Source organism: Solanum dulcamara, chromosome 1 (genome assembly GCF_947179165.1).
Source record: "Solanum dulcamara chromosome 1, daSolDulc1.2, whole genome shotgun sequence".
NCBI classification, from domain to species: Eukaryota; Viridiplantae; Streptophyta; class Magnoliopsida; order Solanales; family Solanaceae; genus Solanum; species Solanum dulcamara.
In genome coordinates, this window is record NC_077237.1 from 72,531,302 (window position 1) to 72,603,390 (window position 72,089).

Sequence of the window (72,089 nt, forward strand, 5' to 3'; positions counted from 1 at the left end):
CGACATATATTAACTATGAAAATTCAAAGGGAAACCTACTTATTCAGATGCAATTAGTCCTTACTTCTAAAGTAAACACTTGTCCCTTTTTTTTGTCTTAGAGTCATTTTCCCATTCATGCGGAGGATTATAGGGTTTTGAAAGGTGTGATTTTTATAAAAAGTTGTGACTTCTCTGAAGGATTGTGATATTTAGGAAAGGTTGTGACTTTTTTAAAGGGTTGTGACCTTTTCAATAAGGCACAATAAGCGCATGTTCACAACCCTTTGTTATCTATAAATAGAGGGAGTGTCTCTTATTTTTCAACAACAAATTTTCTAAATAATTCTTCATATTCGGCACAAACAAATTTTAGTGTACTTTACTGCTTTTGAGTAGTTCGTTGACACCGTGATTTTAGGTACCAATACACCAATGAGTAAGATTACTCTATCTCAAGATTTTATATTCCATTAACCTCGGATATTTGAGGGAATAATTTCTTAAGGACACACTGTGCATTCAGTGGACTCGATTTTCTTCTTTTCAATATTATTTTTATTTTGTTGCAGACTGTGTTTTCTTTACTGGTTTTAACTTTCTAATTTTGAAACTATACTTGAAACTTTGTTGCTTCTTATGAAGTTCTGCTATTGTTCTAAATATTTTACTAATACAAATTGGACAATATGAGATGGTTCGTATATGTGAAGATGGGTGCGAGGATGTGTTAGTCAGGTGTGAGAGATTGGTTATAAAGAAGTTAGGAGAGACAGAGATAGGTTGAAGATCAAAAATTAGGGGATATGATTAGATAAAATATGATACATCTTCAGCTGACTGAGGACATGACCCTAGATAGGAAGTCATGTAGGTCGAGGACATGACCAACCAACTATTTTAATGTTATCTTGTAACCAGGTCAATCAAATAATAATTGTCGAGAAAAAAGGGGAACTCATGGCCTGAAGTCAGAAAAGAAGAAGAGAAGGACTTGTGACCCAAAGACAGAATAAAAGGACAAAATGATGAATACTCCAGAGATACATGTACGAGATCTTGCAAATGACAAGGGGATACTAATTTGCACACGTAACATTATTTCCAAGTGCAACAATTCCATTAGTCACAAGACTTTAGGGCTCGAATGGTGCCTTTCTATTGGCAGATGTATTACCTTTGTTGCTTATAAATAATATTTTTTTATTTACTTGTAGGGGATGAGATTTTTTAGAATACAAAGTAATATTAAAATTGATATTCTTGTACTCCATGTTTTCTATTATTTTACGTTCTTTACTGATCTCAACTCTCAAGAAATTTAAACTAAAACATCTCTGAACCCATATTCGACCACTTTATACTATCTTCAGGCTAAAATATCAAGCATCTAAGCTCTCGTTTTATTTCATTACTCTTCATTTTAAGCTCATTTATGCTCACTTATCAACGTATTTATCTGTTAAATAACTAATCAATGAGTTAAATAAATTTGTATGTCTTTGACCTTATAATAAACTCAATTATATTTTTTTGATAAATATCGATGTTATTGCATCTGAAATTTCAAAATCTGCAGAAGAGGAGTAAAGTCTAGGCTATGTGAACGTGTTCAATTGCAATTTATGTGACTACTAGTAAGTAATCATTGAAAAACATATGCACAACAGAAGCATATTCGAAATATACTGCTTACATGAATAATAGATAACGCAATATGTTTATGCTAGAACACATAAATTTTCTAAAATTTAATTCGATAAATAATTCTTGAAGCGTGAGTGGATACCTTCAAGAAAATTCCTAAGTTAGACTTCAAACTCTCTCAATACTTGAGTGGACAAGTATCGTATAGAAAACTTATTCTTTTTCTATGTTAGAGCAACCTCTACTTATAGAAATTTCTTCCCGGTCCAAAAAGGAGAAGAAAACACACGCCCCTTTTCTTGAACAAGAAAACCAACGTTATTTTCCTCCCTTTCCCTTTTAGAAATAGAATTCTGAGTTCCAGTTAAATATGGACACTGTAGGGACAACACAATTAATTACTGAGACTTCCTGTTATGGAAATAATTTCAAAAAATTATTTGAAATTATTCTTAGCATGATAAATTACAAATCATTCCACCAAAATTCGTAATTTCATTCCTCTATTTATATTTCAAAACTCTCCATTAAACACTTTTATAATTTCTCATGTTAAGATTATTGCGGAACCCCATATTTTTTTCTTGCAAAATACACGTAGCGTGGCGTGCTTATATAAGGTATATATGACTTGGTATAGTACATCGGGGGAATGATACAACAAATGTGGGGTAATATCAAGAAATTAAACTAAAGCTTTAGGCCAAAGAAATCCCTTAAATAATGGTTGGGGGTTAAAGAAATTATTCGGGTAGGACTCCGTCTGCCCGGAAGGGATAAATTAACTTGAATCTTTGGGATAAGACTAAGAGTCTCTATTGTGAAAAGAATAATGATCTATGAGGTATTATAAATCACAATGGTTGTATGTTAAGTTTGGAAGTCAAGCAAGTTGCAAAATAAAGGTCGGCAAAAGTTATTGTAAGTTTCTCTAATAATTTTTCTAAACTTTGGGTCATATGTCTCACATCATTTCTCTAAATATAAAAAGATTTATGGGGCCCACAACCTAGCAAATCAACGGTCTAGATTTATTTTGCAACCAAAAAAACTGCATATCAAACCGACATTGGAGTAAAATGTTATGACTATTTTACGGTGGACTATCTAGGCTGAAACCGGGTTGCAAATCGGGTAGGGTCAAAAAAATAGTATAAGCCGACAATTCGACTTTTAAGACCCCAAAACAGTGAGAAAACTTAAGAGAGGGTTCCAATGGAGTTCTTGAGTGATTAAGGTGTATTTTTAAAGCAATTTTGACCATTAAAATTCTCCCCGTACCTAGAAACGCGATTTCTATGCTTTCGCAATGTTTTCCCCTTTTATTAGCTGCATTAAGAGCTATTTTTAGAAGATGACACTTTATTGCTCTTGCTGGTTCTTCAAGCTTTACACTGCTTTGCCAAGGTAATCATTTTGGGACTCTTTTATGATCGTTTTTATGAAGTTCTACGGACGTTTCGTCAAGTTAGGATCATATGTCAAATCTACTAATTTAAGCTCAATTATGAACTATTTATAGGTGCATATATGCTGCATATATATAGTGTTTGCAAATCTTAGGACGTAAGTAACAACTTTTGTGGGGGACTATGGGCATTCGGACGTTCGTTGGAGAGGTATGTTAAAGCTAAGTTTCGTCCTTCCTTTTAGCACGAATTTTGGAAAATTCCTAAAACGCCAAATATGATATTTTAATATTCTATCGCTAAAAGGTATTGAGATTCAGTGAAAGGTATTGAGATCGCAACTGAAGTATTTTCATGATGTTATTATGTTGATATTCCACTCGTTCGATTAAATAGGATATATGACATCTATATGTCACGACGCAATTCCTTAGGTCATGATGACACCTACTATAACCCATCAGTAGGTAAGCCAACTCGTTAACCTGGAACTTCAAGTAATGGGTTTGAGGGCAGAAACTAAACAAGAGTGGCGAATTATAAAGATAGGCAGAAAGAATAAGCAGAAGTAAACCAAAATATGATATAAACAACTAAAGATCCCTCCCAAAACCTAGAAGTCACAAGTACAGATCTACTACAAAATAAAATATGAGTACAAGTCTTGAAAGTGGACCGAAAATATACATAACAACTGGCTATTCTCAAAATACAAAAGATGGGTCATCCATACTAAAGAAGACAGGAATGATCCAAAAACGCCAAGAGCTTACCCTAGCCTCCGAAGCTGACTGCAACAGGCTCGATCTATTCACAGCAGTAGCTGGTGCTCGGTCGTGCATCACGAAAGTAGATGCAGAGTGTAGTATGAGTACTAAGACAACAGGTACCCAGTAGGCATCACAGGTTGAATGAGAAAAAATGGTAAAAACAATATGATAAAGAGGAATAGCTTAAATATGAGTCAACATAAGCATCAGAAGGGAAAAGAGTATTATCTATGAAAACTACAGCTAGCTATATCCAACTGGGCCCCCACAAGCCCAGCCGGAACACTCGTGCGCAAGTTAAATAAAAACCCAGATGAACTCCCATAAGCCCACCGAGTACACAGAATAGCTACAACTACCAAGGCTAGGAACCAAAAATCTGCAATATCAAGAGCCGAAGTACTGTATCATTTCCAAATCCAGAATCTCCAAGAGTCAATCGATCTAGGGGTGACTTAGGAGTCGAGGCCGAAACTGGGATCCAGATGTTCGTTGAATGTTTAAAGTGGCCAAGGCCGAGACTGGGTACCCGGATGCTTGCCATAATACATAAGTGTGGTCGAGGCCAGGACTGGATACCCAGATTCTCGCCGTAATACATCGGTATAATCGAGGCAGAGATAGGGTATCCGAATGCTCATTATATTAGCAAGTCGGTAGAGGCCAGGGCTCAGTACTCGAATGCTCCCCGTAATTCAGAACTAAGGCCGGGACTTGGTACCCAGATGCTCACAGATAATTTATGCCATGATGCCAAATATTCTACTTCCCAACTAGAATACAACAGTACCAAAAATCTTTTCCCAAATGAGTCAATCAATATGCCGCCAAAACTGGAACCGGAGCAAAAGTCAACGATCACAAAATCTAGTGTTGCTGACGCATCACGAAAGTCACGATTATACCGATTTATGGATGAGGATATTTTTAATAGCAAGGATAACGCCTAACTAAGGCCAAACTACCAGGCACTAGCCCGCTACACCATTCTACAAGGATCTAAGTCCAACGGAGCGACGCCAGGGCATCTAAAGAAAGTTTACATCCTATACTAAGGCCGACTTACTCCACAGTATCAATAACATGCTCATTCAACTCTCTTTATAATACTAACAAATAATGACAAGATACACATGTTTCTAAATATTCGAAAAACCTGATAACAAGCCTAAAACATGATTTCTAACACCTAAAATATACAATCAAACTATCCAACCTAAATTCCAACTATTTCAACATGCTTTCACACATTCCATCTCAATCTAAAGAAAGCAAAAACAGTAGCCTACCTGTAGGCTAAACTCGCGAGCTTCAAATCACTGTGCTGAAGTTTTTCCCTTTCGATCAGCCTCGGAACGCTGCCACACTATCAAAAATAGAACCACAATGTTGATACGGTCATTTAGATACTAATTTTATAATTTTTGGAGATAGACCAATTTTGGGGTCTAAAATGAGAATTATGGGACCCGCATATGGAATTTTGGATTTGACCCCCAAACCAGGTTCCAAACATCACCCCGAGCTCACAAATCAGATTTATAACATAATTAAGGGAGGAAAACTACACGGGACGAGCATACAACCAAAACTCATAAATTTTGACTAAAGGACCAAAAATAGAAGCATCAAAATTAGCTAATTCTGAAGAAATGAGACTCTTCCAACCAAAATAAATTACACTATGACGATCCTTGCGAAAACCTCAACAATCTAGCCTCAAAAATCACTCAAAACAGAGTTATATTGAGCAAGATACACTCTTCCAAAATTCAATAAAATTTTACTCCAAAAAAGACTAAATCAGTAACTAAAAATGCATTTTTACCTCAAACGAAGCTTCCCCTCGCGTTTCTGAGATCACCACGAGATTCCTCACAAAATTCTCTTAAATTTAGACCCTTGAATCACTGAAATCGCATTTATATAGATCAAGAAATAACTTCTCAAAGTTCTAAAAAAAATCATTCCGAAAATGGACACTGCTGCAAATAGGATCACAATTTTTATCTGAATCGATGCTCCAAATCAGTTTTAGAGCTCCCCAATGCGTTCTCCACAAAAAATCTCACAAGCTTTCTTTTTGAATCACCCAATTTATAACTCAAGATAAAGGGTTTTAAAGTTGAAGAAAATATCTCAAAAACTTGCACCAGCTACTGCAAAATTCTGATTTTTAGAAAATTCAAAATCTCCGATGGGTGTTCGAAATTCGTTCGGAATCTAATAAAAATAAACCAGATATGCTACCCCACTAAATTCAACGTTTCGGACTCAATGGCGAATTCAGAATTCCCATACGAGATCATTTTAATAGAAAGTGGGTCTCACACCCAAGAGCCATTTTAAGTCACATTCCACAACGGGCCTCGATATTAGTTCGGAAGCCTCGGAAAGTGAACGAAGGGTCGTTTTAGACCGAAATCAACATTCCAGAACTAACCACACTATTAAAATTTTCATTCGAGCATGTTTTCCAAGAATGTTGACCAAAGTCAACCATAGGCTAACTTTCAAGGCCAAAAGCGTCAAATGGCTCCAAACTCGTATTAATTGCTTCGATAGTCATTTCAACAGTGCTACTAGCCTAATTTGGCCATTTCGGAGCTGATGAAACCATCAAAATTTAAATTCGAGATCTTGTTGACCCAAAACTCGAAAAGTCGCAACTAAACCAACTTAGACCTTCAAAATACCAAAATAGGCTCGGAACCTCTAAAAATTCAACCAACATTTATTCTAGCCCAAAAATCATCTCCCAAACCCAATGAAGTAGTGTAATTCCATTCCAAATATCAAAACTCCAAAAGTTGACCAAAGTCAAACCTTAGCTTAAAATTCCTCAATTTCTCAACTTGAGGCCTCAAAACTTCGTTACAACTCTAAAACTGATTCCGTAAAGTCTCCTAAGCCAATTTTGACATTTTGGAGCTGCTGAAATTGATGAAATTTCATTCCGAGACCTGTAGCTCCAATTGACCCCAAATATCACTTTTTAATACTTAAAACTTATGAAAACTCAAAATTTCCAAAGACTTAACTTTTCATAAGATTTTCTAAAAATCAACACCCGATACCAATCAGAAATGACTTGGGGCATCTAAAGGGAGGGGTAAAATAGTCATTTTACAAAAAATTTAAAAATGACCTTGAGGGTCATTACACTATATATGTCATTTTGTCGGCTTTCTTAATTATATATCTATATGTATGCATTCTTATTCGTCTTTGGGTGGTGTGACTTAAAAATATTATGAAAGGCATTTAGTAGATCAGTCCTTCTTCCTCGTTAAAGTATATTTTAAAAACTTTAAAGTAACACATCAATTTTCAAAAAATCTCAAATATAATTTTTATGTTTAAACTACTAAAACACTTGATTTTTGAAAATACTTTCTTTTACTAATTATCAAGGAATCAGATATAAGAACTAAGTGAAGCACCTTAATCTCATTATGAACATCTTCAGAGTTATCTTTAAAAAAGACGAGTAAAGTTTTTAAGCTTATTTGAAAAACATATGAGGTTCCACAAGACATTTGTATGTGATACCAAAGTGATCATGCGATTATGAGAATAAGAGTATCAACGAGTCAAGATTGGCTAGGTTCTTGTTAAGACCTACTATGTGCATTCAAAGTTCATATCATACATGGCATGTTATGCATGGACTCGGAGTAACAATCAAAGGGAAGGGGGCCTATTTTCCCAGAATACTATATATATTGTACAGATGGCCACGGGTTGGCAATATGATGCTAGTTAGCTATTGAAAAAGACCGTCATTGCTAGCATTTGGTTGAGTATGTCATGCATTTTTATTTAAATATATGTATTCATAACATACCACTACATGAGCATACCATGCATATCTGATTACTAAGATGTCAGGTGTCGTCCATGGAGGTTATTTGAGTTTCAATTTTTGGTGGTATCTATGTTACCCTTTTTACATCAGCTATTTATGATTCTACTTTATGCCTTATATATTGGTATATTTTTATTCGTACTAAGGTCCCGTTGCTTAGAAACGTTGTATTTGTTTCATGCGTGCATGTCCTGATAGTGATTCTGATCGACCCCTCCGCTAGGATTCGGGGTTCAGTTGTGAGTTGGTAAGCTCCACCTCTTCCTGGAGCTTTCATAAAATGTTTACTTTTGTTGTACAGTTTTGGTATAGTCGGGGCCTTGTCCTGACAGTGCTTATGACACTCTTAAAGGTTTGTGGACACAATATTTTGGGTTTCCTTTTTACAGTTTTCAGTCTCCAGTCCGTAGGCTTGACATATATATATGTGTGTATGCATGTATGTCTTCAGTTGCCGCCTCGTTGTCTAGTTAGTACTTTATCATTTTGGCTTATCTACTTTTATTTATATGACTTATTGTTATTTAGGGCATGACCTTAACTGTCCTGGCTTAATATTTCAGATGTTGTGCTACCCGATCTTTTGAGCCCCCAATTTAATTATCTAGTATGTTCATTGGCTAACTCGACCGAATACGATATCGAGTGTCAGTCGCACCTCCCCTATTTTGGGGTATGATAATTACAGATATTAATCAATAAATTAAATTATTGATGAATTTAATTTAAAGATTAATTTCTTTTAGATCATTGCTTAACTTCATTTGTCGGATTCATAAAATCCACTTGCAAGATTTGATACAATGAAAACTTATAAACTTATATCATCAATCTCTATATCGAAACATGGATTTCATCAACTAACTTATTATTTCACCAATATATATTATTATCATCCAATCTATCAGACATGTTGACCCATCTCAGAATCTCACCTTTTTATAAATTAAAACGATAGTTAATATATATAGCTCATAATAGTTATATCAAGATTGAGAATACAACTACATTTAACAGTTTAGAAAATATGTTTTTATTGGTTAGTCTAAAACATCTATCTCTACTCGATCTCGTTCAATACATACGAAATGCACTAGCATAAGAAATCAAAACTACACTGTTCCTATAATCAAGATAAATTATATTTAATCTTGTGCTACAATTACACCAATGATTTGTTCAATTTTCATTTTAGATTATGAACAAATAACATTAAACTTATAAAAATCGATGATTTAATCCTTTGTGTATAACCTAAAACTCTATATACTTAATTATCTAGTATATAAGTAAACACACACATAAATAAATATATAATCTATTAAATCTCTTATTAAACTTGAATAAGCAATTGTTCTATAATAAATATTATATCTAAATACATGATTAATAATATAATTTTATAATTAATAGTATATATCCCAACAGTAACTGCACGTCTACATTTGTATACAAAGGGACTTAAAGGGTATGGCAGAGTATTGATGAAGTAGGTAGAATCTATGGAAATTGGATGATCAGAATATAAATCTCAATAAATATAAAAATAATGGTATGGGATTTCTCCCTAATTTTTCAAGTTTTGGTTGGTAAAACTATCCCACGAGTAGATATGTTAGTGAAAAGTAGTAACTACTAACTACTAACTACTCAATGGAATAGTCTAACTTTCATGCTAAACCCGAAAACTATTGTTATTGAAAACGAAACAAGAAATAAAAAATATTTGAAGATAAAGAGCAAAAATAAGGAAAGACTTTCAGAAACTTTCTCCATCATCAATATAACCTGAGGCTTGTTTGAATTGTGAACAGATTATAGTCTTATACTAGTACAATTAGGATTGCGTATTTTAGTTCGATTTTGAAGTTTATTGGTTTAAGTTATCGAATATCGGTTTATAAACATGTCAAACCGTTATAGAACCATTAAGATATTGACTTATTGGTTATCGGTTATTGATATTATCGGTTTAACCATTAAAGATTTAATACAATAAAAAAAACATTAAAAATCACCTAAAAACAATGTGACAATTTAAATGAACTATGCACATGAGTTGATAAATTGTGTCTTGCTCAAAAGAAAATGTAAAACATTGTATAATAACCAAAAATTTGAAACAATAAGAAATAAAAGTACGAAAACTAAACCCTGAGTGAAGGACTTTATATACCGAACGGTAATAAATTAAATTATTAAGTTACTATTGGGTTATTGATTAACCCGTTAAGGAAAAACCTTAAACCGTTAAGAGTCGATAACCCAATAATAAAAAAAAATTAAAACCATTGCCGAAATCACTAAATCGATAACTCATTACCGATAAACCAATAATTGTTTTTCGATTTCGATTCAATTTTGAACAACCTAAGTACAATAGTGTGATTATTATGACAAAATTATTCTTTTAGTGAATATGGTATAAAAAAAATATTTTTCTGAAGTAGTAATAACATAATTACTATTCTGCACTGAATATGATATAAAAAAAATTAATACAATTATGATACAAATAATTCTGAATTACTTATATACAAAACAAAATTCAATTAAATATGAATAAAATAATTTTATATTTTACCACGTAACTACTATCTCTTATCCTTATAACCAAGTTGCCCCTTTGAGATTTACATGACCCTCTTAATCCAACTACACCTAGAAATCTCAATATATTTCTTCCTCTAATTGTATTAGTTCTCTATGTTTAAAAAACCAATTCAGTACTGTAGAAGTCATATTAATTTCTGAGGTTTAATTTATGCATGTCATGTCATTAAATTATGGTGTTTTTATGATGAATTAAATGCACGAAAGAAAAAATAACAAAAATCCAAAACGTTTGATTTGATTTTGATAAAGTGAAAGATTATGAGGTCCACTAAATAAAAACACCAAAGTGGGAACAGTTGATTTATTTTTCACTTTGCTCCAATCAACATTTTAATTTATGAGGTGGATATTTGATATAACCACTGAATTTCCTAAAAATTTAATTTTCACCTCTAATTATTGAGTCCATCAAAATAAATCAACATTCAATTCCCTCTTATCTCCAATTTGACTTCTAATTTAAGGATATATATGGTACTTTCTTCATTTCAAATTATTTATTATTTATTTTAATTTTTAAAAATAATTATCTCAAATTAATTATCATTTTAAAAATTAAAATAAAATTAATTATTTGTTTCCTCACTTTACCTTTAATAATAATTAATTTTTAAAAACTACAAACATTTTAACTCCCGAAAGAATAGGAGCAGGAGGAATTCTTAGAGATCATACAGGTGCTTTGATTTATGCATTTGCCACTCCTTTAGGCATTGGATCCAACAATCAAGCTGAGATTCAGGCAGCATCCTTTGGCATTACTTGGGTGTCTACAACATGGCTACAGCAGGGTGATCCTAGAAGTAGACTCAGAGTTGCTGGTCAAATAGCTCAAACAAGAGATACAACCTCCATGGAGCATTCAAAGCTCTATCACAGAGCTGCAGGGATTGGTCAAGCTGCTGGAGTTATTTCATTGTAGACACACCTTTAGGGAAGCTAACTCCCCTGCAGATACACTTTCAAAGCAAAGCCATATTGTTGATCATACACAACACTACTACAATTATCACCAACCAATAGAGACCAAGGGGTACTTCAAAATGGACAAAGCTGGAATGGCAAGCTTCAGGAGAAAGAAAATGAAAAGGATCAAACAACCCCCTTGAGGGACATGTGTAAGCTTAGATATAGATGGATCCTTTTTCCTTTTTGTTATTTGTTCCTATTCAATTTGGCTATTTCTTTATAGTTAGTCATAGCTTCTTTGAATATATATTACTTTAGAGATTTTCTTACTTGTAAGGGGAGAGTCTCCCTTGTTTATGTATTTCCTAGAATCTAAGTGAGGTAAGGATTAGTGTAGGTTCCTCTTCTTTGCCTTTGTTTATGCAGGTACACTGCAGAGCTGCAACTCTTGATCCAACTCCTGGAGAAGCTGCAACATGTATTGCAGGGAGCACTGCATGGTGCAGCCACCTAGGAGCAGCACTCAGCAAGCTAAGAAGACCACCATTTCTTTTGCATACACTCACTGATCCTGGAGCCAAATTGTCTAGTACACTGCAGAGTTGCAGTATCCAACAACTCCTTCAACTACATAACCAAGTGCAGAACTTTCAATACTCATACTTGGAATTATTCAGCATCTAACAACCTGCAAGAACTTGCACAGCTACAGCAGTTGAACTACTTTTGGAGTTCTTCCTCATAGAATCAACCCCATGCAGATAGTCTGATCATACACAAGTCTACCCCAAGTTGGACAAACTAAGGAAGGCAAGCTTAGAAGAACAAAATCTGAAATGGATCAAACAAGAGAGAGCAACAACAATACACTACAGACCTGCAACAGCTGATCCAAATCATGAAGTTATTCCACTGTAAACATTATCCAAAGGTTACTTCAAGTTGTCTAAGTACTACCATATACTTGAGCACACACAACCAAAGTTACTTCGAGTTGGACAAATAAGGAATGGCAAGCGTTAGAAGAACAAATATGAAAAAGACCAAACAAGACTCATTGTTCTTTGGACTTATCTCTTTAAAGTTACAATGGTCATCTTGTAGATGTTCCTTTTCTATATGTTATTTTAGCTTTCCTTTTCTATATTTGCATAGACTTTTTCCTTATATTTATGTAAAGGGAGAGTCTCCTTTAGTTACGCTTTCTTAGAATTATTGTATTGAGAGGAGTCCTCTCTTAGGTGCCTATTCTAAGTTCGCTTCATCTTGTAAATGGGGATAAGTCGAATGGCCTTAATAGGTTACTCGACTTATGAACCACCTTAATCTCAGAGGTATAATTTTATGCCCCCCTTCATGTATTTTTCTGTTTTTATTTATAATAAAGCTTGTGGGTGTGCGCTTCAACCCCTGACCGCCACGAGGGGTGAAATTCTTGGGTAAGTCTGTTCTCAAAAAAAAAAAAAGAAAAAAAAAACATTTTAACTATGAGGTGTTGTCACATAAATAAGGTAATATTCGATGAACAGTGATTGTGAATATGTTTGGATTGACTAGATTCTTACATGATGCAAATTTAGAATTAATTGGATAAAAAATCCTCGAAAACAGAATGATTTGTTTACTTAAAAAGAGAAGAAATGGAGGACGGCTTGTTAATTACTTACTTTAAAAATGTATAATTAATATACATATTTTTATTTTTACATTTTTATTTTATCTCATATAAAATAATATATATGTTTCAACATAATTAAATGCTCGTTTATGTAATACCGCCGACCAAAAGCTTACGCTAGCTTGTTATTTGCGAATAATTTTTGTTTAAATTATATATATGCATTAGAAAAATTATTAAATACGTACAAATATTTAATTATGAACCCAATTATTATTGTATACCAATTTGAAGAAATTCATAAAATTTAAATTTTAAATCCGACTACATTAATCCAATTATATTTTCTTTATACCCTCCAACTAAATAAATCCTGAAACTTTCTTTGATCATTGATTAGCAGTGGTATGATCATTGTTTGAAGAGATAAGTATCAAAAACGCATCTGAACTATTACTATGTTTTGAGTTTCATACATAAATTATTGGGATTATGAGTTTTATACCTAAACTATCACTTATTAATTTGAGAAACACATATCTCTCTTTTATTCCACTGTCATCATGATATAGACACTACACTCTTTCTTTCATTTAAAAAAGGGAAAAGGGTTAAAAATGCCCTTAAATTATTTGAAATGAACAAGAATATCCTTCGTTTATAATTTGGTCCAAAAATGTCCTTACCATCAATATTTTTGATCCAGAAATGTCCTTATTATTATTTAATGAGTCATATCGCACTCCACATGAAAAAAACATTTCACCTTAACAAAAATTAAATAAATTATTAGAATTAGTTTAAATTAAAATTAAAGTATTACTATCTCTCGCCCAAAACAATTAAAAAATAAAAGATAAAATATTTTTCGTACCTCACTCCATCACTTTCTCTCACCATATCTAGGGCTGGGTGTTCGGTATTCGGTTCGGTATTTTTAAAGTTCGGATTCGGTAATTCAAACTTCGATTCGGTACGGTATTCGGTAATACCATATTTTTTTAATAATTAATGTACAATAAAAATTTATCCAATTTAATATTTACATTAACCTAAAGAATACATATCTTAACTTACATTTTCATTATTACACCATAATTAAGTAATATATGCATTTTAACTTACCGAATATCGAAATCGAAATTGCTCTGAAGCCACATTCTACGGAGGAGAAATGATACATCATAAACAAAGAGAAAATAATTTATGAAAAGATACAGAATAAAAAAAATATTATCATGTAATAAAAATGATGAAAAAGAGTGAAAACAAAAATCTCTAATATATCACACATAATTTTTATACATATGTTTTTCTTTGAATTATCCAAAAACTCTACATCACTGCACTAATTATTAATTAGTTCCTGCAAAGATATGAAAGAATTGAAATCTTTCGTTTTCAATGTAACTACCAAATAATTTATGTAGATAACTGACGTGGTGAATCATGCAAAGTGAAATTAGAATTCTTAACCAATTGCATAAATTTGAAATTAGAATTTATAATTTTTACATGTACATGAATTTAAATTTTAGCAGTTATCCATAATGTACGTGTTTGAAAGTGTGCATATAGTATGCTATAAACGTGAGAAAGTTGAAATGAAAATGGTAAGGGAAATGAAAAAATGGAATAGTTTCCTCTTACTAAACTCTTCTCTTTTTGGTAATTTTTCTTCTTTTTTTTCCAGTTTTTTTGTATTAAAAAAATAAAAATAAAAATTGGTATTCGGTATTTCCCGAATATCGAAACCGAAATACCGAATTTTATATTTCAGTATCGAATATCGAACCGAATTATCGAATACCAAAATACCAAAATAGCCGGTTCGGTTCGATAATTCGATTTTCAGTATTTTATGCCCAACCCTAACCATATCCCACTCCCCCACCCCAATTTTTTAATTTTATTTTTGTTTGTTAAATTTATTTTTAAAAAATTCTTACTTCATTCCCCCCAAATAATAATTTAGATATTTTTATTTTTTAAAAGAAATCTACAGTGCCCCACCTAAACGTTTGCTTTCAATTTCTTTCTCTTTTTATGTTATATATAAATTTATATATATATATGATTTTAGGAAAGCATTTTTTACTTGCCGTAAGACTTTTCTTAAAATAAAATTTTTATTTATTTTATATTAGATACGCAAGTAGGAAAAAAATTCTAAAAATATGTGTACATATATAACACAAAACGAGAAAAAGGTATTATATATATATATATTAGAGTGGAAGGTTAGATAGATGGGGTGGGTATAATTTTATTTTTTTAAAAAATAATAATAACATTTTTTAGGAAGGAATGGGGGAGGGGGAGGGTCAATCATGAATTTTTTTAAAAAATATTTTATAAAAAAAAATTAAATTTTTTTAAAAATAAAAGGACGGGGATTGGTGGGGGGAGGTGGTGGAGTGCGTGAGCAAAATATTTTAAATTTTGTTTTTTTTTAAAAAATAATTTCTTTTTTTAAAAAAGTAATTTCTTTTATAAAAAAAATATTCTTTTTTTAGGTATAAAAATATTTTGATCTTTAACTTTTAATTAATACTAATAGTTAATTTAATTTTTGTCAAGGTAGAATATTTTATCCATGTGACAAGATTTTTTCAAAAAATAGAGAGAGTAGAGAAAGTGCATTACACACACTGAGGTGTGTTTCTCAAACTAATAAGTAATAAGTTATGTATAAAACTTACACTTCCAATAATTTAGATATAAAACAAAAAATATAGTTTAAATGTATTTTTGACACTTATCGCTTATTTGAATTGAAATTAAAGAAAGGGAGTGCTTTAAGTTAAAATTAAGCAGAGAACATTATCAAAGTGAAAAAAGATTTGAGAGTAAGACTCATAGTTCTACTTAGACTCATAGTTTTGCTTAAAATAATATTTCATTGTTTTAGCTAAAGCTCAAACTACTGAAGTTCATTTTCTAACTACTCATCATAGGCAATGTGAAATGAAATACTCCTCTCGTTTTAATTTATTTGATTGGACATAATATTTTTAAAAAATTAGGAATTTTTTTGATACACGTGGTGTTCAAATAAAGGTATGTGGAATATATTAAAAATGACTTTTAATATTATAATCTTAAATATATTATGTGAGAAATTAGAATTAAAATTTTTTTAAGAAAAAGAAAAAAAATATTTTTAAAAAATGAATTGAGAGGAAAAGTAAGACAAACGGAGTAAAGCAAAGAGAATAATATAATTTAGGTAGCATACTAGCATTTTTTTGGTTCATATTCGATCTTCGAAATCTGTATTGCGATTGTAGGTTCATTTAAATATGGTGCTCTTAATATAATTCTATATATATTCAAGATCCGAACTCAAAATTTCTAACTAAAAATAAAGTAATTTTATCTTGTGGTTGGATCCTTCCCCGGACCTTGCGCATAGCGGGAGCTTAATTGCATCCCTTTTTAACCCAATTTGATGCATACTAGCATTCCCACATGTATACTGAAATGAATAAAACAAGTTCACATTTTGTTGAAATGAATATGAAAGGAAAAAAGCCAGCAACCTACCGTAGATTTCGTATGTTGTCTATTCTTTATTTTATTTTTATCACGTTTGGCGCATTTCTTTTTGAAATAACTTTATATTTATTTTTCAGTTGATATTCAAAATCCTGATTAATTTAGATTGGCATGTATAACATTTTTGTGAGGAAAAATCATTTCTTAATAAGATTTTTATTGTTGTTGAGGATTCGAGTTTAATTTTTTTATGATTTAGATCTTTGTTGGACATGATTTAGAATTATGATTTGAAATTGATTTAAAACGAAGCTATATTTGAACATGCAATTTAGAATTTTTAAATTATATTTAAATCATAAATATAAAATCGTATAATTTTAAAAATTATAAAAATTCTATCAATTCTTATACAATCTTACCAAATGGGTAAATCACAATTTATAAACAAAATATCGAAATATTATGGTGTCGTATTAATAATCACATATCTTCACGTTCCTTTTATAAATAAATATTTGTTATTACAAGTTTTCAAATATATATAATTTTATAAAAATTCACTAGTCAACAATACTATTAATTAACTGTTATTTTAATATAATTCTTTCAAATAATATAAATAATCTCTTCACGTCAAATATCAATTTTGTTTTTTTTGTTAAATTTATAATGATGAATTTATTTTTATATATAAACTATAAAATTATGAATTAAATTTTAAATTTTTTTTAAAAAATTGGTAACCCGAATCCTTACTCTCTAATAAATTGATTTAATATTTAAAATCATGATTAAATATTCAAACGTTTGTTAAGTGTTGTTGTTGGTACTCTTAGGGATTGTTTTGAAGACAAGTTATTATGACATTAATTATGCTGAGATTATCTATCCAAATATTACTTATTAGTGAATTGATCGTATTAAAATAATAAGCATTGCATAATTTTTTAGAATAAATTATTTATTTACAAAATATCATTTATAAGTATAAAAGATGTGAAAATTGATACATAAAAAAGATTTGAAGGGGTTATTTTTGTTATTTTTATTAATTTATTTCGAAATAAGTTATTTCACGATTATTACTTCACCTAAAAACACAAATAACTTATTCCAATGCTCAATATTAATTTGAGATAAGTTATCTCAAACTTTATAATTAAAGAATCCTTCAAATAAATCCCAAAATTATCGACATTTATCCATCAAATCAAACTGTCCTTAAAATAACTTATGTTCACACAAATTAAGAAAAGGAAAAACTTCAAGATGTCACTGGTTGAACATTTAATTTAGCATTGATTAATTGTACCACTAAATAATTAAAACACCTACCACATATACTGCCGTACTTTCTATATAAATGTCAGAACCAAAAGGACGCCATTAAAGAGCACTAAACATATTTTAAATATTGCTGTAAAGTTGCTGCTACTTTTTCAAATATATCTAGTCTAAAAAGTTGTTGCCTTTACACATTTTACGTGGGGTAGGTGCAATAATCTTGATTTCTTGCTTCAAGTTTTAACTTGTTTTAGAGGTTTTTGACTTTTGTCAAATGGATTGTGTGAAAAAAATAATAATTGATTTTTCATAAGTTGCTTCTTCTAGTGTCCAATATATAGTCCAATCAGTTGTTGCCTAGCGATCTTGATTTCTTGCTTCAAGAGTGCAATTCTAGAAGTTCCTTACTTGGTCAATGTACTCTCTATCAGATTGTAGGGGTTGATGCTTATAATATATAGTTCAAAAAGATTGCTTCTTTAAAATAGTTAGTTGGGCAAGTGTAATGGTATATCATTTCTTGTTTTCAACTTGCTTTTCTGGTCAATGATGTTCTAATCTTGATTGCCTCAGCTGGTTATTTGGAGAAGTTGATGGCTGAAATTGGCAAGATTTTGACAGGTTATGTAGTTGGGGTTATTGTTGTAGCTTTTGCCCTTTTAGCTTCTGCTGAGCAAATTGCAAATAGAGGAACAAGTGATGACTTTGAATCAGCCTCCTTTTCTAAGTTATTCAATCTTCTGCATTACCAACATTTTTGGCCCGTAAGTACACTTCAACTTTGACATCAAAGTTCTAAGTTTTCTATATTCAGTGGCATAGCATATTAGTGCAATTAAAGAATAGTAAATTGAGGCTAACTTTTTGTAAGGATCATTCTGTTCTGTTTAATTGACGGCTTATTTCTTAGAGTGAAGGGTGGTCTTTGGGTTTTTTGGAAACATGTTTATGTCTTGAAGTAGATGTTATTACTTAAGTGTGCTATGTATTTCAGGAAATGGAATTTGGATGGAGAGTAATTGTTGGTTCTGTCATTGGGTTCTTTGCTGCTGCTTTTGGGAGTGTAGGAGGTGTTGGGGGAGGTGGTATCTTTGTTCCCATGCTTACTTTGATCATTGGTTTTGATCCAAAAACATCAACTGCAATATCAAAATGTAAGAATCTATTTGTAACATCAAATATTCATAATCATCATGCTTGTCTTGTTTGTAAGCTGATTTGTGATTCAAGTGTGATTTTTTAAAGTTGAGGGGTTTCTTGTAAGATATAACTCCCAAGTTTACGCTAGATGGTTTCTTGTGCTAATACTTCTTGTTTCAGTCAAGCTGGCACAAGGCTTAGTTGTGTCCCTGTAGAGAAGGGGTCTAAAATAGGACAAAAATGGGAAAAAACCCTTTGAATTATGGTTTAGCATCATCTTTTGGTCCATGCTCCACACTAACTTTGAGCATTCTGTTTTCTTTTCCAGGCATGATAACTGGTGCAGCAGGGGCAACTGTCTATTACAACCTCAAGCTAAGGCATCCAATACTTGACCTGCCCATCATTGATTATGATTTAGCGCTTCTTTTACAACCAATGCTGCTGCTTGGGATCAGTATTGGAGTTGTTCTTAATATTCTTTTTGCTGAGTGGATGGTTACAGTTTTGTTGATCATTCTTTTCATAGGTAATGATGACTCAGCTGTGATTCTACCCATATTGTAGATAGTAGTTTTTCTGATTGGTTAAGGGACTTGCAGTTACATCAACTAGGTCATTCTTCAAGGGTGTTGAGACATGGAAAAAAGAAACCATAATAAAAAAAGTTAGTCTCCTGGACCTTCTTCACGATTGTAATGTGCATTAGAAAATGTGTTTTTCTAATAAATCGTTCACTCATGCTTCTTTTATGTCCAGGAGGTCTCCAGACGCTTGACATCGAGCAGTGAGTTGCTTAATTTCTCTACTCTTATCATGTAAGTATCAACAGAGATATTTGACCAGTTAGTAATACTGTGGTATTGTGAAACTGCAACAGATGCTGGTGCTGAAGATGTTGCGTACAAACTTCTACCCGGAGGTCCAAGAGTTAGAAATGAAGGTTATAAGACACTAGAGGTGATTTATAACCCCCGTGGCCTTGGCCACTTTCATTTTTGTCGCTATCAATTTGCTCGACTACCTACATGGTCAATGTCCAATTTTTCATAAACGAGTATTACCTCATGTTATTTTGAACTTGGTGTTATTTTAATATAATGTTCTAATCATTATATTAAAATTTTCCTCTAGTTTTCTAAAATAACGTAATGATGCTTTTAATCTTCGTGATAGCCAAAATGGGAGACCTAAAGTGGGATAAGGGAGCATTGAAATACTTTTTGGTAAATGCTATACTCGAATGCTGACTTCTTGAGGTTCTTCAGGTATCAATTGTTGACAACGTGTATTGGAAGGATTTCACTGTACTTATCGCGGTGTGGGTCATTCTCCTCGTACTGCATATCTTCAAGGTTTGAAATTCCTTCACATTTTCAGGACCACCTTCTGCATTTTCCTGCACTATTAACTTTCTGACCAGAAGCTATTATTTTTTGGGTACAGACTTATACATCAACTTGTTCAACGACATATTGGATCTTAAATGTCTTACAGGTACTTATTGATTGACATGTAAAAGAAGCCGTCTGTGTGTTTTCTCCAATTTTCATTCACCCGCATTTTTATCTACCTTATGATCAGCAAGGTTCTTCTATCAAATAATTTGATCGCAAGCTTCCACTCTTATGATATTGATGTGTGTGGCTTAGCACTTTGTGTCTAGGTTTATCTGACATTAATTTATTTCTGTAGCTAAACATACTGAATGAGATTTTATAGATGCATATCTCTCTTCCTTTTTCCTAGTCAATAGATAGTCGACTGTGAAAGTCACGAGGAAAATTGGCTGAACAACATTTACTGCTTAGAGGTGCCAAATGTGTTATGGGGACAATATTTGGTGAGAAAATGATTCAATGAGAAGATCATTATTATGGCCTTCCTTTGTTATGGTTACTACACCAACTTGAGCTGCTGCTTTGGGTCAATGTAGGAGGTATTAACTTCTTCTTATTTAAGCATATTTCTTTTTCTAAATTTCAGGTCCCTGTTGCTGTAGGAGCTTCTGCATATGAAGCAGTTTGCTTGTATAAGGGAACAAGGGTGGTCATGTCAAGTGGTGAAGCAGTAATAACCTGGAAAGTGCATCAGTTGATTCTTTACTGTTGCTGTGGCATTTTGGCTGGTATAGTTGGTGGGCTGCTAGGTCTTGGTGGAGGATTCATTTTGGGTCCATTGTTTCTAGAACTAGGGATTCCTCCTCAGGTGCATCTTTCGTTTCTCCTGATAAGTATTGTTTTAGTCCATAACTTCCCGATTTAGCATTTGAGGTTTGCTTGAAAGATTAATATGTTAGAGAGAACAACTTTTGAGACTTGCAGCTATTGAGAACCTCATTAACTTAGTTGTACAATGTAGATGTGATCTAATCATGGAAGCTATTGACAGACTAAATCATATAGAAATTTGCAAATACAGGTTTCTAGTGCCACTGCTACCTTTGTGATGATATTCTCCTCCTCCATGTCCGTAATACAATATTATCTGATAGGACGCTTTCCAGTACTGTATGGTAAGGAAAACTTGAAAATCTTCATTGGTTTTTATTGTTGATATAGTTGAGCAATTATACATTGAGCTTCTCATTGGAAGAGGAAACTTAAAGTCTTGGTGCTTTTTTCTTTTCTTAACCACTCCATTTTATCTCTATCTTGCAGCCCTGCATTTTGTTGCTGTGGCCACTGTTGCTGCCTTGGTAGGACAGCATGTCGTACGAAAAATAATTAGCATAGTTGGTAGAGCATCTGTAATCATCTTTGTTTTGGCCTTCACAATCTTTGTCAGTGCACTCTCATTAGGCAAGTTCTCTTTTCATTTCACTTGCATATTTTGAGCTATTTGAAACTGTCACTATCAATTAGCTATGACTCATTCCTTCCTAGTTGTGTCACTGATTTTATCTTATTGTCTACACGTATTTGGTTACAGGTTGTGTAGGCATAGCAGACACGATTAGAAGGATCAAAGAAGGGCAGTATATGGGATTTGATAGCATCTGTGCATATAATCCTTAAGTTTTGTATAACTAGTGTCTTTCTGGACTTGTTGAAACAGATTTTGACTTTTGGTGATAAAATTCACATATGGTTAGTTGGATGATAAAAACTTTGGCAGTTTTAAGGGCTTCTAGTTAGGAGGGTTCTGTTTTCAAACATACACATAACAGAGCTTCATTCCTTCTACTTTTATCAATAAATCTAATTCATGTAATGTTGACTAAGCTGGATATATAGTTCATGAAAATGTTAAACTTTCCTCTATTCGTGTAAGTTTCTATACCGATGAAAGGATGTACATAGCTCCATTCCTTCAACTTTCACCAGTAATTCATGTTCAAGAACTCTTATCACCTCTGATTCTATATGCAGTATAAGTCTCTTATTTGAGTTTTTCAAAGCAACTTGCTTGCAGTACCGATCATAAGCTGTTTCTGGTAGATGTAGTTCATCTCTGATTTCATTATCTTGCGCTTTCTAATTCTTGTTAATGAGTACTGTAAATTCTTTCACACTTGTTTGGTGTGTGAAGGATTTGATCCCTGGCTCTCGAGGTCTTTTTCCGCCTTTACTAATCACTAGATCACACCCCTTTGACTAGTCATATGCTGAGTAGTAGTGTGTATGGATAATCATCGACCTGCACATTATTAAGAGCATGTCAGACAGCTTTATTGTGTGTTTTACTATCCGCTTATGTTGGCATGGATTTGCATCACCAGTTTATGAATTAATTGATTAAATAACGAATACTATTATAACAAATGTTGAGATGGCCGAGTTGGTCTAAGGCGCCAGATTAAGGTTCTGGTCCGAAAGGGCGTGGGTTCAAATCCCACTCTCAACATAAAATAGTTTTTTTTATGCTTCAATGGAAAAAAAAAATTAGGTTTTCGTTTTCCGTGTAATGAAATTAATCTCTTTCAAAAAGAAGATATATAATTCTCTACAACGTCTTTCATTTCTCTTGGGTATTTAATTTGTGTGCCGATAAATGTCTATTTTTGGCGTTCAATTTAGGAAATTTTAAATTAATTTATTTGTCAAATATTTTTTAATTTTTAATTTTTTTTAATTGTCATTTTTGACAAATCAAAAAAGAATAATTTTTTTTCTTCTTATTATACCATCAATTGATTAATAGTGAATTAATGTCTTCGAAAACTGTTGTGAGTTAATATCTTTTGAAAAGGGTGCTCTCCATCCTTGCAGAGAGGTCAAGTCCTAAAAGTGCAGGGTTTTGGATGAAGTACGAAATGGAAAAATTTGGAAATGTCTTATTGGTGGAAAGTGGAAACCTTGCAAATTTTTGAAGCAAAACTCCCATTCTTTATTTCTCCAAAACTTTTGGGGCGGAGGTTGCAATTATATTGCACGTAGATATATAACATATGTTGAAGAAAATTGATGTATTGTCTATTGGATTTCCCTCTGCTATTAAAACATTGATGGCTTCTAATCCATCCAAATAGAACATGAAGGAAAAAACTCTTATGCCTGCAACATGATATACAGATATATTAAATTCTAGCAATTTTCAAGTAGATTGGAATTGTGGATGGCTTAAATGTAACCGATGAATTTTTATGTATATTGAATTGAAAAGTGTTGTGACTAAATATATTTAAGATTTTATCAATTAATAGGAATAAAATGGTAAATTCAGTATATCAATCATTGTTTTCTTAATAAGAGCCCTTTTGGATGGGTTTTAAGTTGGTCAAAATCAACTTAAAACCCCTTTTTAGCTTTTGGACGTGTTTGTCTAATGCTAACTTTAAGTCGTCAAAAATGAAAAGTTAGTATTTCTAACTTTTTTTTCCAAGTGCTTAAAGTCATTTTGTTTGACTATGGAAATTACTTTTATATCCCTTATATTTTAACTAAATTCCCAAACTACCCTTTTTATTCTTTTAACCCTAAAATTCAAACACTTATTTTCAACTTAAACACTTTTATTCAAACACTCAACTGCTTATTTATAAAAATAATTTTCAGCACTTCAAAGTTCTAAAAACATTTCATACATAAAAGTTACTTTTTTTAAGCCCATCCAAATGGACTCTAAATGTGTCAAGTAAAAAAAAACGAAGAAAGTATATTCAAAAAATGATATAGTAAAATTATCATTTATTTATTTTTCCTTAAGTTATGCGTTAAGTCAAATGTATCTGATAGACGTAAAATAATACAAGCCTCTAGAAGAATTAATACTGTTTTTGGGACTGTTCAGGAACAAATATTTACCTACAAAGTGACAATTTACATGGTCAATATTTTGAATGCACGTCTAATTCACATACTCCTTCCATTTCATTTTATTTAATTTTTATGTCAAAAATAAAAATTTCATTTTAACAAATTAAGAGAGTGTTATTACTTTTTCTCTACACCCTCTATAATATTAAACAATTTCAGTTAAATTTAAAATTTTAAAACATCATTAATATAAAATACATATTGCATTAAAGTTTTCTCAAAAAGTATATTAAATCAATATTTCTTAAAAAAATGTATCAAATCAATAAAGTAATAAGTATGAAATGAAAGGAGTATGCAATATGAATATTAGTGTTTCATTAATGATGACATTAATAAATGTTTATTACGACAAATGTCGAAGAGGTGGGGTGAATGTTTATTCCGAGTTGGAATTGATAATGGAAAATCTCTCAACAAGAAGCTCTTTATTACTTCCTTTGTGTTAGATGTATATATACAAAGTCCCATGTTAAAAAGGGAGCTGACTGTTTTAATTCATAAGGTATTGAATTTTCTTAATGATATAAAGTTTTTGAGAAAAATTAATGGATTTGGTTCAAAACAGAAAATATCATATTATACAAAAGTTTTTTAAAGTTTGTTTTAGCCTAACGATTAATATCAAAGTCAATAATTGAGCGAAACAAAATTGGAGATAGCAAAGTAATGACATAAGACCCGACTTAACGCCTTCTCCCATCTGCGGATGTATGTGAATAAAATTCCACATTATTAAGTTTAACGAACTCTAATCTAGATTAATGAAATCATGGAATTCAATATTGAATGCTTATAGGAAAAGATAATAACATTTGGTGATAGTTTAGGTAAGAAATTTAAGAAGTGTTTTGATAAACAGTTGGTGACAATTCAGATAGAAAACTCAAAGTGTGTTTTGATAAACATTTGTGATACTTCAGATAGAAGACTTACGCACATGATAATTCAAATATAAAATTCATAAAGTGAAACTTAAAATGTATTTTTGACCTTTGACTCTAATATTTACTCATGCAATTTATTTAGCTTCAACATGTCGAGTTCATGGCCTTGTCATTATTCAATATTGCTTGAGCTCTCAAATCGACCCCATTCATGCCTCATTTCATTTTCTTTGCTTGCAAGTTCACGGAATTAATAAGAATATTAGGGTCTAGTGGACCACATGATCTCAAGTCAACATCCATCTTTCCCTTTTTGGTTTCAAATAAGTGATATTTATACTTTTCCTCCGTTTTGTTCAGTGGATCTTAAAATATGATCCATTTGATATACAAAAATATCAGTCAATAATTAACTATCATTTGAGATGAAGAGAGATAGAAAAAGAGGTATTTGAATTTAGTTACTAATAATGTACAAGAGGAGATTCTTAGATGCGTGTTACACTACGGAGAACACGTTTTTGATAATTATCTTCTATTAATATACAATTAGATAAATATCTTAACTTACTTTCGACTAGTAATTGAACATTTTAACTTTGAGAATATATATTTAGGCACTTCAATTATATTTGTCACCAATGTGTCGTGGACACCCGAGTTGGTGTGACACATAAATTTTGAAGGTATCCAGATGATCATTTGATAAAGTTAGAGTATTTAATTAACACAGTAGAGAAAAATTGAGATATTTAAAACGTGGATTCTCAAAATCGAAGTGTTTAGCTATCAATTAAGACTAAATTAAAATATTTATCTATATATTATACCAAATAAATTACTCATACAAATTAGTACAAGATATTGTTAAAATATCCTATGAAATATATTCTCCTATTTTAGTTCGTTGAATCTCGACATTATTATCTTCAGTGCTTTCATTTCCTTCTTTCGAGCTAAAAACAAGAATCTCGACATATTATGATTTATTTTATTGTATGACTGCAATAATTTCTACGGATCATTTCAACGGAGGTACTCCCTAGGTCTCATATTAATTATTCATATTATTATAAATAGTTATTTCAAATTACTTGTTAATTTATAAAATTAAGATAAAATTAATTAAATTTTTTCTATTTTATCCTCATAATAAGAACTATTTTTTTAGAAAATGTAAACAAGTTTGTAAAGTTTCAAGAAAGATTCTTAAGGGGTAAATTTATAAAACTACAATAATTTCTATTGATCACTTCAACTAAGGTACTCCCAATGTCTCATATTAGTTATTCATATTATTATAAATAGTTATCCCAAATTACTTGTTAATTTATAAAATTAAGATATAATTAATTGAATTTTTCCATTTTATCCTCAATTTTTTTTAAAAAATATAAACAAGTTTGTAAAGTTCCAAGAAAGTTTCTTAAGGAGTAAATTTATAAAACTGCAATAATTTCTATTGATCACTTCAACAGAGATACTTCCTATGTCTCATATTAGTTGTTCATACTATTATAAATAATTATCCCAAATTATTTGTTAATTTATAAAATTAAAATAAAGTTAATTAAATTTTCTCCATTTTATCCTCATAATTATTAATTTTTTTAGAAAATTTAAACAAGTCTGTAAAGTTCCAAGAAAGTTTCTTAAGGGGTAAATTTATAAAACTTTTCCTTTTATTTATGATTTTGTGTCGGGGAAAACTTGTTTATGCCACATGACCCAGTAAAACATGGACGCATGGAGACGTGGTCCGAAAGATACGCAAAGTCTCAAGGAATTGACTCCTGGGAAGACACCCTCGAAAAAGGTATAGTGAAAAGCATTCGTGCCCTTGATGGCATGGAGGAAAATACAAAGGACACAAAGATGACAAGAGGTACAAGTGTCCAGACAAGCTCATACAGACCTGAGCATGACAAGAATACTTGTTACATCGCCACATGGTACAAGACCATTGGTTTTAGTACTTTAGGGCTCTGGTGGAATTTGTTTATTAACTAAGGCCTCACCATTGTAACTATAAATAGTTTACTCCATTCATTTGTAATAACATTCTCATTCCTAGCAATATAACAACACACACTATTTTCTTGAGCTCTAAGTTTACTTCTATTTTGATCTGAGTGTTGTACCTTAATAAAGCTAGATTATGAAGTGTGCTCTTGACCTCATATTAATTAAAATGTATTATTTTTAGGGTAAACCGTGTGGCCAAAATAATTGTTTGTTGGTTTTGTGGAAATCAAATGTTGGTGGGATTGATAGCCACATTTGTTGAAATTAATAGTCAAATTTTGGTGAAAGTTGGTAGCCAAACTTTGTAGAAATTGACTTCCACATTTGTTTAAATTGTTAGTCAAATATTGGTGAAAGTTGGCAACCTAACTTTGTAGAAATTGGTTTCCACATTTATGTCAATCAAGAGGTTCAAAAACTCTATAAATAAAGTAGCAATTGAACATTTGAAAACACACCAAAATAGAGAGAGCAATAGAGGGAATAGAGAGTAATCCACAAACTATTTCTTAGTTTGTGAGAAAATATTGTGGGAGTACTATTTTAGTAAGTTGTGTGAAATAAAAGAGTGTTGTTCTTATAAAAGAGTAGTCATATTTTGATACTACCAACTTGTCATCACTATTATTGTATCATATTTACCTCTTTATAATATTTGGTATTATTGTTACTTTCTTATTATTGGTATTTAGTGTGAATATTATTCTGAGTGAGATTATCATTTTTCCAACATTGTGGTATCAGAGCTATGGAAAATAATAGTCCACTGTCCTTTTAATACCCCCGTCTTACAAAAGAAAATTATGAAAAATAGTGTCTACGAATGAAAGCCATTCTTGACTCTGAAGATGTTTGGGACATTGTAGATAAAATGTACACAAAATCCGCTAATGAGGAAACTTTGTCCCAAAATGAAAAGGAGGACTTGTTAAAGAAAAAAAAGAAAGATCAACAAGCCCTCACTCTCATCCACCAGTGTTTGGATGATGACATGTTTAATAAGGTGGCTGATGCAACCACCTCAAAAGAAGTTTGAGAGATTTTACAAAATTATGTCCAAGGAGTTGATAAAGTAAAGAAGATAAAACTTCAAACTCTAAGGGTTGATTTTGAAGTTTTAAAAATGAAAGAATCCGAATCCATTTTGGATTTCTGTTCAAGATTGATGGCCGTTGTGAATCAACTAAGAAGGTACGGGGAGGAAGTAGATGATGTGCGTATGGTAGAAAAGATCCTTTGCTCTTTAACACCTAAATTTGATTATGTAGTGTGTTCTATTGAGGACTCTAAAGATTTAGACTCTATAATAGTAGAGCAATTGAAAGGTTCTTTGCAAGACCATGAAGAAAAGAAGAAAAGGAGAAAAGAAGAGCCACTAGAACAACTACTTAAAACTCAGACATCCTTCAAATATCTAGAAGGTGTAAAAAGTTATAGAGAAAATGGACAATGGCAAGGCCGTGGCGGTCGTGGTGGCCGTGGAAGAGGAAGAAACTACATTAACAAATTCAACAATGAAGATAAAAGCCACCAATCATTCAAAGGTCGTGGTCATAGACAACAAGGAGGTAGAGGATGTTGAGCTTATCAAGGTACCTATGAAATGAGGTATGACAAATCTAAAATTGAGTGCTATAACTGTCATAAAGTTAGACATTACTCTTGGGAATGTCGTAGCAATATTGAAGAGAAAGCTAACCTTGTTGACAACAACAAAGATGAAGATGCGTCAACACTGTTAATGACACTTAAAAAAGAAGATACAAATGATTGCAGTTCATGGTATCTTGACAATGGAGCAAGTAATCACATGTGTGGACACAAAACAAATTTATGGAGATAAAGAATATGGTGAAAGGTAATGTGTCTTTTGGAGATACCTCAAAGGTCCAAATTGAAGGGATTGGTACAATTTTGATATCTTATAGAGATGGTGGCTATAAATTGATTAATGAGGTTTACTATGTGCTAAAATTAAAAAATAATATTTTGAGTTTGGGTCAACTTCTTGAAAAAAGATATGATATTCATATGAAAAATATGCATCTCTAGCTTAGAGATTCAAGTAAGAACTTAATTGCTAAAGTGAATATGGAAAAGAATAGGTTGTTTTCTTTGAATATTAAGATCATTGATGCAAAGTGTTTGAAGGCTAATGTAAAAGATGACTCATGGTATTGGCACATGCGATTTGGGCACTTGAATTTTGAAGCACTTAGATCATTGGGCGACAAGAAAATGGTTGATGGGATCTCATCAATCAACCATCCCAATCAGTTGTGTGAAGCTTGTCTTCTTGGAAAACATGCAAGGAGGAGTTTTCCTAAAGAGTCCACGTCAAGAACAACCAAGCCACTCCAGTTTGTACATACCGATGTGTGTGGTCCAATTGATCCACCTTCTTTTGATAAAAGTAAATATTTTTTTCTCTTTATTGATGATTTCAGTAAAAGACTTGGGTATATTTCTTGAAGAAAAAATTGAAAACTTTTGTTGATTTTAAAATTTTTAAAGCACTTGTAGAAAAAAAAAATGGCTATAAAATAAAAGCATTAAGGTTCTATAGAGGAGGCGAATTCACTTGAAAAGAATTTAATGACTTTTGTCAATGTCATGAAATTCGTCGCCCTCTAACGGTATCTTACTCGTCCTAGAAAAATGGAGTTGCAGAAAGAAAGAATAGAAAAATTCTTAATATGGCTAGCTGTATGTTGAAAGTTAAAAGTATGCCAAAAGAATTTTGGGCTGAGGCTATTTCTTGTGTAGTTTATTTGAGCAACAGGTCTCCAACAAGTAATGTGGGAGATCAAACGCCTCAAGAGGCATGGAGCGGAATAAAGTCAAGTGTCAAGCACTTGAGAATCTTTGAAAGCATAACCTATGCTCATGTTCCATATCAAGGGAGAGCTAAACTTGATGATCGAAGTGTCAAGTATGTGTTTATTGGATATGATACGAGTTCAAAAGGCTACAAGTTATACAATCCAAATAATAATAAGGTGGTGGTGAGTCATGATGTTGAATTTGATGAAGAAGCGACATGGAATTGAGAGACTCAAGAAGAAAGAACATATGATTTTCTTCCATACTTTGGAGATAAAAAAGAACAGAAGATCATGGAACCTACACAGGATGTTACCCCACGTGCTTTACTAGAAAATATTGCATCTCCATCTACTCAAGAGATTCCAATTGAAAAGCCGCATAGAATGCGGAGCATCCAAGAACTCTGTGATAACACAAAAGAAGTTACTAATTTTAATTTTTTTGTTGTCTCTTTGCTGATAGTGAACCAATAAATTTTGATGAAACTGTTATAGACAAAAGGTGGAGACAAGCCATAGAGGAGGAAATCCAGTCAATCAAGAAGAACAACACTTGGGAATTAACAACTCTTCCCAAGGATCATCGAGCAATTGGAGTCAAATGGATATACAAGGCAAAGAAAAATGCTCAAGGAGAAGTAGAAAGATACAAGGCAAGACTTGTGGCTAAAAGATACAAACAAAGGCATGACATTGACTACGAGGAAGTCTATGCACCCATTGCCTGCATGGAGATGATTCGTCTGCTGATTTCTTTGGCAGCACAAATGAAGTGGAAAATCCATCAACTAGATGTCAAATCGACATTCTTAAGTGGAGTTCTTGAAGAAGAGGTCTATGTTGATTAACCATTGGGCTTTGTGATAAAAAATCATAAAGATAAGATGTTGAGGTTGAACAAAGCCTTATATGGGTTGAAGCAATCTTCAAGAGCGTGGAATAGTCACATTGATAAGTACTTTCAAGACAATGGATTTACTCATTGTCTCCATGAATATGCTCTTTACATTAAAGTTCATACTAATGGAGATATTTTGTTTGTTTGTATTTATGTTGATGATCTTATTCTGATGGGTAATAACTCAATTTTGTTTGAAGCTTTCAAGAAAGCTATGTCCCTTGAGTTCGAGATGACGGACATAGGGTTCATGTCATATTACTTGGGCCTAGAAGTGAAACAAATGGAGGAAGACAGCTTTGTATCTCAAGAAAGCTATATATATGTAATGACCTTGAGGGTGATTTTCGAAAATTTGTACAAAACACGCGTGAACAGTAACACGCGTGAACAGTAACTTTTTGGGCAGAAAATGCCCCTTTCTTCCCATTTCAATATTTTTCATCATTTGTTTGAGTTCTTGAACTCCTTGAGGTGATTTGAGAAGAGATTTTCGAGGAAAAGTGTTGGGTAAGTGATTTTTGACCTAAAACCTTCCTTTTTCATTAAGTTTTTGACGATTTTAACTCTTAAATTTTAGTTTCAAACCCCAAAAATCTTTGTTTCTTCCCTAATCCGAATTTAAGGAAAATTGTGATTTCCAACTCGTTTTGAGCTCTATTTTTATGGGTTTTTCAACCATGAGTTCCTTATTACCAATAGAATGGGATTGTTCAATAAATTTCCAGATTTGACCCTTTTCGAAAATAGTTAATTTTTGGACCATTTTACCCCCGGTTCTGAAACCTATCAATATGGGTGTCATTGGACTCCTTGTGACGTGTATGTTTCATTGTTGATAGTGGGTTGTCATTCCGGGTGCTGAATTCGAGAGTTGCTTGTCCGGTGGAGGTATTCGAGTGCGGTTTCGGCAATTGAGGTAGGTTTGGCTATCTTTCTTTGAGATTGAGATGGGGTAATTAGTCATTCATATGTTATAGACTTTGGGATGGGGTTGTAGTATGAGTTGAGAATGTTATATATATTGTGATGTCCGTGTGGAGGCTTATTTATTAATGTGTTGCCATGACGGGGTTTATTTGTATTACATAGCCCGTGTGGGGGCCTTATTTGTTATCTTATTTGCTTTGAGAGCATGTGAATTATGATTTTCCTAAGAGAGAGGCTTGAGTATATTATTTGACTTGTGATGCCGCCTGAGAGATTGAGTTGGGGGTTTTGAGCATACTTAAGTATTGAAATATTGTTGAGAAAGGGGTGAATATTTAAATGAAAGTGTGTTCTTCCCGTTACTATTTATTGAGGGTAAATATCATGTGTAGGTTAAGTTTTGAGAACTTTGAACCTTATACCACATGTGAGTTGATTATTACTTCCATGCATATGTGATTTGATGCATTCATCCTCATTCATCATATCATGAAACATGGGAAGTTGAGAAATATGGAAATTCTTTTTGAGAAAGAAAATAAAACACCTTTAAACCTTTGTATCTTGAGTCCCTGACCGAGGCAGTTTTCCGGCAGGGTAGTGGATGCATTGTGATCCTAACCTTTGTATCTTGAGTCCCTGACCGAGGCAGTTTTCCGGCAGGGTAGTGGATACATTGTGATCCCTTGACCACGAGGAGGTGGCAAGGATAATGAGATATTGTGATTGAGGTATATGGTCTGCGAGACCCCCATGGGTCCTGCTTGGTAGCACAGCTCGGCAGGTGTATACGACAGGCTGTGCGACAGTCTTGATTCCACCGTACCACCACATCATTGCATCATCATATTGCATTGCATTGCATTGACATTTGTGCTGCTTGAATTATTTGATTAATTGTGATTATGAGTTGTTATTATACTTTATTCTTGCCACTATATATATAAACTGGCGGCACCGATGCCGAAGTGGGACTTTTCTATATGCAGGTGGAAGCGTTCCTTAGTTTATTTCATAGGTTTGATTAATTCCTTATACTCAGTCAGCTAAAACCTACTGAGTACATGTGAATTGTACTCACCCCTACTTCTGTGTCCCTTTTTGATGCAGATACTAGTCGGGGTACCCCACATGGCAGTTAATATTCTAGCGGATTGTGTATTCTCAGATTAGTGGTGAGGTCCCAGAATTCGGATCGTCACTAGTCTATCTTTATTTTTCAGTCTTTTGTACCATTTAGAGACTTATGTTGTATCTTCAGATTCGAACCTTGTATTAGATGCTCTTTATACTTATGACACCAGGTTTTGGGATAATTTCTTCATTATTTTTTTTATTTATTTAAATCATGGAATCACTTTCCCCTTTGGGAGTCTTGTATGAGTTTTATTTTTAGGGTTACACATCAGATTGGGTTTTGAGATGTGTGTCATCATGACCTCAGTTTTTGGGTCGTGACAATATAGGATATTTTGAAGAAGTTCAACATGTTCGATTGCAATCCTGTGAACACCTCAATGGAAAGTGGAATAAAATTGTCAAAGTTTGATGATGGTGAAAATGTAGACTCCACTTTTTTCAAAATTCTAGTGGGGAGTCTAAGGTACTTGACATGTACGAGACCAGATTTACTATTTGCAGCTAGAGTAGTAAGTCGCTTCATGGAAGATCCTACCTCCACTCACTTGAAGGGCACTAAAAGAATTATTCGTTACCTAAAAGGTACGATCGACCTTGGGCTATTTTATTCTTCTTCTAATGAATTTAACCTTGTGGGATAATGTGATAGAAATTATGTGGGAGATGTTGATGATAGAAAAAGCACATCTGGTTTTATGTTTTTGTTGGGTGATTGTGTTATTTTTTGGAGTTCAAAGAAACAATCTATTGTTACTCTCTCGACTTGTGAAGCTGAATATGTGGCAGCAACATCATGTACATGACATGCTATTTGGTTGAGGAGATTATTAAAGGAACTTAATCTGCCACAAATTAAAGCCACAATGATTTGTGTAGATAACAAATCTGCGCAAACACTTGCCAAGAATCCAGTGTATCATGATCGGAGCAAGCATATAGACACAACATATCATTTTATCCGATAATGCATTGCCAAGAAAGAGGTAAAACTCAAGCATGTGAAATCTCATGATCAAGTTATGGATATCTTTACAAAGCCTCTCAAATTTGAAGATTTTCAGAGATTGAGATCAAGATTTGGAATAAAGAAGAAAAATCAAAATTAAGGGAGAGATTTGTAGAAATCAAATATTGATGGGATTGGTAGCCACATTTGTTGAAATTAATAGTCAAATTTTGGTGAAAGTTGGTAGCCAAACTTTGTAGAAATTGGCTTCCATATTTGTTCAAATTGTTAGTCAAATATTGATGAAAGTTGACAACCTAACTTTGTAGAAATTGGTTGCCACATTTATGTCAATCAAGAGGTTCAAAAAATCTATAAATAGAGTAGAAATTGAACATTTGAAAATACACCAAAATAAAGATAGCAATATAGAGTAATCTACAAACTATTTCTTAGTTTGTGAGAAAATATTGTAGGAGTAATATTTTAGTAAGTTGTGTGAAATAAAAAAGTGTTGTTCTTATAAAAGAGTAGTCATATTTTGATACTATCAACTTGTCATCACTATTGTTATATCATATTTACCCCTTTATAATATTTGGTGTCGTTGTTACTCTCTTGTTATTGCCATTTAACGTGAATATTATCCTGAGTGAGATTATCATTTTTTCAGTAAGTTTAACTCTTTTCTTGCTAGCTTGATTATTTTTTCTCTCTCGAAAACTTGCAATGAAAAAAAGAGAAATACGCCAGCATTATGAGTCCAGATCCAAGCTAGTGGAGGACTACTACGATGATGGTGAGAGTATTGGAGCGAGACTCAAATAATCCAAGCTGCTCCAATCAAAAAGAAGTGAATATGATTATCAAGAGAAAAGAAGTCAGTGAAATGATGGTATCTCCCTCAAAGAAGTCCAAGGTATCGGTCAATTATGTTGGGGGGAGGAAGCACCACAACTAAAGTTTGATATGATGAAAATAATGAAAATAAATTGGACACGAGAATTTTACGTGGAAACCCCTCTAAATGATAGAAGGGAAAAACCATGGGGTAGAAGGATCTCACTATAAAATATGGAGTACACTGTTCTCAAATACAAGGAGAAAACAACAATTAACACTTCTCTCTTGTAAAAGGAACAACTACTAAAGAGGACACTCAAGACTATAATATTTATCTTGGTGTATAACTCTCTTTGTATTCTTACTCTTTCTTTTTGGGATGATCTTAAATGAAGGCAGAATGTCCTCTATTTATAAGAGATAAAAACGCGTTGCTGCCAAACTTCTACGCGTTAATTTTCTTAAAGTCAAAAAGAAAAAGGGGCAACAACTTGCTGCCAAATTTTCGGTGCTGGGTAACAACTTTTGACAAAGTTGCTGTCAAAAATTCGGTGCTTTCTTGCACTTTGTCAAAAATTCGGTGCTTTCTTTCTTGCCAGCTTTCTTTGACTTTTCATTCTCCCACTTGAAGATTTAATTGAGGATTAATTAAGTCTTCACACCATCCTTTCTACCCAATTACTGCAATGTTACATTTCTGCTAGGCCAATAGAAGATCGACATCATATAAACTTGTTACTGTTGATCGGCTTCGTAAACATATCTGCCAGATTGTCATTGGTGTGAATTTTCTGAATATCCACACTGCCTTCTTCCACCTTCTCACGGACAAAGTGATACTGAACTCGTATGTGCTTTGTTCTTGAATGAAATGCCGGATTCTTTGCTAGATGCAAAGCGCTTTGACTGTCACAAAACAGAGCAACCTTCTCTTATTTGTGCCCGAGCTCCTCCAGTAACATCTGCATCCATATTGCCTCTTTGCTAGCTTGTGTAGCTGCTACATATTTTGCTTCCGTCGTAGATGTTGCCACGATAGATTGTAGTTTTGAAACCCAGCTTACAGCTCCTCCAGCAAGAGTAAACACATAACCTGTGGTAGACTTTCTTTTATCAAGATCACCTGCATAATCTGAATCAACATAACCTTTAACAGTAAAGTCTGATCCTCCATAACACATTGTAACATCTGAGGTACCCTTGATGTATCTCAGGATCCTCTTAACAGTATTCCAATGCTCTCTTCCAGGATTAGCCATGTATCGACTAACCACTCCCACTGCTTGTGCAATGTCAGGTCTTGTACATACTATGGCGAACATTAAACTTCCCACTGCTGATGCATACGGTACTCGAGACATCTCCATCCTCTCTGCTTCATTGCTAGGACTCATACTTGAGGATAACTTGAAATTAATGGGAAGTGGGGTAGAAATTGACTTACAGTCTTGCATCTTGAAGCGTCTCAAGATTTTCTTCAAGTAGTTCTTTTGAGAAAGCCAAATCTTCTTATTATTTCTGTCTCGGTGAATTTGCATCTCTAGAATCTTGTTTGCTGGTCCCAAGTCCTTCATTTCAAACTCCCTAGCCAACTGTGCCTTTAAATTTGTGAGACGATCTTTGTTGGGGCCTGCTACCAACATGTCGTCAACATACAACAACAAAATAACAAAATCTTCATCACCAAATCTCTTGTAATAAACACAAGGATCTGAACTATGTCTGTTGTATCCAAGACTTATAATGAAGGAATCAAATCTCTTATACCAACATCTCGGCGCCTGTTTGAGACCGTATAGAGATTTGTTCAACCTGCAAACCAAGTTCTCTTTTCCTTATTCTTCAAAACCTTCTGATTGGAGCATATAAATTTCTTCTTCAAGCTCTCCATGAAGAAATGCAGTTTTGACATCTAACTACTCCAAGTAAAAGTCAAATGTAGCACACATCGCCAGGACCACTCGAATTGTTGTGAGTCGAACCACCGGAGAAAATATCTCATTAAAGTCTATACCTTCTTTCTGAGAGAATCCTTTCACCACCAATCTTGCACGATATTTCTCCACTTGATCATTACCATTGCGTTTGATCTTGTAGACCCATTTGTTTCCAATGGCCTTCCTTCCTTGTGGTAATTGAACAAGATCCCATGTTTTATTTTTTTGGAGAGCTTCAATTTCTTCTTGCATTGCTGCCACCCACAGAGATGATTCTTGGCCTTTCATAGCCTCGTGAAAAGCTGAAGGCTCTCCATCTTCTGTTAGTAGACAGTATGCAATATTACTCTCCATAGAATAATCTGAGTGCCAAGCTGGTTCTCTTCTCTCCCTAGTTGACCATCGAACTTCTGGAGTTTCGATCTCAGCTTGCTCTTGTTCTTCGTACTCTGGTGCTGCTTCAGAAGAAACTGGAACTTCTCCTATTTCTTCAACTTCAACTGTAGTAGTCTCTGATTTTTCTTTTGAAGTGCTACCTTCTTTTGCTTGTATCTTGTTTTCAACAAATACAACATCCCTGCTGATTACCACCTTGCGGGCTGTGGGATCCCACAAGCGATACCCCTTGACTCCATCAGCATACCCTAAGAAAATACATTCTCTGGATTTTGGATCCAACTTTGATTTTTCTTGGGTGTTGTACATAACATAAGTAGGACTCCCGAATATATGTAAGCTATAATAATCAGCTGGTTTTCCTGTCCACATCTCCATTGGCGTTTTCAGATCAATTGCGGTTGATGATGACCGATTGATCACATAACAGGCGGTTTTGACTGCTTCTGCCCAAAATGGTTTTTCCAACCCTGCAGTTGCTAACATAGCTCTTGTCCGTTCGACCAAGGTTCTGTTCATCCGCTCTGCTACTCCATTTTGTTGTGGAGTATATGCCACCGTGAACTGCCATTTAATACCTTCTTGTTTACAGAAGTTATTAAATTCATCACCAGTGTATTCTCCTCCATTATCTGTCCTCAAACACTTGATCTTTTTCTCAGATTCAAGTTCCACCCGCGCTTTGAATTCTTTGAAAACTAGAAAAACATCTGCCTTTCTCTTGATTGGATACACCCAACTTCTCCTGGAGTAATTGTCGATGAATGACACGAAATATTTCGCTCCTCCTAGAGACTCCACCGGTGCTTGCCAGACATCAGAGTGAACTAGATCTAGTATTTCCTTGCTTTTAGCAGAGGAACTGCTAAACTTCAGTCTATTTTGCTTACTGGTAACACAATGCTCACAAAAGGGTAGTGAAACCTTTTTGAGACCTGGAAGAAGTTTTTGCTCAGCAAGAATCTTCAAACCTCGTTCTGACATATGACCAAGTTTACGATGCCATATCATCGTTGATTCTTCAAATGAACTTGCTGACGCGGTTGATGCTTCTCCTTCTTAGTGTGTTTCACCTTTAAGCACATATAGATTTGTAGCAAGTTTTTCTGCTTTCATCACTACAAGCGCTCCTTTGGATATTCTCATGACTCCACCATGAGTCTTATACGAACATCCATTATCATCTAGTTGTCCTACAGACAATAGATTCTTCTTCAAGTCTTTTACATGTCGTACCTCCTGGATGGTGCGAACCGTGCCATCATACATCTTTATTTTGATGGACCCAATACCAATAACATCCAAAGCATGATCGTTTCCCATGAACACATACCCTCTTGAGATAGGATTATATTGATGGAACCATTCTCTCCTAGAAGTCATGTGCCATGTTGCTCCTATGTCCATGATCCAGACATCAGTAAAACGTTTTCTGCCTTCATTATTTGATATTGCCTCACTACATAAAATATCGCCATCATCCGAGGTACATGCAACATTCCCTTGAGCATTTGATGGCTTAGGGTTTTCACTCTTCTTCTTGAACCGACAATCTTTCTTGAAGTGCCCTTTCTTGACACAGTTGTAGCACTTGATATTCTTCTTACTTCTTGATTGAGATCTGCCGTGATTGTGACTCCCACCGGGGCCATGTTCCGTTGGTCTTCCTCTCACCATCATCAAAGCTTCAGCTTGCTGCGAACTTGCTTGTCTGTCTTCCTTATTTTTGTGCCTATTTTCTTCTTCCAAGACAGCGGCTGCAATTTCATCGAAAATTAGATTGTCTGTATTGTTCGTCAGGTTGATGATGAGTTGATCATACGAGTCAGGCAGACTTTGAAGTAGAAGCTCCGCACGTTCAGTCCCCTCTATTTTATAACCCATTGTTGTAAGTTGCGAAAACAGAGTATTCAAAGTATTGATGTGTTCAGTAACTGACATGGACTCTGCCATTCGAAGAGTATACAATCTTCTTTTTAAAAAGATTTTATTATGCAAAGACTTGGCCTCATACAACCCTGTAAGAGTATCCCATATTTCCTTCGCCGTCCGCTTTTCTGCCACACTAGACAACACTTGATCAGCTAGTGCCAAGTGTAGATCAGCAACTGCATTGCTGTCTATGTCGTTCCACTTGCTGTCATCAACAAAGTCTGTGGACCTGCCTTCAATTGAAGCTAAGCAATTGTCTTTTCTCAGTATTGCTTTTATTTTCATTTTCCACATGAGAAATTAGTCCCATTGAATTTCTCAACATCAAACTTTGTTGTACTCGACATTGTTATTTGCTTCACACCCTTCTAAATCGTTTTTGAATATTTTGCGAACAATCGTGACAAACTGTACCATCACCGAAATTTACTATTCATGTGAATAATACTATTCACCGAATTTTACTATTCACGAAAAGTTACTATTCATAGATAGTACCTTCGCATAAAATAAATAGAATAACCAAGGGCTCTGATACCACTGTTGGGGGGAGGAAGCACCACAACTAAAGTTTGATATGATGAAAATAATGAAAATAAATTGGACACGAGAATTTTACGTGGAAACCCCTCTAAATGATAGAAGAAAAAAACCATGGGGTAGAAGGATCTCACTATAAAATATGGAGTACACTGTTCTCAAATACAAGGAGAAAACAACAATTAACACTTCTCTCTTGTAAAAGGAACAACTACTAAAGAGGACACTCAAGACTACAATATTTATCTTGGTGTATAACTCTCTTTGTATTCTTACTCTCTCTTTTTGGGATGATCTTAAATGAAGTCAGAATCTCCTCTATTTATAAGAGATGAAAACGCATTGCTGCCAAACTTCTACGCGTTAATTTTCATAAAGTCAAAAAGAAAAAGGGGCAACAACTTGCTGCCAAATTTTCGGTGCTGGGCAACAACTTTTGACAAAGTTGCTGTCAAAAATTCGGTGCTTTCTTGCACTTTGTCAAAAATTCGGTGCTTTCTTTCTTGCCAGCTTTCTTTGACTTTTCAAATTATGGATTGCCCAGAACTCCCCACAATGACAGATTCTGGTAATTAATCTCTCTAAACATGGACAATGTTAATGTTAAGTGTGTTTGTTGATTTAGAATGCTCAACAAACATCACCCATAAGCGGGTTAAGGAATTAGCAGAAAAAATAATTCTAATAACAAAACTACTAACCAACTTCAATATGGCAAGCAATACCAAACTGCTAACGGATGTCGAATGAATGGTCAAAACAACTCACTTCAACATCCTCAATGGAGAAATGAGTTATAATTAATGTTATCTTGGGAAGATCATGAGTCCATGTTATGACGGTCGTGCCTTCGATATACCACTTCCCGACCCCAAATATGGTAAAATAAATCAAGGAAGACTATAGAGAAATAAGGAAACAAAGGCATAAAATGATTAGGAAAAGAGTAGTCGACCCGAAATAACAATTATAGAAATTGAAGCCCTCCCTACCAAGTGAAGCAGGAGAAGGGTTGCTACAGAAGACGGAAGTAGATATGAAATGGTACCAAGCGCCAAGGTCTTGTTATGTCCTAGATGATTGGAATATGAAAAAAATAGTGATAAAAAAAATTTGAACAAAATGTCCTCTTTCTTCGATTTCCAAAAAAGGAAGGTATACCTGATTACACGAAATTGAGTCCTGAGCTTAGGAAAGCACTAATAAAAAATTTTAAAGCTAATTCTGATTATTTTTATGGTCCCATCTTGATATTAGAGGTATCCACCGAAGATAGACATGAACAAACTAGGGATAGATCCAAATTTCCCCTTTAATACGAAAAAATCACCCTACTTTCGAGTAGAAGAACAAATATGTTAAAGAAGAGGCTCTATTAAACCTAGAATCCATTAAAAAGGCAAATATTTGAAACGGCTAACAAATGTTGTAATGCCCCTAATTATTTAAGCTAATATTCGTACTTCGATGGAACATCCCCTAGAAACTACAGTATGTTTTACTCACAGTTTAGAAATTGAAATTTTGAGATATTTAAAAATTTGAGTACCATATATTGCGATTGTAATTTATGGAATTTTATTGGGGTATTTATATAATATACTAATTAGAATTACCCTTAATTTGATAAAAGAAGATAATATATATAGACATTTTGGGCAGCCCACTTTACGCTTTTTGGGCAGTCACCCTTCTAGTAGCTTTTAAATGATAAAAATCACTTTAGTAAGTTATAATTTTACACATCCTCTTCAATTTTTGGTTTCTTAAGGCTAAGGAAAACCATGAACTCTCTCTCAATCATACTCTCTCACAAAATCACTAAAAAAACTTGTTCTTTCAGCCAAAACACAACATAATTCCTCTCTTGTGGTATTTATACTCTTGTACAAGCTAAGGGATTTGTTTGATGAAATTGACACACTTGTTGAATCACGATTTGAAATGTGGTAGGGCTGTTTATGTGTTAAAAAGACAAGGTTCGTGTATAAACTTATACATCTTTTACCTGCTGGTATATTTGAAAGTCTATGTTGGTACCTTGTTTACCTTCTTATCATTTTTATTGTTGTGTTGGTATCATTTAAGACTTGCAAGACTCTTATTTAACACACTCACTTGTACAGATTGCTCAATCACTTGATATTCTTGTGGACTTTGTCCTTCTTGTGGCTATGACTTTGTCACTATTGGCATGCCTCTTGATTCAAACCTTTTACCATGTTGACTCTGGATTTTTGGTTTGTATTAAGCATGGAAGTTGTCCATTTTAAGTACGAACTAGAAAGCCATTTTTAATATGGTTTTTGATTCTTTACAGGGCTTTGGACCTTTTTGATACTTGATTATGTTGATGTGACAGCACGACGTAAATATTGAGTAAAACTTGTTATTAATCTCTTGTAAAGATGGTTATATGAGTTCTTGACACTTAAAACTTTAAATATCGAACTTGAAACTCCTAATATATTTGTTTACTTGATTTATGTATTATATTTTAATATTGCTTCTCACGACTTGAGAAAAGTAATTGGAGAATTTGAAGGTGTCAAACTTGTTATTTTTATACCACTAGCGATAGTTATTTCTATCATAGGAAATGTCCAAGGAGATACTTGAAGCTGGCCATTAGACTTAGAGTTTTTGGGAGCTTAGGGAAGATCACATTTGCATATAGGCATCTATGTTTTGTAGTAGTCTTGGGACATGTATATGATCAATGAGTTGTACATTTATATGTAATTTTGAAGGTCAGTTTGATCAAGACATTATGGGTTGTAACTTAAATTTGGTGACATGTTTTGTTATTGGGGTGTGTAAACCCAAATCTTGTAATGTAATAAATTTACTATTTAATTTTGAGATGGTTGTATGAAGCATAAACAATAACTTTGTTACTCGTGAGGTTGGGAATAGTTTATAATGTAAACTTTAGCGGTATGGAATGATATATGGAAATCTCGTAAGGTATTTTCTTAGATTATTTTAAAAATTTGTTCCGACATAAATTAGAATTTTATTTGGTTATATTTGAGATCAAATGAATTTTCAAAAGATTTTTTTTATACCTTTAACACTTTTGAATGAGCCTAATTTCACTACTAAATTATAATTAATATATCTTACGTTAAGCTTCTTATAAATTTCACAAGTATTATATAAGGTTTCTTTTAAGAAGTGACATCCGCCCAAGAGGGTCGCCACAAACGTAGTGGTAGTGCCTAAAAATCAAAACAAATTTAGAATGTGTATTAACTTTGAGTACTTGAATGAATCATGCACAAAAGACTTATTTTTTATTCCGAACATCGATCGAATGATCGATGCCATAACAGGTTATGAAATTATGGGTTTTCTCGATGCGTACTCTAAGTATAACCAAATCTAAATAAACCTAAAAGATCAAGAAAAAACCATTTTTGTCACTATGACACATATTATTACAATGTGATGTCTTTCAGTTAAAAAAATGCATGGGTAGCTTAACAGAAATGAGCAAGATGTTTGAGAAGTAGGTCCACAAGAACATGGAAGTTTGTATTGATGATATGCTGGAATTTTTTTTGGAAACAAAGGACCACCAGAACTATCTCTAACAAATCTTCTACATCAAGCGAAAGCACAACATGAGGCTTAACTTCGAAAAATATGACTTTGGAGTCGGGTTTGGAAAATTCTTAGGTTTCCTCGTATCAAACAAAGGAATAAAGGTCAATCTAGAAAATATCAAAGCAATTGAGGAAATACAAGGCGTCTTAGGTGATTTCAAAGTCGTGCAAAGGCTCATTTGACAAGTGTTTGCTTTTCACCAATTCACCAATTTGAACTGTGGTAGGACTTGTGCGAAAATCTGCACTCTCTCACTTTTCTCTCTATTGTCGCTGCTAATATCTCTTGTGAATCATGAAAAATAAGACTTAAAATAAGTCTTACATATGCACCATAGTATTGGGCTTATACGTAAAAGTTGGATGGTCTAAATTGGCTTTATATTTATCCACATAGGAAGGAAAAAAGACCCAAAACCCATAATTCTCCCCGTTCCGACTATGTAGAGGAGACCTCCATCCTGACGATCATGCAACATTCTTCAAACTTTCCTCTTGGAAAAGTTTTAGTCATCATTGTCGAAACCATTGTCATTCATATGAATCTTCTCAAGTTTAAGGAACTTAGAATCCAACACATCTCGAATTTAATGATATCTCACATCAATGTGTTTTAACCGACCATGAAATGTATAATTCTTTCCAAGGTTAATATCACTTTAACTATCTCAATAAAGAACATACCTCTCCCAAGCACAACCAAGTTCCCCCAAAATTCTCTTCATCCAGAGCAACTCTTTACAAACTTCAACAACAACAAAAAGCTCAGCTTCTATCGTAGATAAACAACACATTTTTGCATTTTAGATTGCCAAGACACAACTCCCCCTGAAAAAGTAATCAAGTAGCCTGAAATAGACTTACTAGTATCAACATCACCAGTCATATCTAAATCGAATAGGCTTTCCTGTTCCAAAATACAAACTCAGACTAGAAGTTCTACAAATATATCTCATAATCCACTTTACAACATTACAATGTTCTTTCTAACTTAGAAAGAAGAGGGCTAACAATACCAAAAACATGAGCAATATTCGGTCTTATACACACCATTACATACCTCAAACTACCAACGGCTGAAGCATATCTTCATATCTTCCATCTCACCATCACTGAAAGGATAATGCTTTGTGCTAAATTTGAAGTGCATAACTAAAGGTGTACTAACAATCTTAGCTTTGTCCATGTTAAATCTACGAAGTACTTTCTGAATGCACTTCTCTTTTGATAACCATAACTTATTAACCTTTTTGTCATGGACAATCTGCAAAAGACTTGCTTCAACTTTTGAATCCTACAAGCATTATGACAAACAATAAGCATGTCAATAACATAAAGCAAAATAATGATAATCACTATCACAAAAAAGTCTTCTTGAAGCCCTGCTGACTCATAAAAGAATCAAACTTCTTGTATCATTTCTTGGGAGCTTGTTTTGACTATACAAGCTCTTCTTTAATTTGCAAACATAATTCCCCTTTTCCTTGACTTCCAAACCTTTCGGCTACTCCATATAAATTTCTTCATATAAGCCACTATGGAGAAAAGCAATTTTAACATCCATTTGCTCAATATCTAAATCTAAACTTGCATCCAAGCCTAGAACCATGTGAATAGATGACATCTTCACAACTGGAGAGAATATCTCATCAAAATCAACTCTCTTCTTCTGGTTAAATCCTTTCACAACTAATCTAGCCTTGTACCATGGAGTTGGGTTGCCATCTCTATGTTTCACCCTAAAAACTCATTTGTTTTTCAAGACTTTTTTGTCTTTAGGTAGCTCAACCAAATCAAAGGTATGATTATCATGTAGAGACTTAATTTCATCTTTCATAGCATCAAATCACGTTTTTTCCCACTTTCCATGGCCTCGTCAAGACTCTCTGGTCCTCCCCCGTCAGTCAAGAGTATATACCTATTGGGAGAATAACAAGATGAAGGTATTTTCTCTCTTGTAGATCTTCTTAGAGAACTCTCTGAAGCATCAATAACAGTTGGTTGCTGACCAACCACATTATCTTGCACTGGAGAATCAACATTATAGTGGTCATTCTGAATATGATCACCATCTTCATTATCAACTTGATTTTTACCATTTTGAAGATTTTCTTCAAGTGTAATAGTCAAAGGAACTGGATCAACATCAACTAAGCTCTCATTTCTTTGAGAATCAACTTTCTCACCTTTGTCAAGATCTTTAATTATTTGGTCTTCAAAGAACACAACATCATGACTTCTAACATGTTTCTTCTCAACTTGATCAAAGAAACAATAGCCAAATTCATCTTGACCATAACCAACAATGATACACTGCCTAATTTTAACATCCAACTTTGACCTCTTATCCTTAGGAACATGCACCAAGGGTTTACACTCCAATACTTTAAGATGATCATAAGAGATATTCTTACCAGACCAAACTCTATCAGGGACATCACCATTCAAAGAAATAATGGGAGATAAATTGATAACATAAGCAGTAGTATTAAGTGTTTCTACCCAAAAGGAATATATCTGACAGCTTAGCATCTAAAAGCAAATATCTAACCCTCTCAACTAGAGTTCTGTTCATCTTCTCTGCTAAACCATTTATCTAAGGAGTCTTGGGAGGAGTTTTATGATGCCTAATACCCTGCTCTCTACAATATTTATCAAAAGGACAAATATATTCACCACCAGTATTTGAATGGATGCATTTCAGATTCTTCCCAGTCTATCTCTCAACCAAGGCTTAAAACTTTTTAAACACATCAAGTACTTGATTCTTGAACTTCAAAGAGTATACCCAAAGTTTGAGAGAATGATCATCAATAAAAATCACAAAGTAAATTGCATCACCATGATACTTTATTAAAGAACCCCACAAATTAGAATGTACCAACTCTAGAAAATCAAGCTTTCTCGAAGGTGGGTGACTTTAAAAAGAAACTCTTTTCTGTTTCTCGGCTAAGCAATGAACACTTTTCTTTAATTTTGCTTGTTTCACTCCAGAAAGGTTCTTAGTCAAATTACCAATCCCCTTTCTCACTCGTATGATTCAGCCCTCTATGTCATAACTCTGATGAAATATTATTCACCACCAAGTTTACTGATCTTCTAGAAATAGAGCCTTGAAATACATACAAGTTAGACAACTTGTCACTTCGAGCCACCATCATTGAACCTTTAGTACGCTTCCATTAGTCAGCACTAAGGGTGTTAACACAACCATTATCATCAAGGTTTCCTAAAGAAATCAAATTCAAGCAAACATCGGGAGCATGCCTAACATCGTTGAGAACTAGTCTCAAATCATTGTTACTTTCCAAAAAATTATGTCAATGCCAAGTACCTCAACCTCATTATCATTGTCTATTTTCACTATTCCAAAATTACCTAGAGCGTAAGAAGAAAATAATCCCTTTTTTGACATGACATGTGAAGTAGTACCAGAATACACAAACTAGCTAGACTGATCACACATAAGATTAATGACATTTTCACCACAAGCAACAATAAAATCATCCTTAGTAACAATAGCAACACAATTTTCATTATCACCATCTTTCTTTTGTTGTCTCAAATCTATCTTGTACCTGTAGCAATATTTCTTGATATATCCATTCTTGTGACAATAGTCACATGTAATATTCTTGTATTTAGACTTTGACTTGCTTCTACTTTTATCTCTTATATTGTGACCTCTGAACTTAGTTCTTCCTCTGTCTTCAGTAACTAAAATATTAGAGTGTGAAACTGAAGAACATGAGCCTTGATATCTTCTTCTCATATCTTTATTTAAGACACCACTCTTACAATATTCCATAGTTACAACACCACTGGGATCAAAACTAGTCAAAGAAATTTGAAGAGTTTCAAAAGAGTCTGGCAGAATATTTAGAAGCAAGAGTCCTTGTATTTCTTCATCAAACTTTACACCCATTTTTGACAACTGATCAAGAACACCTTGAAAATCATTTATATAATTTGAAATAGGATTTCTCTCTTTATATCCGATATTCATTAATTATTTTAGCAGGAAGAACTTATTATTGCCAGTCTTCAAAGCACAAAGTGTCTCGAGCTTATCCCATAACCTTCTAGCATATGTCTCATTTACAGTGTGATTTCTAATATTATCTTCAATCCATTGTATGATATATCCATAATCCTATAGGTGCTCAAATTCCCAATCCTTATTATTCATAGACTAAGGTTTAGTAGAAATAAACACAGGTAAATGCATTTTCTTGACAAATAGAAGATCTTTTATCTTGCCTTTTCAAATATGATAATTGCTACCATTCAAACACACCATCTACTCATTTTTACTGCATCATTCAAATGGACAAACACCAATAACCAGTGCTCTGATACTACTTTATTGGGAAAGACTAACACAAACAAATGTGCACTATAGGGCAATAGCGGAAGAAAACTCAAATCTAAACTTCTCTTCTATTTAAAACAATAGGAGACAAATAAATTCAAGCACAAGCACTGTGTTTGGAAGCAAGTATATCAAACAAATCAAACAAGATAAAGTAAGAATAAATCAACAACACGAGACACCAAGATTTACATGAAAAACCTCTTCGGTGTGAAGAGTAAAAATCACAAGGCCAAAGCTCCACTATAATAAAAAAAATTACAATTTGTTTCACCAAAATGACCACCAAAAAAGTGCCAAATAATGGGCAATAACAACTACAAGATAGCACCAAAAATTAGAGAAGTAAAAAGAGTAAAATTACCAAAACATAGCTACTATTCACAAGCAAAAAATATAGAGCTATAGGACTCCAAATCCACCTGTACAGTTTCTAACCAAATATTAAGTTGAAAGGAACAAGTTATACAAAAATTAGCTCAACCGAACAAGGAACGAAATGGGAATTGCGATTTGAAAATGGCTGCTAGGTCTTGTACGAAAATTTACACTCTCTCACTTTTCTCTTTATTTTGGTTGTTGATCTCTGTTGTGAATCATAAAAAATAAGACCTAAAAAAAGTCTTACATATGCACTATAGTATTGGGCTTATGGGAAAAAGTAGGCTGATCCAAATTAGGCTTATATTTATCCACATAGGAAGGGAAAAAGACCCAAAACCTAACACAGATTCCTAGAAAACAAATAATGAGGCAGACACACTACCAATCTGGGATCCTCGATGGAAGTAGAAGACCCAATGCTGTAAGATGGTACACCTGCTGCATTATGTATTGGAGGCTCATGGTCATGGAAAATAAATTTGACAAGCCTCATCTGAGACTAGAGAAGTAATTTCATGAGGTATCTGAAAAATAGGGAGCTCCTGAATGAATCGAATTCTTCTTGAAACCTCAAGCCCGGTGTTACACCCCGATTTTTTTTGTCTTACTATGGCTATAAATGGCTTAATCGTGAGCTAAGGTGGAGCCCACATAATAGAATTTTTATAAAAAAATATATGATAATTAATATGAATAATATATGTGAAGTTAAACACAACTCAACAAGGAACCTTGGGCCAAATCTAAGTGTAAGTCCTCCAAAAAGATATTTTAAGTTACGTTTTCGGGTGATATGACTTGGGGAGACCATAACGATATCATTGTTTGAGAATTTCGAAAAACTCTTAAAATCAAAGTTGTAGATAATTCGATTATCTTTCCAACCATAGGTCGTGGTAATTTATTCGATATAGGGATCAAGAGATATGACCATTTTACTAAACAATGGCATTGGCCACAAATAGACACGTGGTGGAGACGTGGCAGGACTACTCCACCGCCCTTTATCACTATAAGTAGGCTAAAAAACGTCATAAATAGTATGGTAATTGTTATATTTTATATGTTTTTTTGCATTGGGCTATTCGTGAGCTAATGGACATGTTATATTCCATATTTTTATACGTTGAGTCATTTGCAAGAGAATCGACTCAAGTTAAAGACGGGATCATTTTCTTAATAGAAATCTTTAATTCCCAATTCTAATTAGAATATATTTTGGAGACTAGTAATTCATTTATTTGGGATTAGATGACTAGGTAAAAATTAGGGGTTGATTAAACTAATTAACCTAGGTACTTGTGTGGTCCCCTCCTAAACTAGTTAAGTAATTAAGTAGATAGAAGACATGTAGAGGGGTCACGTGAAAGGTTAGGGGATGCACATGTATAGCATATTAAGACTATGTCTTAAAGGATAATGCTGAAAATGCATTCATTTCATTCTTTTGACCAAAGCAATTTAGAGAGAGAAGTGAGGGAGGTAGAGAGAAGGGCTCTCGGCCAAGGTGGAGCTTAAAAGAGAAATTAAAGGGTGAAGTGTGGTTATTTCTCATGTGGATGAAAACAAGGTTGGAGTATTTAGGGATGCAAAAACTTTGATGAAGTAAGACCTCAAGTCCAAGCAAAATTGTGCCTTTTTAGCCTAAGGTAAGATTTCATCTTTTTCCTCATCTTGGAAGCAATTTAAACTTTTGTAAGTTGATGAATATATGAAACTATGGGTGTTGATGTTGAAGTATTGTTGAGCCGTGTTAGGGGGATTCTTAGTTGAAAATGATGACTTGATTTATTTAATATTTGGTTGTTGTTATCATGGTTTATGTAAGGAGGATGAAGGAATTAAATCGTTAAGGTTGAGGTTGAATTTGTTATGGGTTGCTGTAGAACTTGTGGTGATATTAACATGACTTTCTTGTATATGAATGAATGATTTTGTTGTTGTGTGTGGATGATGCTATGTCTCACAAAAATTGGAAGAAAAGTTAATACGACATAAGATGTAAAATAGTATGTAGTCTCCTTGGTGTGTTCACAAGTCGTCGCAAGGTTTTGAGTCTCCTTATGTTGTTAATTAGGGGCTGTTTTAATATGTTATTGTTATTCTTGTTGAGCTTGAAATATTAATGATAATTAAGGTTTTATGTTGCATTATATGTTGGTTGGGATGTTTTAGGATTTTTTCAAAAAAACGTCAAGACTATGGATCATTAAGGATAATTGGAAGATGTAGTAGTTGTATGTGGATTAGAATTGTTATTGAGTGTTATGAATGTGGGCTGCCTTAACTTACCAAGAATGTTATAATGAAGATATTCACTTGTATTAAATGGTATTGGAAGCAAGAAAACCCCATGATTAGTGTAATATTAAAATGGACAGATTTGGAGTTGTTTGAATTGGATTGGGTTGATTGTCGTTATTGCTATTATTGTCATGAATTATATGTTAAAAGTGAAGGGATTGTATATGTTAATGTTTGGGACATATTGGGGCTGTTCTAAGCTAAGAATGATGGATTAGTTTCGAGTAATGTTGTAGTTAGTATTGTGGCCTAAAATATTAAGGGAGTTGCTGTTTAGACTTTTGTTTGGCAAACCCGTTTTTGGGATGGAACTACTGTTAGTAATTTTAGCATAACTCCTTGTGTAAAGCTCCATTTTGAGTTATTAAAGATGTTCTGGAAAGCCATTTCATAGATATAAAACTTCTATTTAGGCTCTAAAATCCAGTTTTGCTTTTATATACTCAAAAAATGGTGATGAAGTTTAGGAGAGGTGCTGTCCAAATTTTCAGAAATAACCTACTAACGATAGAGTACATTTTATGACTTTCCATAGCCTAACCATAGTGCTTAACGTATTAACATAGGTATGGGACAACATATACATGTTGTGTGCAGATAAACGTTAAAGGTATGTAAAGGTTATCTTTTCTTTCTTTTGACATGATCCATATAAAACAAATGGAAGACGCATGCTTAAATTCCAAGGAAACTCTCATTCATAGATACGTTAGGATGGCTAATGTTCATGATTTCCATAACTTATATCGTTATGTCTTGACTCATGTGTATGCTTCCAGCCGGCCTAGTTGGTATAACTCATATTTTGGTATAATTCATATTTTGGTATAATCCATATTTGGTATAATTCATAATGACAATAGAAGAATACTTGAAATGACTATTGTCTTGGTTTTCAAATGATGGTTCGTTTTGATTATTCCATTAAGTCTCCGATGATGATCAAATTACATATGGTTGCTAATGATATCCTATTCGTACATATTATTATTGTATTATCCACCGAGTCCTATGATAGGCCAGGTACGTTATCATGTATGGTTCCACTATACTATCCATAGAGTCCCTTGCTAGGGCCGGATACGCATATTTTACTACATTATTCACCGAGTCCCTCACTAGGGTCGGGTATGGTATATGATGATGCAATGATATGATTATGGCATCAAGTCCTACGATGGGCCAGGTACGGTATATGTGTACACAACTTTATTCACCGAGTCCCTTACTAGAGGGCCGGGTATGGTATATGTATATGATGATATAATGATGTGATGATATAATAATATGATAAAGCGAATTTATTCACCAATTCCCATGATGGGCTGGGTACGGCATATGACAATGATAGGTATAACTTCATTATAAAATGCAGGTATATTGATTTCTTGATTTACATGCTTGTTTTCTAAATCTCTACTTTAGATGTGATCTCATTTACGGTATGTTATGCTTTATAGACTCGGTACATATTTCGTACTGACCCCCTCTCTTCGGAGGGTTGTGTTTCATGCCCGTAGGTATAAATATTCATTTCGGGGATCCGCCATCTTAGGATTTCCACTCAGCTATTTTGGAAGTGCTCCATTATTCCGGAGCCTAGAATTTCGGTATAGATACTTTGATGTATATATTTATTTATCCATGGGTACAGCGGGCCCCTGTTCTATCATACGTTATTATTGGTATTCTTAGAGATCTGTAGACATATATGTGGGTGGTATATAGATGTTATCCAGCTGTACTAGTATGACTTATATTTTGGAACATTCCTATTAATAGTGGCAGCCTTGTCGGCTTGCGTATATACATGTATATTTTGGAATGTGATGTGTAGTGGCAACCTTGTTGGCTTACGTATCATATTACCTTTGATATTATAACTCCTCAGGAGACAGGTCGCATTAATATATAAATATGGGACAGTTTTGATATGATATCCTATTTTCTTAAGTCCCATATCATGTTTAATTGTGAATTGGTTATAAATAATAGATATGTGTATGGATGTCTAGTTCGAGCAATAGTCACGGCCTACGGGGTTGTGTCGTGACATACGGCTCATATAGTTTTATTTGGTAGATAGAAATCTATACATGAGAATCTTATTTGGGTGATACTATGAAAATGTTTCAGGCCCGACGAAACTCATTACTTGATGAGGAAAGTTCATGAAGGGGTGTGCGAAAACTTCTCGATCGGGAGTAGCCTTTTTGCATCCAAAATAATAAAAGTAAGGTATTATTGGCCACAACTGGAGCAAGACTCCAAGGCTTTCATAAGAAAATATGGAAAATGTCAGCATTTACGTAAACCGTACATCACCTTGGAGAACTCATGCATGTTGTTATAGCCCCATAAAGTGGGGGATGGACATCATCGGACGACTACTTCCAGTCCTTGGACAGGTAATGGTTTTGCTCATAATGCCTGGATATTTCTCTAAATGGATTGAAGCAAGTGCCTATAAGCAAATCTGAGAGTTCAAGGTGATTGAATTCACCTGGGATCACATATTTTGTCATTTTGGCATACTAGGGAGATCGCATGTGATAATTCATTGAAGAAAAAGTAACTAAGTAACCGGATAAGACCAAATCAAAAGGATCAATTCATTTTTGTATTATATGAATGCTAACGGACTGGCCAAGTCAACCAATAAGACAATCTTATTGAGCCTTAAGAAAAGGTTAAAATGCGAAGGACATCTAGACCGAGGAGTTATCAGGTGTACTCTCGGCATATAGAACGACCGTGGAGTCCATTACTTACAAGGAATTGACCTAGTAAGTGATAGACACATGGAGACAAGGTCCAAAGGATACCCAAAGTCTCAAGAATTGATCTCTTGGGAAGGCACCCCCGAGAAAGATATAGGGAAAAAATTTAGTGCCCGTAATGACATGGAGGAAAAGACAACTGAGACAAAGGTAGAAAGGGATATAGGTGAGGGAAAGAGCTCGTAGGGAACTGATCATGACATGAATATTTGTCGACACCACCAATGGCATCTCTACATGGCACAAAACCGTTGGTTTTATTACTTTAGGTCTCTTGTGAAACTTTTTCTTTTATGATTGTGGTTTTCGGATTAATTCACTTTCATTTTTATTATTTCAATAAATACTTAGCTATATTCTATATGCACAATACGAATTTAGGAAAAGGAAAACCTAATTATACTAGGAAAGTCAAGAAAAACACCCAAAAATTCTCCTCCTTAACTTGAATTTCTAACAAAATAAATTTTCTCCACCTTCTTCACATAATATTCAATAGGTTGCATCTTCTCAGCATAATATCCTTTCATGAATGTAGGTCTTTTTATGATGGAATGACGCAAATTCGAAAACAGAAAAAATAAAAAACACTAAATTTAATGTGGAAAAACCCTTCAAATGAAGGTCACAACCACGGGATCATCGAGATCTGAATTGATCCACTATAATAATATGAGGGTTACAAGTATTCTCCTAAATGGCTACACAACAATTGTCAAGCAAGGAGAAGCAATAGCTACACCAACAAAGGTAATAGGAAGAAAAACCACCCAAAATAGAGCTACTGTTAGGGATTTACAATAGGATATTTGTGACATCCAAATCTGATCTTCATCGTTCAAATCTAATATTAAGATGTTAGGAAGACTCATAAAGAATTTCATCCCGGTCCAATGTTTAACAAATCTGGAAATATGACTTTAACGTTGCTGGTTAGAGAGGAAAAACTACTGTGGAAACACCCTTTTCTTCTCTTTTGTTTCTTATTGAAAACTCTCTCAAAAACCTCTCTTATGTGCCTAATGTCTCTCAAAGACAAATACTAATGAACTGTTGAATAATTCTCTCAACCATCCTATGTATCGAGTGGTAATTTTTCCTACAACCAAAACTAACTTCAAATAGGATTATAATTCCAATTCTTTTCCAAATAAGATTAGGAACCAAAATAGGAGAATTATTCCAATCATTTTCCAATTAAGATTAGGACATGGGCCTTTGGCTGGAACATGGGCCATAGCCCAACAAACTCCCCCTCCGGCCAAGGGACCAAATGGACTTCAAGTGGAGAAACTCTTGATAGGCTTCATGCTTGCCGCAGTTTTACAAAACTCTTATTTTTCTGCGATGACCACTTTTGTAATCATATCTGAAGGATTTCCATCAGTGTGTATCTTTTCAACCTCAAATAATTTCTCTTCCATGTCCATTATAATCCAATGATCCTTTCGACTAATATGCTTGGACTTGAAATGAAAGGTGGAGTGCTTGATGAGATAAATAGCACTCTGATTATCACAGAATAAGATGAACTTTGACTTCTCAAAATCAAGATATTTGATAAATTCCTTCATCCAAAGCAATTCTTTGGCACCTTTAGTGATATCAATATATTCGGCTTCTGTGGTGGATAGAGTTATGCACTACTGTAGTCTAGATTGCTAGGAAATAGCTCCCCTGCAAAAGTGATCAAATAACCAAAAGTGAATTTTGAATTGTCAAGATTGCCTCCCAAATCATAGTCTGTGTAGCATACAAGTTCAGGCTTGCCACTATCAAAGCACAACTCTATATATGAAGTTCCCTTCAAATATCTTAGTATCCATTTTACTACATTCCAGTGTTCCTTTTGTAGGATTAAAAAGAAATTTGCTAACAGTATCAACCACATGTGCAATATCTGGTCTAGTACAAACCATAGTATACATCAAACTACCAACTGTAGAAGATTATGGAATACATGACATATTTTTCTTCTCTTCATTAGTAGATGGACTCTGGATCGTACTCAACTTAAAATGTTTAGCAAGAGGAGTACTAACCATTTTGCTTCTGTCATATTAAATCTCTTGAGTACCTTCTCAATGTACTGCTTCTAGGATAATGATAGCTTCTTTTTCTTTCCGTCTCAATGAATTTGTATGCCTAAACTTTTCTTTGGTGGCCCCAAGTCCTTCATTGCAAATGATTTTCTCAACTCCTTCTTAAGGACTATAATTCTAGATTTATTTATGCCAACAATCAGCATATCATCCACATAAAGTAGTAAGATAATAAAATCATCATCAAAGAATTTATGAAAGAAATACACAATGATCTGAAGAAGTTTTCTTGTATCCTTGATTTTCGATGATAGATTCAAACTTTAAGTACCACTTCCTTGGAGCTTGTTTCAACCCATACAAGCTCTTTTTTAATTTGCTGACATAGATTTCTTTTTCTTTAACCACTAAAGCTTCAGGGTGCTCCATGTAAATCTCTCCTTCTAAATCACCATGAAGAAAATCAGTCTTAACATCCATCTGCCCAACCTCTAAATCTAGACTTGCGACTAAGACTAGAACTATGAGAATATAAGACATTTTCACAATATGAGAGAAAATTTCATCAAAGTCAACTTCTTTTCTCTAGATAAAACCTTTGACAACCAACCTTGCCTTATATCTAGGTGCAGGTGTATGTTGCTATTGCTTTACTCTGAAGATCCATTTATTTGTCAAAGCTTGTTTATCTTTCGGTAACTCCACTAACTCATATGTGTCATTCTCATGAAGTGACTTCATATTATCTTCCATGACTTCTATCGACTTATCTCTATGAGTATCTAGCATGACTTCATTATAATTTTTAGGTTCTTCCATGTTAGTCAAAAGTATATAATCATTAGGAGAATAACGTGTTGATATTAGCTTCTCCCTAATATATCTTCTGCAAGAGGTTTTTGGAGCATCTGAAGGAGTCATTTGAACATGAGTTCGTGGATGATCAACCACAACATCATTAACAAAAGCATCTTCAAGTTATACACTCTTATGATTATTCTGATATTGATCCCCATCAATATTAGTAACTTGGATTCCTTCATGTGAAAAAGATGTGTCAGTATTAGGGACTGTATCAACATCAATCAAGCTCTCATCAATCTGGGAATCTATTTTCTCAGTCTTGTTAATATCTTCAATTGTTTGGTCTTCAAAGAATACAGGATCACGAGTTTTGATAAGTTTTTTATCAATTGGATCATAAAAGAGATATCCAAACTCATCTAGACCATAACTAATGAAGATGCACTGCTTAGTTTTAACATCCAGTTTTGATCTCTCATCTTTCAGAATATGCACACGAGCTTTACACCCAAAGACTTGCAAGTGATCATAGGAAATATCCTTTGCAAACCAAACTCTGTTTGGAATATCACCATCCAAAGCAACAGTAGGAGACAAATTCATAACATAAGCAACAATGTTAAGTTCTTCCGCCCAAAAGAAATTTGGATGTTTAGCCTCTGAAAGCATGCATCTAACTTTCTTAACTAGAGTTCTATTCTTCCTTTCCGCCAAGCCATTCAATTAAGGAGTCTTGGGAGGAGTCTTCTGATGATGAATTCCTTGCACTTTGCAGTAGTTATCAAAAAGACCAATATACTCACAACCATTGTTAGTGTGAATATATTTTAATTTCTTTCCATCTTGTCTCTCAAATAAGTCTTGAAACTCATTAAACACATCAAGTACTTGATCTTTGGATTTGAAAGGATATACTCACAACTTGCGAGAATGACCATCAACGAAAGTTTCAAAGTAAAGTGCACCACCTTTTGACTTCACTTTAAAAGGACCACACAAGTCAAAGTGTACTAGCTCCAGTAATTCAGACTTTCTCGAAAGAGGATGACTATGAAAAGAAACTTTTTTCTGTTTTCCAGCTAAGCAATGAACATATCTTTTCACCTTTGCTTGTTTCACACCAGGAAGAAAATTCTTCTTAGACAAACATGTAATCTCCCTCTCGCTCATAGCACTATGTCTCTTGTGCCATAATTCTGAAAAAGTCTCACTTTTTACCAAATTTATAGAGTCACCAAGAATTGATCCTTGTATCACGTATAAATTTGAATACTTTCTTCCATGAGCTAAAATCAATGAGCCTTTGGTGAGCTTTCATTGACCATTGAACAAGTCATTATGGTAGCCATCATCATCTAGTTGTCCTATAGATATCAAATTCAAAGGAATGTCTGGAGCATGCTTGACATTCTAAAGGACTAACGTTGTACCAAGATTGATCTTCAAACAAACTTTGCCAATACCAAACACCTTAACCTCACTAGCATTACCCATTTTTAACATGCTAGAGTTAAACAAGAGTATAGGATAAAAAAAGTCTTTCCTCGATGTGACATGCGATGTAGCTCCAGAATATACTATCCAACTTGTATCTTAAGATACACAATTGATGACCTTTTTATCACAAGCAAAGAGAAGATCATCTCGGACAACAACAACAACACTGTCTCCATTATTTTCTTCTTTCTTTCCTTCTTGAAGGTCTTGCTTTAACTTGTTGCAAAACCTTTTAACATGTCCTTTCTTTCTACAATGATGACATGAAATATTTTGATACTTAAATCTTGACTTGCTTCTGCTTTTACCTTTACTTTTTGAACCACTTATTTTATCTCTCCCTCTATCTTCTGTAAAGAAAACATCTGAATGTGAGGATGTGCCTTGAGATCTTCTTCTGACTTCTTCATTCAACAATTCATATTTTGTATATTTCATAGTAACCTTACCACCAGGAGCAGAATTTGTTAAAGAAACTTGAAGAGTTTTTCAAGAATTTGATAGAGTATTAACAAGCCAAAGTCTTTGTATTTCATCAGCAAAATTGACATTCATTCCTGACAGCTGATCAAGAACACCTTGAAAATCATTTATGTGATCAAGAATAGGACTTACCTCCTTGTATTTAAAGCTCATTAATTATTTTATCAAAAACAACTTGTTATTGTCAATTTTGAAGCATAAAACATCTCCAATTTTTTCCACAATGTTCTAGCATGTGTCTCATTAACAATGTTTGCGAACATTATCTTTAACCCATTGCTTCATATATCCACATACTTGTTGGTGCTCAAAATCTCAATTTTTATTAGTCATATTTTTGGGTTTATGAGCAACGAAAATGAGAATATGTATCTTTTTCACGAACAGTAAATGTGTCATCTTGCTTTTTCATATGTTGTAGTTACTCCCATTTAAATATACCATTTTGCTAATATTCCCCTCCATCAAAACATTCTTGATGGACAACCAAGGCTCTGATATCACTTGTTGTGATGAAAGGACGCAAATTCAAAAACAGAGAAAATAAAAAATACCAAATTTAACGTGGAAAAACCCTTCAAATAGAAGATAACAACCACGTGATCGTCGAGATTCAAATTGCTCAACTATAACAATAAGAGGGTTACAAATATTTTCCTAAATTACTACACAACAATTGTCAAGCAAGGAGAAGCAATAGCTACACAACAAAAGTAATAGGAAGAAAAACTACCTAAAATAGAGCTACCGTTTGGATCTAAAATGGGATTTTTATAATATCCTAATACGATCTTCACCGTTCAAATGAAACACTAAGATGTTAGGAACACTCAATAAAAATTTCAGAACGATCCAACGGTTAACTAATCAAAAACACGACTTGAACGTTTCTGGTCGGAGGAAAAAAACTATTGCGGAAAACACCCTTTTCTTCTCTCTTGTTGAAAGCTCTCTCAAAAACCTCTCTTATGTGCCTAATGTCTCTCAAAGAAAAATAATAATGGGCAGTAGAATAATTCTCTCAAACCATTCTATTTATAGAGTGGTAATTTTTTCTACAACCAAAATCAACTTCAAATAAGATTATAATTCCAATTTTTTTTCAAATAAAATTGAAAATCAAAATAGAAAAATTATTTCAATCCTTTTTCAAATAGGATTAAGCCATGAACCTTTAGTTGGAACATGGACCATAGCCCCAACAAATATCACATAATCAATGTGTATGAATGATTTACCTATCAATATATGAAAACCAAGTTGAGGAAAGAACAATTAAAAAATAGAACCTACTTTTTTATCTTTAAGAAAAAAATTGGAAAATTGAAAAGCAACAAATAGATAATTTGAGGCCTCAAAGATTTTATCCTGAACATCGTTATCGAGTACGATATGACGCAGGGGGAGAAGGATCCAACATTAGAATAGTAATGTTTAAAAAGATGTCCTTAAAGTGAGGAGGAACACGACACTCAACTTGGAGTCATGTGCCACCCACCACATGTCTGCTTTTCAAATGTCTTCTTTGTATGTGCTAAACTCCTGTATATTTTAATTAATTTTACATAGTATCTATTATATATATTCTACTCACATAAGTATCCAATATAAAAATAATACTGAATATAATATATCAATAATATTAAAATTAATTATTATGATATTATTTTTTGTTGATCATTTCATACGTACGTATTAGAATAGAAATAGTCCTTCGTATTATTACTATCATAATTTACTATATATAAACATAGTACCAAATATGATTTATACATCCGACCTCATATGTCCTATCAAACAATCCTTAAACATGGATTGATAAAACGAAATCATCTGTTCTCTCTATTTATTTTAATTCTCATGTTATACTTTTCAAAAGTTAATATGATTAATTTTTAAAGATAAATTAAATTATATAATATTTTAAAAATAAAATAAAATATTTAAAAAATTATAAATATTTTTTATATATTAATATGATAAAATATATTTGGAAAAATTAGTAAAAATTAATATTATTTAATTTTCAAAAAAATTGTGACAACTAAAAAAATAAGGAGTGAGTAATATTTTTTATTTTTCCCAAACATTTTTTGAACATTAAACCTCTCAATTTTTACCCACATCATTTGGATGCATTTAAAAGCTTGTACTCAAAAAGAGATTGAGATGAGCAATTTCTGTCTAGTCACTCTTTGGAAAGAGCCAAAAAAAAAATAAAAATAAGAAGAAAGTGCAGGGAGCTTCTTTTCCTTTCTGGATTTTCACACTTAACATCTTCATCTTCATTCACTGTGTGTAGAACTAGCTAGCAAAACATCATGTTAGAAGGCAAAGCACTGGTTGAAGACACAGACATGCCAGTAAAGATGCAGATCCAAGCCATGTCATATGCTTCTCAAGCTCTTGATATTTATGATGTTTTAGACTGCAAATCTATTGCTGCTCACATCAAGAAGGTCTGTCCACTTCCACATTCCTTTGGGGTTCACAAAAATTCAATCTTTTTCATACAAATATACCAAATTTGTTTTTCTTTAAAAAGTTTGGGTAGGGACAGGGGAACACAAGTCAAAGTTTAGATAGTCAGCTACTGATATTTTCAATTGTTCCAATTTATACCTAAGATTTGCATTTTTTAAATTTAATTTTTATGCAGGAACTTGACAAGAAGTATGGAGGTGGATGGCAGTGTGTGGTGGGATCAAACTTTGGGTGTTTCTTCACTCATACTAAAGGAACATTTATCTATTTCACCTTGGAGACTCTAAACTTCCTCATCTTCAAAGGAGCCTCTTCTCCTTGACTAGTCTTTTTTTTTTTTTTTTTGGTTGTTCAATGTTCATCAAAGGAAGAAAAAGAGGAGATGTAATTACTCTTAGTTAAGTCATTCCTCTTGTTCATAATCCCCTTCCCATTTTTGACTTCACTTCTTTTCTTCTTTTTTGCTACTTTTGAAAAGCAAGATCTAGCTACTGTATGCTTCCAAGAAACTGTAATTTTTAGTTATCTATTCATGAGTAGATTAAATATATGATTGGTGCTGCTCTGCTCTATACATGTAGTTGATCATTACCTAGTAGCTTTGTCACAAAGTTGAATTTTTCATTAGATTTTTTTTTTTTAGGTTTCCATGTACTAGTACCTGCCAATAAAACATGTGAAGGATTCAAGACAATTCACTGAATGGTTGTCAACATCGGTTATTGTTTCTACTGGAGGCGTGTGAAATTAACATCGTGTAACTACTTGGACATTGAGTCTTTCACTGCTTGAGGAAGTATGTGAGAGGATTGATGTTGAGTGCATATATTCCAGTCCATCTTAAGGTTTTTACAAACGCAGCATTGTTGTTTGTTACAAATGCTTTGTAGGCCATATCAATACTAGACGTGGTGACTATATCTAGCTACGACTTTAGTGTTTTAATTTTGTTGTAGGTTTTCTTCAATAGATTTATTTATGTTAGTAGTATTTTGTAATAAGTTTAGCCTATTTAAAGGAGTAAAGGACCATATTAATGAAAAAGAGGACAAACATATTTTGTCAAAGAATATCAGAAATATGGAGCTTTCTCTTTATCAACGAGGTCCAAGGTTTCCGCTATTCATAATAGGATCACCTTTGGTCGAATTATTTCATAGAAGTGTTGGCGTGTGATAATCTATCATGACTCGTTTTTTTATAGTTTTACACACTTTTGTATTACCGCTTTTTACTGTCATATTGCTCGAGTGATTAATAAAAAAAAAATAGGACATTCGAGACCCATTGATTTGGTTACACAAATGAGCTCTACATGACAAGGTGGGGCTAGCATTTTCACATGATAGGATAGGCACAACTATGGTACCATTGACTGGAACTAATTTTCAAAGAGAGATGTGAAAAGGCATTAAAACAAGTTAAAGCTCTGCATGTTACCTAATATCATAGGGAACACATAATATAGAGTATCAAGTAAACCTTAAACTTTGCACTAAGTCCCTTAGTGCAGAGCTAAAAGGCTATGTTATAACTCATGTGATTAATCTATACGACAATCCATTAGTGTAAGAAGTTAACTTGGCTAGAATTGGAAGATATTCATGAGACTATTACAAATGTGTCACTCCCCGAACCTTGGCCTGATCGGAGCGATATTTACTTGCCCGAGCGTACCAACTCTACATGACATATGACTTGAGACACACATAAAATATGATGAAGTAGATTCATAATATAAAGTCTTTAAATAAAAGGAATTTCATTCATAGTTTCTTCCTTTAAGTTCAAAATGTTAACACATGAATGAAACAAAAATCTAGTGTGTAGCTCTGTAGTCTGGAGTATCTAATGTTGGGTTTAATTGATAGTTTGAATGGGAAATTGAGGGAAAAAGAAGTGAAGAGGAAAATGATTTGTTCTCTCTTGCTTTATTAAATAAGCTTTGGTCCCACATAGGTGGTGGAAAGGAAAAGTCTCTTATTTAAAAGTAGAAGGACTCCTTCATGTTGCTAAAGGGTCAAGAAGAGGGTCTCCCCTCGCGCCATCGTCGCTCGGCTTCGGATTGATAATCTTTTTGGACCAAATTTCCTTTAAATTTTAATTAATTAATATTATTTATTTATTTAATTAATTAAGTGAAAAAATCCTGACCCGTGACCCGCGACCCGTTTCTTTCCCGGATCGGCTTCGACTTCGGCTTCGAATTCGGATATGATTGATTGATAATCTTTTTGGACCAAATTTCCTTTAAATTTTAATTAATTAATATTATTTATTTGTTTAATTAATTAAGTGAAAAAAACCTGACCCGTGACCCGCGACCCATTTCTTTTCCGAATTAATTTAAAATTATTTCCCTCCGTTTTTCCAACAGATTTTTGAAAGGTTGCAACCTTGTCCGAAAAGTTGCAAACCTTTTCTCAACAGGCAAATTTTTTCCCAACAGGTGCCGTTTCTTAAAAGGTGCAAACAGTCTATATATGTCTCTTAATCCTCAGAATGTGTAACACCCCTCAAAAGTTTTCCCTATGATTCGGACCCTTCTTGTATTCGGGTAGGGTCGAACTCGAGTATTTTGAAGCATTTGCAGGAGTTAAGACGAGTCCTTGAGAAATTGAGAAGTGCTAAAGGTGATGTGGGGTCACGAAGGACCCCTAGGACCAAGCTAAGTCCAAAAGATTCGTCGTGGCTAAGTTTTAGGATGAGTTCATATGAGGGGCCGACTTCTAACGATCCTATCTTTTGAAAGACGACAATCTGTGTGGCCCACGACCTATCAAATTAAAGGTCATCGAGTTTTCTTTCCAACGCCACCAAGAATGTAATTTTTGGAGTTCGAAGTCAAAAGATATGACGATCCTAAGATGAATTAGCACAGTAGAGATTTTCAGGCCTGGGTTGCAATTGTTGGAAAACTGGGCTTGGCGCCGCAGTGGCACGACGTGCCACTATCGCGCCAGAAACATGCCTCAGCAGTTTGGTCTCTGGCGCGGCGCGCCACTAAAAGGTGTGCAGGGTTTTTCAAGCCAATTTCCAGAACCCAAAAAATATTGGCCTTGGCGCTGTAAGGGCGTGACGCGCCACTATCACGCCAGAAACATGCCTCAGTAGTTTGGTCTCTGGTGCGGTGCGCCACTGTGAGGTGTGCAGGTTTTAGGCGTAATCAGCCTGGCGCTGCAATGGCGCAATGCGCCACTATCGCGCCAGGTGCATTTTTTGCCTATTTTCAAGACTTTTGAGAAGGGGCAATTTGGGAACTTACCCAAATTATATATGTATCACCCTAGACTATTTTGAGATCATATTTTCAGCCCCCACTCTCTCTCTAAAAAAAAAGCCCTAGGAGTTCTTCTCTCTCTCTCTTCTTCTTCCTCTCCAAATCCTCTTCCAACAAGAAGAGTTCCAAGAGCTTCAAGGTTTGAGTTCTCCATTGAAGACCCAACCACAAGGTTTTCTTCAAGTCTTCACTAAGGTATGTAAGGCTATCCAAAACATAGGTTGAGTCCACCCACGTGCCCTACTCTTGCTTTGAGGTTAGATGTCCATGAAAATGAAGTTTCTTGGTATGGTTTATGTTTGAATGAGTTTTGTCCCCTATTTATTGGATGCTATATGTGTTGATGTTGTTGAGCTAAGAAGTTCCTAAAACCTTCATGTTAGTATGAGTTGATGGAGATGACTTGTTATTATGTTTGGTTGATCTCTTTAGCCATGTAATTATGTTGTTTAAGTCAATTTCCTTAAATGTGTTATTCTAGTTATGTTGTTGAGCTAAAGTCATAGAGTTGTGATAAGTCTTGAGGAGATAACATATATTCTTACCTAAATGAGGCTTGATTGAGTTAATTGGAGGATAGAATTGATGAGTGGACGAGGTCCTAAATTGAACTTGCCATTATGACTTAATTGAGTTGGAATGAGAATAGAGTTGATGAGTTGGCAATGTCCCACATGAAACTAGCCGTGAGGGATTGTTTGAGATGATTGGAGGGAGTCTTATGAGCATAGAGTCATGGGAGGAGTGTCGAGCACCGAGGCGGGCGAGATTATAGTCCGTACTCGAACCCCAAGAATTACGCTGCCAACGTAGGTAGGGATGGAACCATTAAAGTCGGATGCTTCCCATGGGATCGAACCGTTAAAGTCGGATGTTTCCCATTTATTTGTCCTGAAATGATAGGACTTGACTAATCGATGGTATTCATGATTAGGGAGGCGTTCATGCCCTGACAAGGTATGGACGAATGTGGCAACAATGCTTGATTGTTGTACTATCACCGTCTCATAGGTGATGGTTGTCGGATAAGAGAAACTCCCATTTAGGTTTTGATAGTGCTCCGAGTCAGTTGAGTTGAGTGGCTTATGAGTTAGTCCCGTCTAAACTATTCTTGTTAGACTTAGGACACTTGAGTAAGTTGTCATGTATGTATGAGTTGAGACCCTGAGTTGATGTTGATGTTTTCTTGATATTTGTTTCATCCGGCCATTTTACATACTCGTACATTTCATGTACTGACGCCATTTGGCCTGCATCATTTCATGATGCAGAGACAGATACTAGAGATTATCAACCGACGCTCCGTTGAAGATCCACATACACTCCCAGCTAGTTGGTGAGTCCTCCTAGTTTCTGGAGGATCTTGAGCTCCTTGCATAGTTTCATTTTGTCTTTGTATTTTGATTGTTGGTAGCCATGGGCTTGTCATTGGCACCTTCCAGGCTTTGGTAGAGGCTTCATAGACTAGAGTGTGGGAAGGTTGGACTGCTATTTTTGAGAAGTCCTATTTTACTTGTTTTGTTGAGTTGAACATGTTTGGCCTTCGGCCCCCATATTGTGAATAGTATGTTATGATTGAACCCTCCTTTGTGTGTATATGACTGAATGACGAAGTGACTGAATCAGGTGGTTCGCTTGAAGGTCAGAAATTGCTTTCGAGTGCCGGTTACGTCTAGGGTACCCTCCCGGGGCGTGACAGAATGTTCCATACGAAAAATTCTGAAACAACATCTTCTTCTTCTTCTTCTTTTTGCACTTCCTAAAACTCGTGTAATATACAACCTTCAAGTGGTTCGCAGTCACCAAAAATTTGCAGTACCTCTACTTTGGTGAGTAAATCGTTCTATCCTGGGAGGAAAGATTCCAAAACCTCGGGTACTTTGAGGGAAATAATTTCCTTAAGGACACACTGTGTATTCAGTGGGCTCGATTTTGTTCTTATAATAATTGTTCATATATTATTATTATTTTTTGATTAATTCCAGATTCTGTCTTTATTACTTTCAGAAATTTCTGTTATTATTTAATATTTTCCAATACAGTTTTATAACATCTAAACCTACATCGTGAAATACAACACTCCTGACTAAAGGGGTACTATAAGTACATGTGAAATAATACTCGTATGTAAGACATAGCTGAAGAAACATAAGGGATGCATGAGGAGAAAGGGCAACCCAATTGTGAAGAAGACGTGAGTAAAAAGCAAGTAATTCTATCATCAGGGTTGACCTCAACGTTTGTGTCATTAATCATAAGGCGATTCTTTTATAGGAGTTTCTTAGTACAGCCGACATACCATCATGTGAGAACTTAGTGTCTCATCTCGACCCAATCGACTAAGTCATCCCATCACCTTGCCGAGGTAATGAAACATACAACTTATCATCATTAGCTAACATTTGGATCCATATCATACCAATATTGGGGGTAACATAGTGTCCCAGCAAACTACAAAATATTCTCAAAAGCTTTAGGAAAAGTCATAAGGTTATGCGATAAAAATAGAGAAAATTACATCACAATACCTTAAGGCTATCTAGTTTATACAATATGTACACCATGTATGTGTACGTAGTGTATATTTTTATACTAATATACAGATACACACACATATATATATACACACACATCATATATGACCGAATGACCGAGTGTATATGAGGTGTATAATTCAGCCATATTAAATAAACTAGATGGTCGAATAGTATATATTTGTAACTAGCCCAAAAGAGTATGTGAAATAGTGAGTTCGCATGCACTAGAATCATTGTCTAAAATTGATCATATTTCCCAATTTTTTCATGCATAGAATAAAAAGATAAGGTGGTCACCCTGCCTGAGTGCTCTACTAGTTTGAAGGCTAATAAGTTTGATTATAGAGGGTGGACAACTAGAATCGAGAAAGAGTTCTTCAGAGAAAATCCATGAGATCATATATGCAGGTAGATCTTAAGAATATGTCACCAGTCTGTCCTTTTTTATACCTAAAAGAATTGAGAATCTCTTGAGTAACCATAATACTATCTCTACCGAAAACAAATCCAGTTTAATAAGGTTCACAATATCATGAATTATGAGTTTGATTCTTTCGGTAATTATTTTTTTACTAGTTTTCGAACATGTGTGTTCCATACATAATATTAGAATAAGTGTACACTGAATGACTGAATAGTACATAATTGAATGAAAAAAGTACAAGCTCAACCTAATGAATAATGAGCCTATACGATCACTATTTCTTGTCATTGCAAAGAACAACGTCCTTACCAAAGTTTATTATATAATGAAATTGAAATATCCTTTATTTTTAAGGGAGAATGATATATTTCTTGAGCAGTATTATTTTCTATTACTTCGGTTACTACTATAGTTTGTAGTTGTATACAATCAATTTTTAATAGTCTTGTAAGAAACATCACTCAAATTAATAGGTCTAAATTGGCTAAAGTTTTAGAGTTATCAGTCTTAAAATAAGAATGATAATCGAATAATTCAACTCACCAGGGGTGGATTTAGCATATCTAATGCGGATTTTCAGAACCCAATAACTTTTTATGCGGATTTTATAATTGTATTGAAAAGTCTAGTAAATATATAAGAAAAAGGATTTTGGAAACCCATTAATAGAGTATATTGTTGGTCTAGTGATTGAAGAGGGAAGTTTGAAGTTTTGTTGTCTTTTTGATCAAGGGTTCAAATCTGTTCGAAGCCCACAAACTTCAAATTTTAGATCCGCTTTTTTTCACTAGAAAAGGTAGTTAAAACATTCCTAAATAAAATGATAAAAAATAGGTCATATGAAAGTCAAAGAATTTTGATAAGCTTCATTGTACAAGAATAATGGCAACATTCAGAATTACAATAACTAAAGTAGTATCAAGTTACTAAGCCATATATGAACACTTGAAAGAGGGTGATTGAGAAGAGGTGTATCTATTTTTGAGAAACAACTCGGATTCATACCAAGAGATGCACGGATGTCCCAATGTGGAGGTGTCATATGTTGGCTATAGATGATTTCAAAAGAGAGGTAGTCCCAGTGCGGAGGTGTCAGAGGTTGGCTATGGATGATTTCAAGAAAGGTAGATGTAGTCTGAAGAAGTATTAAGAAGAGGTGATTAGATGAGATATGATATGGTTTCAGCTTGCTAAGGACATGACTTTAGATAGAGAGTTGTAGAGGACATAAATTAGGGTGAAAGGTTAGTAGGTAGTAGGTCGAGATGACTTTAGATAGGAAGTTGTAGAGGATACAAATTAGGGTGAAAGGTTAGTAGGTAGAAGGGCGTTGTCCCACTTATCTTTTCATGCTAGTAGTCTTAGTATTACCCTTATAGTTTCTTGTCCATTGATGTCTGGTACTATGTTGTTTCTTACACTTCGATTATCGTATTATTTTGTTGTTGTTATGTTTTCTCTTTTTTTCTTAAGAATGCTTTGATACACTTTCTATAATATTTTGACATGGCTTTTTCAATCTAATTAAAAAAAAATCGACTGACTTTGAAATATTTTCTCTTGAGCAGAGATTCTACTGGAAACAACCTCTCTACCTCCCAAAGTAGGGATAAAGTTTACATACATTCTATTTTCTTCATACTCCACTTATAAGATTACAATAGATGTGTTGTTGTAAATAAGGTCCTACCTACTTCCAATACCTTTTATAGAAAATGATTTGAAGACCATTATTGACTCATGAGTACAAGAGCAGAATCTAGTAAAGTCTTGTGGATCGGTGAAAAGAAATTCGTTACTTATCTTTGAGAAGCTATAGGACTTTAGGAAACTTTTATTCTTTCATTTCTTATCATGCGTATGTGATTCAGTTTAAGGTCAAAACTTTTTCGTTTCATTCTCTCACCAATGATGAAGAAACATTTTTATATTCGACTCCAATGGTTGGGAAAGATGTTATGTGGATGTTGCGTGGTTAAAAAAAATAACTTGATAATAAGTGTTGCGATTAGAAAGAATGAAATTGAGGAGGTTGAGAATAGTTAGGATGATTTGCTCGAGTTGTGATTTAGGCAAGGATATTTCAACTTCGTTCTAATTTATAACGATAGTTTTATGACATGTGTTTATGAATGATAAGTCAGCAATTCAATAATGGAATAGTGCAATGTTGATATCTTAAAGATAAGTGTAATTGGGAGGACCAATTGATCATATGAGAGGATAATGATCATGATAAGGCTATGAATAAAGTTAAGGAAGGACAAAGACATGAAGTGTGATCATTTGTGAAGAAGTTTGAGATGGTATGACTTGTTATATGTAACGACCTATTTCATCGTTACTGAAAGTATCTACCGTAGTACGAATCTCCTTTGTCATAGGATTAGTATCAATTTCTTGGTATGTAAGTGTATTAGTTATGAATTAAGGCCGTACAATGCCCTTATCACAAAGTTAAGTTAAAAGTGTCTTACCAATTTAGTTTTGGGCTTAAGTTTAAGCTAAAGTCAACTTCAAATGATATCTCTCAGCATATAATGAATTAGGTGGCCCATGACCTATCAAATTAAATGATTATGAGTCTTCTTTCCAACCCACCAAGTTTGCATCATTTGGAGTTCGGAAAAATTATGACCATTTTACCAGAGACTAACTAAGCTGAAAGTTGAGGCTGCTATAGAGAGAATTAGGCCGCTATTGCGGAACCGCTACAACGGACTAGGCGCAATTAAATGCGTTTTTAGACCTCAAACGATATTTTACTCTCAAAACTCGTCAAAGATCAGGCTAGGACAAGGGAGGGACGATTTCTTCAGTTTTCCATTGATTTCCTCCGTCAAGGTAAGTCTTTCCATCAATCTAACACTCGTTTGATTCTTTAATCCTTAGAATAACATTCAATTGATAATGGTGGGAGTAGAAAGTTAACCTAGGTGGAATTTTCTGGTGTAAAAGGGAATTATTAAGTTAAAAATCTCTTGAATTGAGTTAGTGTTGATAGAATAGATTGGAGGGTAGAACTAGTGGGTTTGAATTCCAGAGTATTTTTTGGAAGAGTAGTTTATTAATTACTCTTATAATTGGTATTATTTGATGATTTATCATCTGGAAACGTAAAGAAGAAGAAAGATCATTAGCGACACAACATACTTGTCGCAACAACTTGACAACCAGATATGCTAGGTTTCTTAACCGAGTTGTTGTTATATCGAAAAAAGACGGTTTAAAATTAATTTCATCTTTATAAGAAAAAATCAATTTTAGTAAAAAAAGAGTCGCCACTTAATTTTTTAAAGAAATTAAGAAAACTTAATTTAAAAGACTCTAACAGATTTAAGTCTTAAAAATTTAGAGAAAAAGGGTACGAGGTTCATATTACTATTTTAAGAAGGTTTTAGCACTTAAAATAGCCGCTAACATGCGGTTATCCAACGATTTGAAATTTATTTGACTAACTTTGGGAAATATTAATTTAAAAGAAAACGAAGACTTTGAAATTATTTTTATATAAAAAAATAAAAAAAAAATAACAAAATTGATAAAACTTAAATATTTGATTATAATATACATGTATATATATATATATATATATATATAAAGAAGTAAAAGTTTATCAATGACTAAGTAAATATAGAAAATTATTTTAAGAATAAATTAACATGAATTGGTTTATCTTTAGGGGAATCTAATTAGGTTAAAACAAATTAAAATTAATAGCTAAGAAAATCATGAACGACATGAATTAATTAATTATTACAAACCGAATCAATAAAATAATAAATAAAAATAAGTAATGAACATATAAAAATATGGCCCGACACTTAGTTTCTGTACGTCTGGACTAAGCTGTTGGGCCACCTGCGTTTTGGGCTTTGGGGCCAATTCTGATGTATATCACAACTGTATATACACTGTATATTAGTGCATACAACCAACAGTTTTCTTGTATATCAGATATACATAAAATTGCATATCAGTCAATTTTGCTCCAGCGCCTGTAGAAATACTTAGTAAACATGTTAATAATAAATAATATAAATAGTAATAATAAAAATAAAAATAATAACAATAATAATAATAATAATAATACAAAAATAAAAAACCGTCTTATGAACATGGGAGGCCTTGGAAAGCAACGGTAATTTCTTCATCGGCCATTTCAACTTGTAATATATAATATATAATGTAAACTTAAATTAAAATTTCCGTCTTTAAAATGGAGAGGCCTCGAAACCCGACGGAGAGATTTTTCATTGGCCAAAATAAAGTCTGTTACATAAGTAGTAGGCATGTAATCATCCCTCCAAATAATAAAAAAACTATTTAAAACTTATTTTAAAGAAGTGGGTACTAACTTTATTTAAAGTAGTAGTAAAATAACTTTATTTAAAGTAGTAGGGTAATGACTTTATTTAAAGTAATAGAGTAATGACTTTATTTAAAGTAGTGGTGAAATAACTTTATTTAAAGTAGTAGGGTAATAACTTTATTTAAAGTAGTAGGGTAACAACTTTATTTAAAGTAGTAGGGTAATAACTTTATTTAAAGTAGTAGGGTAACAACTTTATTTAAAGTAGTAGGGTAATAGCTTTATTTAAAATAGTGGGGTAATAACTTTATTTAAAGTAGTGGGGTAATAACTTTATTTAAAGTAGTAGGGTAATAATTTTATTTAAAGTAGTGGTGAAATAACTTTATTTAAAGTAGTAGAGTAATAACTTTATTTAAAGTAGTAGGATAACAACTTTATTTCAAATTTAATAAAGGGAGACAAAATTAATTGTGATAAATGCCAAAATAATTACTACATGCTAGCAAATTTTGTAAAAAAAAATACTATAATTATTTCCTAACAGTCAAATATTTCAATCAACAAATTATGCCTGATTAGCAAAATATTAAACATTTCCCAAATCTAAATCAAGAAAATAAAATATCGGTTATCAATTAGCTAATCAAATAGATACCCAAATTAAAAGATATGCATTTAGACAATAACAAATAATAACAATCTCACCGTAAAAAAAAACTTAATCATGAACATAATTAAAATGTAAGAACATGAAACCTTAATTAAATACAAGAATATAAACATGAACATAATTAAAATGTAAGAACATAAATATGAACATAAACATAAACATGAAATAAACATGAACATGAACATGAACATGAACATGAACATGAACATGAACATGAACATGAACATGAACATGAACATGAACATGAACATAAACAACAACAACAAAAATAACATAAATATGCTTTGCAATCTTAATCAATTATGAATGAACAAAAAATCTTTGAATCTCGAGTTTAGCAAATCATTTGGAGCAAAAAATAAAGAATTAAAGTGATGTAGTAACATGTGAACAATATGAATCTTATAAGCAAGAAAATAACAATAATGGTTAGAGTAATTAATCAGCCCAACATTTGTTATGAAAACAAAATCAGTAAAAAGAGTCTAACATGAGAAAGATCTAAATCTTCCAAGCAAGAAAACTTATCAAGAACACCAAACACAAGATGTAATCAACCCAACATATACACAATAATCATAAAAAAAAAAGAATGAACTTTTAGATCTAAAAGAACACAACATATATAGAAAAATAAAGTTAAACGAAACCATACCAAGACGGATTTGTAAAGATCCGTCTTAAACCTCTCGTCTTGTTAGTCTAGCGGCGGCTTGGTGGCTTTTCCTGCGTGTTTCGTCGGAGCTCTCGCCGGAGACGAGTGGAAGAGAAGTATTCGGTGGTATGTAAGAGGAGAGAGATTGAGAG

General features: G+C 33.5%; 2 protein-coding genes and 1 non-coding gene across 6 annotated transcripts; all 3 read left to right on the forward strand.

Annotated features, from left to right (window-relative positions):
* Positions 1-17,691: 17,691 nt before the first annotated feature.
* Positions 17,692-22,057, forward strand: LOC129898853 (sulfite exporter TauE/SafE family protein 3-like). Of its 4 annotated transcripts, none has more exons than XM_055973721.1 (13): positions 17,692-17,806; positions 18,223-18,365; positions 18,596-18,755; positions 19,070-19,270; positions 19,344-19,408; positions 19,501-19,528; positions 19,622-19,701; positions 20,010-20,096; positions 20,188-20,238; positions 20,728-20,949; positions 21,163-21,256; positions 21,402-21,542; positions 21,673-22,057. In XM_055973721.1, exons 3-13 carry the CDS (start codon positions 18,599-18,601, stop codon positions 21,756-21,758), a joined length of 1,212 nt encoding a protein of 403 aa, XP_055829696.1. In that variant the 5' UTR covers positions 17,692-17,806; positions 18,223-18,365; positions 18,596-18,598; the 3' UTR covers positions 21,759-22,057. The 4 variants fall into 4 exon arrangements, with proteins under 4 accessions (XP_055829696.1, XP_055829569.1, XP_055829627.1 ...); XM_055973594.1 differs by having other exon boundaries at positions 17,697-17,806; positions 18,175-18,365; XM_055973652.1 differs by lacking the exon at positions 17,692-17,806 and having other exon boundaries at positions 17,861-18,365; positions 21,673-21,804; positions 21,849-22,057.
* A 449-nt stretch (positions 22,058-22,506) lies between these two features.
* TRNAL-AAG (transfer RNA leucine (anticodon AAG)) lies at positions 22,507-22,587 on the forward strand. Its single transcript has one exon. It is a non-coding gene; the product is annotated as a tRNA-Leu (tRNA).
* Positions 22,588-59,710: 37,123 nt separating this feature from the next.
* On the forward strand, positions 59,711-60,606 carry LOC129888774 (uncharacterized). Its single transcript, XM_055963780.1, has 2 exons — positions 59,711-60,031; positions 60,232-60,606. The coding sequence occupies exons 1-2, from the start codon at positions 59,894-59,896 to the stop codon at positions 60,376-60,378; spliced, it is 285 nt and encodes a 94-aa protein (XP_055819755.1). The 5' UTR covers positions 59,711-59,893; the 3' UTR covers positions 60,379-60,606.
* The last annotated feature ends 11,483 nt before the right edge of the window (positions 60,607-72,089 follow it).

Bases quoted from the DNA above. Each gene is read 5' to 3' on its own strand.
- LOC129898853 (XM_055973594.1), top strand. From the start codon at position 18,195: ATGGCTGAAATTGGCAAGATTTTGACAGGTTATGTAGTTGGGGTTATT. The intron at 19,529-19,621 runs GTGAGTTGCTTA...AAACTGCAACAG, and splicing joins CAGACGCTTGACATCGAGCA to ATGCTGGTGCTGAAGATGTT. The intron at 20,097-20,187 runs GTTTGAAATTCC...TTTTGGGTACAG, and splicing joins TCGTACTGCATATCTTCAAG to ACTTATACATCAACTTGTTC.
- LOC129888774 (XM_055963780.1), top strand. From the start codon at position 59,894: ATGTTAGAAGGCAAAGCACTGGTTGAAGACACAGACATGCCAGTAAAG. The intron at 60,032-60,231 runs GTCTGTCCACTT...ATTTTTATGCAG, and splicing joins TTGCTGCTCACATCAAGAAG to GAACTTGACAAGAAGTATGG.